Here is a 72,089-nt window from a genome sequence, read left to right on the forward strand (position 1 = left end):
AAGCAAAGCAATGACATTTTGCCTCTCATGTTGCTCTCCGACAGAGTGCAAATCTTGAATACCTCTTGCTTGGGGAGGAGAAGGGGAGAGGAAGGAGGGAAGAACTATGGTTCTGACAGATGAGCCTAAATCTACCATTGAAATCTGTACACACAATGGTGGGCTAAAGAATTGGCTTTTGAGGTACTCAGCAAAAGCCCTCCAGATATGGGAACTTAATACACACACTGAGGAAACTGTTAGTCACAATTAGAAGACAGGAGGTGACAGGAAGGGTGGGAGGATATTCTTGACTACTTTCTGGTTGACATAAAATAACTAGACCTCAATGTTCTGAATAGTAATAGTCTCCTTCCTAGAAAGTAAGCCAAACATGTAAGAAAAGAACATATAAAGCGAGTAGTAGCTCCCAAATACTCCATACAGTACCTTATTTTCAGGACAAATGAACAATTTCTACTTAAGAGAAGAGAACAATCTGGGGCACATCTCTGCAGGAAAGGTTGAATTCATTTCTTGCATCGTAAAGATTAAAACTATATATGCTGAAAAACATACCACTGAAGAAGAGAAAGCCATTTGTCTTTTTCCTGTGAAGAACTGCAATCAGAGAAAATACAGGAGGAAAATCACACAAACTACTCAGGCTAGCATATTGAAGATTGTCAATCCTGATGAAAATGGAAACAGCCAGGTGTTACTGACATAGCTGCACATGGAAGATGCACCCTCAGCATAACTGTGTTCTGGAGATGCCCAAAGGGAAAATGTCTTTTTGGAGAAATTTCAAAATCAACTCTAGTTATAGTAAATTCTTTTTTATGGATTCTACACAGACCCTCTGTTTCACTGAGTTTCTACAAGTGGTTTTATATGAGCAAGGGTGGTAGCTCTTACAGTGCCAAGAATACTTGATTTATAATCCAACACTTGGTTTTCCCACATCTGTAAAGCTGGATTAGTTATCTCAATTGTACTGTGTTTGTAGTTTAAAGCATCATGCGATGGAAAATATGCCTAATATTGAGATTAAAGAGGTGAAGGCGAAATTCGGCATATGAACGAAAATATCTTGGCTCAGCAACCAAAATGTTTTCAGAGATGTCAACATTTAAATACATACTGAAGAATTATAATTTAGCAAATGAGTTCATAGAAAACTTATCTTCAAGTAATACAACCTGTTTAAGCTCAATTCATTTCGAATTAAATGGTTATTAATAGTTTTCTCCAGCTGTATTTAATTCTTAAACTTATAAATAAAATGAACTTTAGACCAATGTGGTCTTCTCTGAAACCTTCTCGCTAATCTCTTCAGAGAAACTGGAAACCTTAGTTATTTTCTTTTTTTTTTTTTATTAAATCATAACTGTATACAATGATATGATTATGGGGCATTATACACTGACTTCATAAACCATTTGACACATTTTCATCACAGTGGTTAGCATAGCCTTTCCGGCGTTATCTCAGTTACTGTGCCAAAACATTGACATTCCACATTTACCAAGTTTCGCAAATACCCCTGTAATATGCACCACAGGTGTGATCCCACCGATTCCCCTCCCTCTACCCACCCCCTCCCTTTCCCACTTCCCCCTATTGTTAAGTTGTAGCTGGGTTATAGCTTTCATGTGAGAGTCCCAAATTAGTTTCATAGTAGGGCTGTGTACATTGGGTATTTTTTCTTCCATTCTTGGGATACTTTACTAAGAAGAATATGTTCCAGCTCCATTCATGTAAACATGAAAGAGGTAAAGTCTCCATCTTTCTTTAAGGCTGCATACATATACCACAATTTATTAATCCATTCGTGGATCGATGGGCACTTGGGCTTTTTCCATGACTTAGCTATTATGAATTGGGCTGCAATAAACATTCTGGTACAAATATCTTTGTTATGTTGTGATTTTTGGTCTTCTGGGTATATGCCCAGCAGAGGAATTACAGGATTGAATGGCAGATCTATTTTTAGATCTCTGAGTGTTCTCCATATATCTTTCCAAAAGGAATGTATTAATTTGCATTCCCACCAGCAGTGCAGAAGTGTTCCCTTTTCTCCGCATCCACGCCAACATCTCTGGTCTTGAGATTTTGTGATATAGGCTAGTCTCATTGGAGTTAGATGATATCTCAAAGTAGTTTTGATTTGCATTTCTCTGATGATTAAAGATGATGAGCATTTTTTCATATGTCTGAAGGCCGTGCGCCTGTCTTCTTCAGAGAAGTTTCTCTTCAAATCCCTGGCCCTACGTGCGATGGGATCCCTTCTTTTTTTCTTGCTGATGCGTTTGAGTTCTCTGTGGATTCTGGTTATTAAACCTTTGTCAGAGATATACCCTGCAAATATCTTCTCCCATTCTGAGGGCTGTCTGCTTGATCTGCTTACTGTGTTCTTAGCTGTGCAGAAACTTTTTAGTTTGATCAAGTCCCAGTAGTGTATTTTTGAAGCTGCTTCAATTGCCCGGGGGGTTCTCCTCATGAAATACTCACCCAGACCAATTTCTTCAAGGGTTTTCCCTGCATTCTCCTCTAGTATTTTTATAGTTTCATGTCTTAAGTTTAAATCTTTAATCCAATGAGAGTCTATCTTAGTTAATGGTGAAAGGTGTGGGTCCAATTTCAGTCTTCTGCAGGTTGCCAGCCAGTTCACCCAGCACCATTTGTTAAATAGGGAATCTTTTCCCCACTGAATGTTTTTAGTTGGCTTGTCAAAAATCAAATAGCGGTAAGTAGCTGGATTCATCTCTTGGTTCTCTATTCTATTCCAGATATCTACTTCTCTGTTTTTGTGCCAATACCATGCTGTTTTGATCACTATCGATTTGTAGTAAAGTCAGAGGTCTGGTAGTGTGATTCCTCCTGTTTTGTTTTTATTTCTGAGTAATGTCTTGGCTATTCGAGGTTTTTTCTGATTCCATATAAAACGAAGTAATGTTTTTTCAAGATCTTTAAAATATGACAGTGGAGCTTTAATAGGGAGTGCGTTGAAATTATATATTGCTTTGGGTAGTATGGACATTTTGATAATGTTGATTCTTCCCAGCCATGAGCATGGTATGTTTTTCCATTTGTTAACATTTTCAGCTATTTCTTTTCTTAGAGTTTCATAGTTCTCTTTATAGAGATCTTTCACGTCTTTTGTTAGGTAAATTCCCAAATATTTCATCTTCTTTGGCACTACTGTGAATGGGATAGAGTCCTTAACTGCTTTTTCAATTTGACTGTTGTTGGTGTATATAAAGGCTACCGATTTATGAATGTTGATTTTGTAACCTGAGCCGCTGCTGTATTCCTTGATCACTTCTAGGAGTTTTGTAGTAGAGTCCCTAGTGTTTTCCAGATACACAATCATATCATCTGCGAAGAGCGAGAGTTTGATCTCTTCTGACCCTACATGGATACCCTTGATCGCCTTTTCTTCCCTAATTGCGGCGGCTAAAACTTCCATTACAATGTTGAAAAGCAATGGAGACAATGGGCAGCCTTGTCTGGTTCCTGATCTGAGTGGAAATGATTCCAATTTAACTCCATTCAATATGATATTGGCTGTGGGTTTGCTGTAGATAGCCTCTATCAGTTTAAGAAAAGTCCCTTCTAGACCAATTTTCTTGAGTGTTCTGATCATGAAGGGATGCTGGATTTTATCAAAAGCTTTTTCTGCATCAATTGAGAGAATCATATGGTCTTTGTTTTTTAATTTGTTTATGTGCTGAATTACATTTATAGATTTACGTATATTGAACCAGCCTTGAGACCCTGGGATAAAACCAACTCTTAGTTATTTTCTTGATCCAACAAAATCCACTTCAGAAGTATTTGTATTTTTTTCTGATTTTTGTTGCTTTGCAACATTCTGCATAAGCAATATCTCAGAAGTGGCCATCAAAAAGCACATAGCATCTTGTCAACCAATAGTTAATGATGCAAACTCCATCTTTCATCAATTATTACATTTTCTTTTTTAAAACGCCCACATTTTCAGAGTTCATGTCAAACCTCGGGTTTATTCAGTGTTGAGAATATATGAGACATATTCTTTATACCCACTCACTTTATTCAAAGAAATTAAAAAAACTTTCATTTTAAGAGACTTAGTAATTTTGAAACTTTTATTTGACAAATAACATGTATAGAGAATTCTGCACAAAGCTAAAGTGTAACACACCTCCATGACCACCATCCAGATTATGAAACAGACAATCACCATGGAAGGTCCACTGATGTTCCTATTCAGCCCGTGGTTGTCACCATTCCTACTTTCCATAGCACGGAATAGTTTGCTTGTCTTGGTACTTTCAGTAAATATAATCATACAGTATGTGCTGCTTTGGACCTAGCTGCTTTGATTCCACATTACATTTGTGAAATATATCTGGATTACTGCCTGCAGCTTTAGATCATTACTTCTCATTGCTCTATGGTGTTCACTAGTTTGACAACATAGCATACATTGCTTCAGAAAATAAATTCCCAACTATGTCGGGCAAACTCTGTAATCTTCTTATTTGTGTAAACTCTTAGGTTTTCCCTTCCTCTTGCTCTATCCTACAATCAAGGAGTTATTTTCTTTCATAGTTCTTAATATCATACCATTTTACAGGATAAAAAACAAAAGTGCTCTAAAAGGAACGGTTATCTTTGAGTTTATAAAGACACTTTAGCTCTCTGTTGGTAAAAGCACTTAAGACTATGAAAAATATAATACTAATATTCAGAAGGGAAAGAAGTTTGTCTTAAAGGTAAGAAAGTAAAGACATATTGGAAGATTCTCTCAAATGATGGAGGACATTAAGTTCTTTCTTGCTGAGGGCAAGCTGGGGACCATGTCACTCAAATAAGCTCTCTTTAGGGGGAAAAGGAGCCCAAGGAAATGCTTTTCAAGAGCAATTATCAGAAAAGCCAAAACTCCACACCTCTTTGTAAGAAAATAATCTTAATTTTAAAATAATGGCAGATTTTAAGCAAAGTTATAAAAATAAGATGGAGAGCCCCTGCATCCTTCTCACCCACTTTAACTTTCCTCTAATGTTATCCTTTTACAATATCATGACTATTTTTTAAAGCTAAGAAACAATATTGGGACACTATTCTTCAAATAAAGTAAGTTCTTGACTTTATTCAGACATCACTGGGTTTCCATTAATGTCCTTTTTCTGGCCTAGGAGCTAATCGAGTATCCATAGTACATTTAATTATCATGTTTCCTTAGAAATTGAGAGGGAGGGGAAGGAGGGGTGGAGGATGGGCAGAGGGTGGGTGATTTGTTGGATAACACCTGCAGTGCATCTTACAAGGGTACATGTGAAACTTAGTAAATGTAGAATATAATTGTTTTAATACAATAACTAAGAAAATGCCAGGAAGGCTATGTTAACCAGTGTGATGAAAATTTGTCAAACTGTTTATAAAACCAGTGTATGGTGCCCCATGATCACATTAATGTACACAGCTATGATTTAATATTAATAAAAAGGGCATTTAAATGGTGACATGTATTTATACTTCTAAATAGCCCCCACTTTTCTGTAGTAGGAATGAAAAGCTTGGGTACTTTAAAACTTTGTACTTGTCATTTTTCTGCATTACTTGAATTTTTAATCATGATTTTATGTTATTTTTATGAATATAACAAATAAATTATGTGACCAGGGCCAAAAAAAAAAAAGAAAAAAAAAGAAAAGAAATTGATCTATGAAAGTTTCTCAGTCTTTCCCTGTTTTTGCCTCTTTCCTTTATAGTTTTGAGGTATACTAGTCAGTGATGTTGTAGAATAACTCTCAATTTGTGTTACTTCGATGATTTTCTCATTATTACAATAGAATTATGTTTTTCTATGGGGGGGAGAGGACCATGGAGGTAAATTGCTTTTAACATGACATTAGATCAAGAAGTACATGATATCCACATGCCATCACTGGAGATATTAACCTTGACCACTTGGTTCAAGAGACATTGTTTGAGCAATAAAGTGTATATAAAACTTGTTTCCACATTCCCCAACCCCTCCTTTCTTATAAAGCTTCATGAAAATTATTTGATTAAAAAGGTTGTGTGGTCACAACAATCACAACAAATAGATTCTCTGTACATGGAACTCCAAGGAGGTCAAGCAATAGAAAATAAGGATATCTATGGATGTCTGCCATGAAAAACAAGACATGCAAGGAAAGATAAAAACATATGTTCTTTCCAAATAAGTTCTTAAAATCTAGACTTAACCTCTTTTATGTTTACAGTGATGGAGCTAGAAAATATTTTTTCTTAGTTAAGTATCTCAGGAATAGAAAAAAAATATATCCAATGTACTCAGTACTACTGCGAAACCAATTTATAAGGACTCACACTTGCATATGAAAAATGAACCACAACTCTAGCCTAGGATGAAGGAGGAAAGGAGAGGGAGAGGGGAGAGGTTGTGTTGATAGAGGGAGGATTAGTAGGGGAACCACACCTATGGAGCACATTGCAAGTACAAGTTGGTTCTATGAGTTGAAGAACACAAATGTCTAAACGTTTTAATTGGGTAAATGAAGTGAAGGCTATGTTGATTAGTGGCAGTAAGCATTCCAATTTGTACCTATACTCAATACATTGAGTCCAAAAATGCCATAAATGTGTTCATGATTTATGCACCAATGACTTAATTAAAAAAAAAAAGGAAAAAACAAAAACTCTTGTGGATGGCACTAGTGCAGAGTAGAATGCCATGATATCCCTGTCTTTACTAGAGAAGGTTAACAGCTTGAAAAACTTTAGTCCTTTGACTTTTGGATGAAGCCTTAACAGTTTGGTGGTGCTGGGCAGAAAAGCAGAATGAAAAGCATCAGGTTCATGTATAGGACCCTACATCTTTAAGGGAAAAACAAATCCTGAAGGTGTTCAAATTCGCAGCTGTGATTTTTGCCTCCCCCCAAACTGAAAAGTACCAACTAAGAACAGTCAGGAGAAGAGGAAACAAATTCTTTAATCCTACAATCCAGGAAATAATGAATCCTGGAAAACTGAGGTTTACTCCTTAAAATCTATACTTTGCTCTCAACTCCCACATTGCCATAGAAACTAAATCAACACTTGATACAGAATTCACAACCCTGTATGTCATGACATCAATTTTGTTTGTAGGATGAAAAACTGCTTCTTTAGCAAAATTTGGAGGATAAATCAGTTATGCAAACTAAATCAGAATATTTTATAAAATTAGCTTCATGCATGCCATTTCAGTGGCTTCGAAATACTTATGAAATTCAAAGGCTCAGTATGTAAAACAAACATCTAGCCATTAGGAAAGGAGTTGTTGAAGAGGGAGTTGAAGGGTTTGACCAATCTACTCCCCTTTAATATCCCTAGAAGTTCAAGTCCCCTTTGTTGTTTTAGTATGCAGGAAGGGTGGAGAACGAAGACTTCATTCTTGGCAAGGGAGAGCACCCCCAGAAACAGAGGAATATTAAACAATAAGCTGAGTGAGTTGGAACAAAGAAAAGTCAGCTAGTTTACATTTAAGCTAGCCAAATGCTAGCAAGCTTCCTGCCTTTTCTGAAATTCTAGCCTGATAGGGATAGAGCTTTTAAACACCTCGGCTGGGTCTGTGAGCACTCTGAGAAAAATGGCCACAGAAGAGACTATGACAAAGACCTAGAAAGATACATTAACTGGGTCTTTTCCTGCATAGTAAACAGGCAAAGCAGACACCCATTTGGGATATTTGCTTTTCCTTGGGCAGAAACCAAGGCAGTAGCTCAAACCCTGAGATATGGGTGGAAGAGCTTAAATCCCTTACCCTGGAGGAAGATCCTCTGTGGTGGTGATGGGAGGAAAATTCCGGCCTCTCCCTGATTCCTCAGAGGAGATTAACACCAGTGGTGTTTTACTAAACAGGGAAGTAATGGAGTTTAACACCTCCTTAGAAATCTGTGTGTGCGATCTCAAGCACGATGCAGTCTCATTATAAGGCTCAGATTTCAGATTTCTCAAGTCTACTCAAACCCTTAAAAAACAAATACAATAGGAGCTGATATGCTCACTCAAAGAATGTGCTGGCATCTGTGTTCTCTCCCTCATCTTACCCTCTGGGCAAATGAATATTTATGAAGCAGAATGGATCAAACACTCTGGGCCATTGCTGGAATCCCCCAAACAGTCAATGGACCCTTGGCTTCCCACCTTTAATTCTGTTCTCTGTCTCATGTCTCTTTCTTTGCCATTGTTTCTAACATTATATTTCTTCAGTCGGTTGCTGCCACTTCCACAGGTCTTAGTGGACCCTGCCCCCATGGCAGGACACTGACACAGAAGAGCCCCTTTAAAAGAGATTGGCCAAACCAAGATAAATGACTACAAGAGTCCCCAATAGTGGTGTTACTTTTCATATAGTTTAAGCCAAAATCTCTTAGGGGAAACATGTCACACAAGTGTATTGGTTTAATTAGGTGTAAAAATCAGTTATAGATTTCATAAACAATCAGAACAAAATGGTATCTTTCTACCAATTTGGGGAATAAAATTTGCCTGAAGTTTTCCCTCTCATCACAGAAATGACCACAATAGCTCAGAAAGGTAAATATAGGACAAGCTGTGGTTCTTACTTGAAAGTGGCCACAAAGTTCTGAGTGGGCCAGCCCAAGGTGAAGGACTTCACAGCCTCGGTGTTGCCTTCTCCCTCTTCAGCCAAACAGCTGGTTGTCCACATATCTGATAATTTAATTGTGTTTTTTGTCTTGAATTTCTTGATGCACCTAGAAAGATGAAAACAAAAGGACCTCTGGCTATTTCGTTTCTTAAATTTTATGGGAGATTTTGTACTTGTGATAATTGTCTCATAGGCTCCTATGATCTTCAGTGCCCATCACAGTCAACTGTAATGTGTTTATCTCCCTTGTTCCAAAAAAGCCTTTAATAATTTGGTGAAAAATTTACTCCTCATGCATGTACATACAGAGAAATGGACATAAAATAGCCATTTCATTTTTCTATTCATTGAGCATTGCATTTGGAGCAAATGTCTTAACGTTAAATTTACTACTTTTACAAAAAATTTACTCATTTATTATCTATGACTTATTTCCAAAAAGACTTCAAGGATGGTCACAAAACTGCACATGTTTTATTAAAATGTTTATCAAATTTTCATGTCAAAAGAGAGCCACAGAAAAAACCTGAGATTGGAAGAATTTATAATATGTTTTCACCTGAGAGGTTATAAGATTTTCTAGTCTGTAGCAGCATAGAATATTTTACATTTTCAACCTTAAGATTTTGGTGAAACTTTCTCCCCTTATACTCTTGCTTAAATTGAAAAATATAGGCTAAAAAGGAATATAAAAAAAAAGCAGGTTTGACAGAATCAATATTAATCTCTCAAGATGTAGAAGGTGATCTATTTTTAATACAGAAGTGAAATTGCTTTCAGAAAATTCCCACCTAATCCTTCTTAGACCCACATGGTAGAAACCATCATATCCCTTCATTTCATAGACATATTTTGTGCTCAGACAGACTGGAAAATTGAACAGAAGACACTGAGCAGGATGAAGTGAATACACAGGAAGACTTGGGTCCCTTTAAGCATTCAGAACCTTTGTGGCAAAACTAGAGTAAAATCTAAGAGACCTCATATATGCAAGTATACCTGAAACTCTGATTCATGAGAGATATTTATGGCTCAAACTCTTAAACAGAACTTACAAAGATCACAAAGATACTACAGGAAGTATAGAATCCTGCATATGGAGAATCTAGTTTAAACTGCTTCCCCTAGAGTGCACTGAATTCACCTGCACTCAGGTTGTGCTATGATAGCTTCTTCCTGTTGAATTGAAGTATTCTTCACCCTACTGCTATGAATCATTAGATTTTTATAAAATAAAAAAGACTGAATTACAGACTCAATCTTATTTCATGATGCCTGTTATTTAGGTCATATAAAACTGTAATTACAAGTCTTTTAGAAAGAAAAGCCTCTTCCATGTTTGGTTTCACACATTTTGTGTCTATGTGGTCTACTTATAGCTATCTTGTGGAAACATCCACATATACTGTCCTGGGGGAAAAGTGATAGCATTTTCTATTCCCTAGGTCAATAATATTCAACCACAGGTGCCAAAAACATGCAATTGTCTAAAAGGATGATCAATGACTTCCATCCTCATATGCTAAAAATAATGGCTAGGCTTGGCATCTGTTGCACAGTGATTATTGCACCGGCCACATACACCCAGGCTGGTGAGTTCAAACTGGGACTAGGCCAACTAAATGACAACGGCCAACAAAAAATAGCTGGGCATTGTGGTGGGTGCCAGCTACTTGGGAAAAAGAGGCAAGAGAATCAGGTAAGCCCAAGAGTTTGCGGGTGCTGTGAGCTGTGATGCCAAAGCATTCTACGGCAACCGTGTGAGACCCTGTCTCAAAAAAATAATAACAATAATAGTGGCTAATATTCTTGAGAATTTAGCAGGTAACAGTCATTGTTTTAAGTACTTTACCCAAGTTATTTCATACTCAAACATTTTACAGAAAAGGAAATGGAGTCACGAACAGATTGAATTGCCTAAAGACAAACAGCTTACAAGGCAGACCAAGAACCTGATCTTGAGCAGAGGTAGCTCCTGAACTTACTTAGGCCCTTAACGAGCATAAAAAGCCTTGAATATTTCCAATTCTCTAAACCACCTGCATGAAAGGATCTTTCCCTGAAGTTTCGCTCAGCTGTTCTCCTTGACATACTTTTTGTTGTTGTTAAGCTCTCCTGAGCATCAAGGCTTTCTGATGGAGCTATTAAAACCATCCAGCCTTAATACTTGCCTGATTATGTCTTCAATTTAAGCAAAAAATCAATAAATAAATAAGGAAGAAGGAAAATAACATAGATCACCCAATCTTTTATTTATTTGCATATTCATATTCCACTCCAAAAAGTGCTGACCTTGTTCGAAGTTTCCACTGTATTTCCTTACCAATAAAATCCCTTTGGGGTGTTGAATATTATCCCTAAATCCCAGATAAAAATGGAGTAATAGAAATAATGTTTTGCTAGAGACAAAATTGTGTGTTCAGAAAACCTGACCCCGAAGGGAACACAGAGATTTGTGTACCATGGCCAGACAGAGCACACCAATATTTTTGGGAGATTAACTAAATTTATTCCCAATATGATATTCAGTAGTGAATGTTCATTTATTATCTTCATCTCCAAAGAAAACAACGTGGCACAAAAATATGCATCAGCAAATTAGTTTCAAACTCCAACAGTCTACATGACTTCTTTTTCTTTTTATGTCTGTCTATCTTAATACAGTAGCCACTAGCCACGTGTGATTAACTGAACTCAGAAATTAAGTGAAATTTTAAAATGGTTTCCTCAGCTGCACTAATCACATGTCAAATGAATAATGGCCACGTATGCTACCATAAATAACAGCAAAAGTTCAAAATATGTGCTTGTGACAGAAAGTTCCATGGCACAGGGTCATAGTACTAAAGCATAGCTATGAGAGGAAGTGACTGCCTCTCCATGGGCACTGAAGAGGTGGCAGTTCAGCTCCTAACACAGGAGGTGTGGGAAGGCCCCCTAGCGGCAGCTGGGGTGAAAGAGGCCACACCTCCTGTGAGCCCTGGTCTCTATCCACCATCAAGCGGCTGCTGAGCCAGGACCGCCACACCAGGTCATGCCAGGCTGCTTGGGTCAAATTAGAACCCAGCAGAGGAGGAGCTCAGAGGCCTACCCCGCTGAGAATCTGCTCTTCCCTCAGGCAGAATGGTCTCACAGATCATCCAAAACTTCAAATATCCCCAATGGTTATAGAAAGTACTTCAACTTTCATGAATTGACTGTCCTCAATAACAGCATTTCAATGGATAGTGAGAAATTGTGTCACTTCCTAAAAACATTAGCCTGAACACAGATTTAGGTTATGTGTGGAAAAATAATGGAACCTGAAAATAATGGAATCTTAAATGAGAGATACTTAAAAGCAATAGAAGTAGATAATGGGTGCAAGTTTTGTCAATATATCTAAAAACAGCTGTTTTCAAGTGTTAAATCTATTGAAAATGTTTCTAGAAAACTATGAATGTCATGTTCATGTAAGCAATGTACGGAATAATAAATAATTTAAGGTAAAAAAATATGAAAAATTTCTCTATGCTTAATAGTGTTATAACTGCTAGGAAAAAGATACCAAAATCACAAACAGGCACAAATCTTCTTCCCTAACAGTTCAATGAGTGTTGGAAGTAGTATTTAATGGCAGAGCTCAGGACATTTGTTGCTGTCTGCTTATCAACCTCCAGGCTAAGCTTTGCACCTAATGAATACAATGAATGCAGTAAGGAAGACTGATAGAGCCAGCCCTTGGAATTAAGATCCATGTACAAGCTCCAGCTCTGCCGTTACTTATGATAAACTTCCCTAAACCTCAGGGTTCAACATCTTAAAATTAAAAAAAAAAAAAACTTATCTCAGAGGGTTGCATAAATGAGACCTTTGTGAGCCTCTTATAGTAATGCCTACCATGAAGAACTCATCCAATATTTTAAATAAATGTCTATTTTAAAAAGAAAATTAATGATTTGGTCTTCCATTAAAGCCTCTGTACTTAGAATTTCATGTGGACATTTTCAAAGGCAATGCCTTGGGAAAACAACAAAAACAACAAAAATGAAACTCCTTTTCATTCTGGGTATTACTCATAATACCATATCCGCTTCGAAAACTGCATGTGTAGGCATCACTTATTTTAAAAATACTCTGAAACACTTTTCTTTATGTTACCTTTCATTTTGAAAAGGACACTAAGCAATTCATACCTTTTCTTACTAAATGGCTATTTAGATGGAACTATTTACTCATAACAAAGGAAGGACTACTTTAATGATGAGAAAAACCTGTATGATTGAGAAACCTTCTGTGAAATAGGTAACTAAAAAAATAAAAGAGTTAAATAATTATAAAGGCAACAGACCACATGCTGGCTAAAAGAATGGACTTTGAAGTAAGATTGATCTAGGTCCAAATGAGGGTTAACTAATTAGTCTTTGACCTTGAGGAAATTGCTTAACTTCTCTAAGTATCAAGTTCTATTGTAAAATGAGACAAATATTAATGAATACCCATGTACAAAAATGATAAAATTGTTACAATTGTTATAAGTATCTAAGAGAGTATGCCTGTAATATCCCAATAAATGCTTGGTTTCTCTTGTTATTAATGCCAGTCACATGAAATATAGTGTTTGTAAAATTATTTAGCCTTGTCCATGTCTTATTTACGATGCAGAATAACATACTTGGGTGAGTGTGAGTAGTAGATAACAGTAACTACTATTGTTTAGTGACCGAAAATACCTCTCACAGGATTGGACTTTCAAAACTACTTTTCTCTTTTCTAATGTTTCATAAACATGGAGAATGAGAATTAGAGCCAGTAGCTGCCACTATGTTCTAGGTTGAGTGTTAACTGAAGTGATATTTAGTGTTGAACAGAAAGTGACTCCTCTAGGACACCTCTAAAGGATATTCCAGGTATGTCTGTATCAACCTCTTAACTGTCATTTCTCAGATAAAATCCTCACTATCTCTGTCATGACTAAAAGAGTAACTTCGTATCAAGTCTATTGCTTCTATACTGGTCTAACTTCAAACCCAGTTTCTAACTAACATGAGCCAGAATTATATTTTTTTTGCAAAAAAGGAATAATGCTATGCCACTCCCCCAGCAGAAGTCGTTCAGAAAAAACGTCCTTATAAGAGGCTTTGTGGACCCAGGTCCCCAAGATGATCCCCAATAATCCTTAATTCCTGTTATTCTCACTCTATTGTAGCTCCCTCCGATGCCTTACCAGGGCTGGCCTGTGTGGCCCATTGCATACATCAGAAATGATGGTACACTACTTCAACAATTAGGTTTTAAGAGACTGTGGTTTCTATTTTGGGTGCTATTTCAATTGCCTATTCTCTTGGATCTTCCACTTTGAAGGAAGACACTGCCATTACGAGCAGCCCTGTGGACAGATCCACATGGACAGCAGACATGTGACCAACAGCCAGTGGAGCACTGAGGCTGCCAGCATCCACTTCCAAGAGTCTTGAAAGTGGATTCTCCAGTTGTAGCTGAGCCTTGAGATAATTATATCTGTGCCAACAAGCTTGAGTGGCCTGAGGAGGTCCCATGAACTATAGGAATCCAGTGAAACACTCCCAGATTTCCAAATCAGAGAAGATGTAGGAGATGTTTACCGTGTTGTGCTGTTATGTTTTGGGGTAACTTGTTGTACAGCAACAGGTAATTAACATGCCTACAAAGGTCCTGATAAGCTAACTTTGCTTCCATTTTTTTTTTTTTTTTTTTTTTTTTTTTGCTTCAAAGTATTACCACCCTCACCTGCTCATCAGGCTCCAGTTACACAGGGCTTCTTTTTACTCCTCTGAGGGCCAAGCTCTGCCCACCACCTTTGTGCTTGTTGCCTCTACCTAAAATGTTCCTCCTCCCTATATCTATCTAAATGGCTATTTACATTTCTTCCTTCAATGATTTTCTCCTTGACTACACCTACCAACTATACACCTCATCTTTTACTTCACCCCGTACCCTATTTCTTCATATACTAATCACAATCTGTCATCCTATCCCCCCAACACACACATAAGTTCCCATATTAAAATGGAAGTTACCAAAGAGCAAGGACTGAACCCATCACCTTCTCCGTTATATCTCCTACATAACTCAGGCATGGCACAGGAACTAAATGAATGCTTGTTGCATAAATAATTGACACATTTCTTTACCAAAAAAGGAAAGAATTATAAAACTCAATTTAGATGCTGGGCATAGTAACAGAGACTAGACATTGTGACCATAGGCACTGAGTCCATTGAGTGAAAGAGTATCTTTGCTAGTGAAAATGCAATTGGATAATGATTACCAATAGAGAATATTCAGTCCACTTACTTGGTTTTGGCCACAACAAACACATCATTGTACAAGAATATATGACGCTTCTGCTTCTTCAGGCCTCTTTTCAGTTCAACTGGGCCGTCCATCAGCAGAGTCCTATTGGAGCACACAGATGGTGACACAACAGGTGTTGACACTAGCAGATGGTCTTTCCCACAGATCAGTAAGTTAAATGATGCAATACAGGCTAAGTTTATGAGGACAAAACGCATTCTCTAGGGAGGTGCCTGAAGCTCAGTGAGTAGGGCGCTGGCCCCATATACTGAGGGTGGCAATTTCGAACCTGGACCTGGCCAAACTGCAACAAAAAAATAGCCAGGTGTTATGGTGGGTAACTATGGTCCCAGCTCCTGGGGAGGCTGAGACAAAAGAATTGCCTAAGCCCAGGAGCTGGAGGTTGCTGTGAGCTGTGATTCCATGACACTCTACTGAGGGACACAGGGTGAGAATCTGTCTATAAAAGAAAGGAAATGAAAAAAAAAACCCAGTCTCTAATACAAATTGAAAAGTGAGCTAGATGTTGTGGTGTGTGCCTGTAATCCCCCCTACTTGGGAGTCTGATGCAGAAGGATCACTTGAACCCAGGGGTGTGGGTAGCTGCGAGCTTGGGGGATTCCATGTGCCCAGGCTGACAGAGTGAGACTCTGTCTCAAAAAAAAAAGGAAAGTTTGGTGAATAAAACAATGCATTTTTTTTAGTATTCTTATTTCCAATTGTTTCTACAAATAAGCTTTAAACTTTGATAAAATGTGCAACCTTTATGTTTGAGTACTATGTGATGTGAGGTACACTTTTGAATCACTTTGAACCCAGCTGAGCATACACACCAGCTCTGAAAAGCTTTATGATTCCTACAAAATATAGGCCTTATAAAGTAACCTCAGGACAGGAGTCAAATTTTTCATTATTAAACAAACAATGCTGGTGCTAATGGAAAAAAACAACAACAACAAAATCAGCACCTACAAGAAATGTGACCTGAAACTCACTATGGAATATAACGTTCTAAGCACACACCACATGTGCAGTACAAAGCCTTGCACTTACCTGCCAGTAGGAGGCTGTTCTTCCAGGACTCTGTCTAGCAATGTGTTTGTTTTCTGTTTTGGAAAAAGTAAAAGAAGACCATGTAATTTATAAGAAAGTAAACATTGACTTTCAATCCAATTCAACAAGTTTTGTATTGCCCATCTTTATATACCAAGGACTCTACAATTTCATTATGCCGATAAAACTATAACATCTAAAATAGAAAAGTTTTTTTTTTTTTTTAAAGGATAGCAAGTATGAAAGCTTGTATAGGAAGTAAGATTGCGTTGTATCTTCAGTGAATAAAGTGGTTAAATGTTGATCACAGTATTTGGGAAAAACACCATTATTATTGGTATGTTGTGCCCAGCACTATGCTGAAGGCTGAACATGGATTCCCTGATTAAAGTGTCATCCCAGGAGGTACTACTCTACTTCAAAGGCAGGACAGGTCCAAACTACCCTTCAAGGAAAGAGCAGTACAGGGTGGACAAATAGTTAAAGAAAAGGCCCAGAGAATAGTGTTTTCATGAAAATAGAACGAACCTTGAAATCTTATTTTAAATTTAAATGTTTATACATTTGTAGATAATTCCTTCCATATCATTTTTTTTCTGTAATTAAAAGGGACAATTTTCTTTCTAATTTAAATATAATCAGGCTACTCTGTTTTCAGTGATCAAAAATTTGGGATAAATGCGGTATTATTTAACTCGAGTTATCAAGATAATTATGCTCTAAATTTAACCTGATGTACTTAACACCTCTAAAATCAGTCCCTAGAGATTCACGAGAAAAAGTAACAACAGAGTCACAAAGAGCCATGAGTGGACTTTAGGCTGTATTACCAAACCCATTTTCCCTGCTCCAGCCTCTCCCCCTGGCCTGGCCAGAGCTCTGACCCATTGTCTAGGAGACTAGACCAGCCCTGCATGACAGCTGCCTGTTGCTCCAATAGGAACCACAGAAACCCTACTAGCTACCGCAGGGTCGTTATGCCAATGCAGGATTTAAAAGAACTAATTCTTAGCTAGTAAAATAAAACCTAGCTATACCATTTAATTACAAATGATGCATTTATAAGGGGCTGAGAATAACGCTTTCTTTGGTGTAATTCTTAGCTCACCACATCTCCAAGTCCCCAGAGATCTCTCCCAAATTATTGTTTTCACTCCTGCTCTGTCCTCAGTTTTGCTGTTCCCCTCATTAATCTGTTGTCTCACATGTAAAAACTATATACACAAATTCCTTTCAGGCAACTGTAGGAATTAGATACAACATTAATAAAAGGTTGAAAGCAAATAGGTTAAAAGGAAAATTATCAAATTTCTCATTCAAGAGTTATTAACCTTGAATTATGTTTAGCCTAACTTACTTGCAATATTTTTAAAATTTTTTGCCATGTTGTATATTTAGTGTCTCTGTACAGAAAAAGCCCATAGGTTCCATCACTTTCCCAGAATAGTCGAATCCCTCTCAAGTTCAGTGATTCAATAACCTAGTTTATACCTTATAGCGTGAAAGCCAAATGTCAGTGGTTGCATTACCCACAACTCTTAGGAACACAACCCTCAGGAATCTAACTCCTTAGGCTGATGTGACTACACAACTGGCAAGAAGAAAGGAACTCTGGGAGACAAGGATTTGCATTGCAATATGAAGTGTAGGAGAGTGTCAATGCTGGAAGACTGGATTGAGTTTACTAGAAAAGGAGACAGTTTGGAAATACTTGATTTTACTTGTGGATACACACACACACACACACACACACCCTCCCTCAATCTCCGAAGGGAAAAAGCACTGAAGACAAAATGTAGATTCAATACACCAAAGGATGAGGGGGCAGTACTGACTCTCACCCACAGTCAAGTCTTGGGAAGCTCAGACACTTCCAACCCCGGGGAAGGGCTCTCACCCCTCTTCAATGGCCCTCTGGCCAACCCAAGATCCTAGAGGGAAGATTTAGGAAGGGCACTAAAATCAGGACAAGCAGAGAGCCTGTGCAACTCCCTGTGTCCCTTCAGCACCTTGAGAAAGTTTAAGGAAGAGCCAGGTTTTCCCTCTATCAGCCACTTGTTTCCAGAGAGTCTGGAAGTGTTCCACTGCCATAAGGAAACACAGGGCCAAATATTAGAATGACTTATGCAGGGAGACAGGGAATTCGGAGACATGGACAGAAACACCAGTGCCAGTTCCTGAGTGAAGTGAATGGCTCTTATCACAGGTACACTTGCTTGGAATCCTTCTACAGAGACCTGGACACCATGGGAGCCCTCCTGCTACCTGGTGGCCGAATTATTCTGAAGGGAATGTACAAGATGAATTCCTCCTGCCACTTGGTGGCTGTGTTTATCTAGGGAAATCTTATAAGTCATTGCTCAGGTTGCCCCTCCCAACTATGACAGGGAACACATGCCACCCTAACACCCCCAAAAACACCTGCACCCCTCTCTAGCCTCCAGAGTCCTAATTGGACAGAGGAGCAACACCACCAGGGATCACCACCTCTGCCCTCTCTACAGTACACCAAGGCCTACCACCCCCTGGGTGGCCCAGTTTGGTCCAAGGCAGGCCAAACCTCCAGGTCCCCATGGTGACCAGGGTCATGATCCTACACCCACCCTTCCAACTCTCACCACAACCTCCCGGACCTGGAGTTATTTCTGGGCTCCAGCAGTGGGTGTGGGATATCCCCCTTAAATCATACCGTGCAGCCACCAGTGGTCCATCCTATTTCCCAAAGCCCACCACGCACCTTCATCAAAGTTTGCTGTTCCCCAATGGCACGTGCTGCTGCTCTTGACATCTCTGAGCTGGCCTCACTGAGGGGTGGTTGCCCACATGTCACCTTGTAGTTCTTCTCTGTCTGTGTCATCTCAGTCCTGGCCCCACCCAGGTTCAGTTGTCCATAGGTCAGCGCTGGGATCTTGATCTGTGGCATCTCCAAGGTATCCACACCAGTGGGAAGTGGTGCACACCTCAACTTAGGAATGGCCCCCACCAGAGGCAAATCTGTGCCAGTCCCGCTCAGGGTCTGTAGCACACAGGTCACCTCAGGGATGGCCCCCACTGGGGTCAACTCTGTACTGGCCTCACCCAGGGTATGTTGTGCACTGATTACCTCTGGGATCCCCAACTGTGGTGTTTCTAAGGTGGCCACACTAGGGAGGAGTGGTGCACAGCGCACCTCCAGGACCTCCTGCTGTGGCATCTCCAAGGTGGCCCCAACTGGTGGGAGTGGTGCACAGGTTATCTCAGAGATGGCCCCCACTGAGGTCAACTCAGTACTGGCCCCACCCAGGGACTGTTGTGCACAGATTACCTCTGGGAACCCCAACTGTTTCGTTTTCAAGGTGACCACACCAGGGGGGACTGCTGCACAGCTCACCTTCAGGACCTCCAGCTGTGGCATCTCCAAGGTGGCCCCAACAGGTGGGAGTGGTGCACAGGTTACCTCAGGGATGGCTTCCACCAGAGGCAATTCAGTGTCGGTCCTGCTCAGGGTCTGCGGCACGCAAGTCACCTTAAGAATGGCCCCCACTGTGGTCATCTCTGTTCCGGCCCCACCCAGCATCTGGTGTGCACAGGTCACTTCTGGGATCTCTAAGTGTGGCATCTCCAAGGTGGCCACACCACTGGGGAGTGGTGCACAGCTCACCTCAGGTATGGCTTCTACCAGAGGTAACTCTGTGTCAGACCCACTCAGGGTCTGTGGCACACAGATCACCTCAGGGATGGCCCCCACTGTGGTCATCTCCATGCCAGCCCCACCCAGGGTCTGTTGTGCACAGGTCACCTCTGGGATCTCCAGCTGTGGCATTTCCAAGGTGGCCCCACCAGGGGGCAGTGGTTCACAGGTCACCTCAAGGATTGTCCCCAATGGGGTCAACTCCGTGAAGGCCCCGCTCAGGGTCTGTGGCACACAAGTCACCTCCGGGATCGCCCCCTCCCGGGGCATCTCAGTGCCAGCCCCACCCAGGGTCCGTGGCACAAGGGACACCTCGGGGATCACAGGCCTTGGCATCTCCAAAACGGCCCCTCCACGGGGCAGTAGCTCATAGGTACCCACGGGGACTGAGGGCTGAGGACAGGGATGGACAAGGGAAGGACTTTCTGGACTCCCACCCCGGCCTGGGCTTCCCCCTAAGGGAGGAACCAGGCTGCGGGTCTTGCTGTTCATGGAGCCTGCAGGGTCTTTTCCTGAAGAAATAAAACTCTCTGGAAGTCTCCAAACTCTCCACAGGATCACAGTGAGTCAAGAAGTAGCGGGAGGGTCTCGGAAACCGTGTCACGGCCAGTAGTGGCGGGAGCGAGAGTGCCGGAAAGTCTCCAACCGACGTGGTGCGCGGGCTGGGAGCCGACCGGTCAACCTCCGCTGGTGCTGCAGGCCCGCAGGTGCAGGAGCTCGAGACCCCAGGAAGGAGGGCGCGGGACAGAGGATGCCGGAAGGATGGCACAGGACTGACAGCGCGAGATGGAGGATGCAGAAAGAATGGGGCGAGAGGGAGGACACGGGAAGGATGGCGCAGGATGGAGGACGAGGGAAGGATGTTCCTGGAGGGAGGACGTGGGACGGTTGTCATGGGAGGAAGGATGCAAGATGGAGAATGGGGGAACCACGCGGGATGAAAGGCGCGAGACTGAGGACTCAGGGAGGATGGCACGGGATATAGGAAACGGTTAGGATGGCGCGGAAGGGAGGACGCCGGAAGGACAAAGGAAGCCTGAAGGATGGAGCAGGACCAGCAGCGCGAGATGGAATATGCGGAATGTATGGCACTGAAGGGAGGACGCGGGAAGGATGGCTCGAGAGGGAGGACACGGGAAGGATGGCTTGGGACTGAGAGAGCGAGATGGAGGATGCAGAAAGGATGGCTCGAGAGAGAGGACGCGGGAAGGATGGCTCAGGACTGAGGACGCGAGATGCAGGATGCAGAAAGGATGACTCGAGAGGGAGGATGTGGGAAGGATGGCTCGGGACTGAGGACGCGAGATGCAGGATGCAGAAAGGATGGCTTGAGAGGGAGGACGCGGGAAGGATGGCTCGGGACTGAGGACGGGAGATGGAGGATGCAGAAAGGATGACTCGAGAGGGAGGACGAGGGAAGGATGGCTCGGGACTGAGGACGCGAGATGCAGGATGCAGAAAGGACGGCTCGAGAGGGAGGACGCGGGAAGAATGGCACAGGACTGAGAGAGCGAGATGGAGGACGCAGAAAGGATGGCTCGAGAGGGAGAACGCGGGAAGGATGGCTCGGGACTGAGGACGCGAGATGCAGGATGCAGAAAGGACGGCTCGAGAGGGAGGACGCGGGAAGAATGGCACAGGACTGAGAGAGCGAGATGGAGGATGCAGAAAGGATGGCTCGAGAGGGAGAACGCGGGAAGGATGGCTCGAGAGGGAGGACACGGGAAGGATGGCTTGGGACTGAGAGAGCGAGATGGAGGATGCAGAAAAGATGGCTCGAGAGGGAGGACGCGGGAAGGATGGCTCGAGAGGGAGGACACGGGAAGGATGGCTTGGGACTGAGAGAGCGAGATGGAGGATGCAGAAAGGATGGCTCGAGAGGGAGGACGCGGGAAGAATGGCACAGGACTGAGAGAGCGAGATGGAGGATGCCGAAAGGATGGCTCGAGAGGGAGAACGCGGGAAGGATGGCTCGGGACTGAGGACGCGAGATGCAGGATGCAGAAAGGACGGCTCGAGAGGGAGGACGCGGGAAGAATGGCACAGGACTGAGAGAGCGAGATGGAGGATGCAGAAAGGATGGCTCGAGAGGGAGAACGCGGGAAGGATGGCTCGGGACTGAGGACGCGAGATGGAGGATGCAGAAAAGATGGCTCGAGAGGGAGGACGCGGGAAGGATGGCTCGAGAGGGAGGACACGGGAAGGATGGCTTGGGACTGAGAGAGCGAGATGGAGGATGCAGAAAGGATGGCTCGAGAGGGAGGACGCGGGAAGAATGGCACAGGACTGAGAGAGCAAGATGGAGGATGCAGAAAGGATGGCTCGAGAGGGAGGACGCGGGAAGAATGGCACAGGACTGAGAGAGCGAGATGGAGGATGCAGAAAGGATGGCTCGAGAGGGAGGACGCGGGAAGAATGGCACAGGACTGAGAGAGCAAGATGGAGGATGCAGAAAGGATGGCTCGAGAGGGAGAACGCGGGAAGGATGGCTCGGAACTGAGGACGTGAGATGGAGGATGCAGAAAGGATGGCTCCAGAGGGAGGACACGGGAAGGATGGTGCAGGACAGAGGACATGGGAAGATGTCCCTGGAGGGAGGACGCCGGAAAGATGGCGCTGGATGGAAGACCTGGGACGGTTGTCATGGGAGGGAGGATGCGAGATGGAGGATGGGGGAAGGACGTTGCGGGAAGGAAGGTGCGGGACTGAGGACTCAGGGAGGATGGCATGGGATATAGGAAACGGTTAGGTTGGCGGAGGAAGGATGGAGCAGGAACAACAGCGCGAGATGGAATATGCTGAATGTACGGCACTGAAGGGAGGACGCGGGAAGAATGGCTCCGGACTGAGGACGCGAGATTGGGGATGCAGAAAGGATGGCTCCAGAGGGAGGACGCGGGAGGATGGTGCAGGACGGAGGACATGGGAAGGATGTCCCTGGACGGAGGACGCCGGAAAGATGGTGCTGGATGGAGTATGTGGGAAGGTTGGCGGGGGAGGGAGGATGCGGGAAGGACCACGCGGAAAGAAGGCAGGGGACTGAGGACTCAGGAAGGATGGCACACGATATAGGACACCCTTATGATGGCGCGTGAGGCAGGACGCGGGAAGGACGGCACGAGGACCAAAAGCGCGAGATGGAATATGTGGAAAGTATGGCACTGAAGGAAGGACGCGGAATGATGGCTCGGGACTGAGGACGCCAGAAGGATGGCGTGGGACGGAGGGCGCGGGATGGAGGTCGCGAGTAGCATGGCTCTGCACTGATAGTGAGGAACAGAGGGCCCAGGAAAGAGACTAGGGGGAGGATGGGGAGGGAAGGAAGGCACTGGCAGCAGCTCTAGGGCCTCGACATCTCTTGGAACCTGTCCACACTCCCAGAGGTTCGAGTCACAGAAGACCAGCCCTGATGGCCCTTGGAGCCTCTTCCTTTAGGACCTTCCATCACCTCCAGCCAGGGAGGGACCTTCACTGTCATGAACACAACTGGCAAGAGAGAAAAGGGTGCTGGTAAGGTGTGGCTGAGGCTCTCAGGCCAAGACACAGCTCCAGTGAAATCGGCCTCTTCGGGGACAGGCACCAGTCTGGAGGCAACAGAGCTGTGACTGCCTTTCAACCCTCTGGCCTGTACCCCAGTAGCCCTCCTCCCTTCTCACACTCCTGCCTTGCCAGGTATGATGCTGGCTGAATGCCAGACCCTTTCCAGGCAGCCACAGCTGTGGAAGTTGGTTTGGGGACATATGCTTGAGAAACCGGGTGGTGACCTCAGTCTGAGTGCAGAAGCTTAGGCTCTAGTGTTGAATGGAGGGGGCACTGGTTAAGCAGAAGCGGAAACTGCGCAGCACTGCCCAGACTCTGATTGGGGCTGGCCTTGGTTTCCACATCTGCCTTGGGAAGGCAGCCCCCAGGCCCTGTGGTTCTCAGAGGGTGGGTGCAGTCCCTGAGCTGGAGCTCAGAGGAAAAGAGCAGGCTCTTGGATGGAGAACATCCCTCCTCCTATACCCCATGGTCAGAGGCAGGAAATGAGACGAAGCTTCCCCTTCCATAAAAGGTAGAAAGCTCCCTGATACTAGGGCTGTGCAAGCTTTGTGTCTGTGAGCTGGAGCAGCATGGATTGCTAGCCACCCCCTCTCTACTGGGGGGAGGAGGAGGCCCAACCTTGACCTGGCTTCACAGTGCACCTAGATCCCACCCACCCTCCCTGTGAGCATGGGTGGATGGGAAATGCCGGGCTCAGGTGTTGTTCTACACCCTGCTGATCACAGAATCCACTTCCCGCATGGCCACCCAGGGCCTGACAATGTCAGCTAGGATACCTTCACCTTCTGTCTATGCTCTCTCTTCCAGGTCTTGCAGATTATGGTCATCTCCACACCCTAGTCATGTACCCAGGCCATGCCATTTACTTTTTGGCCCCCTCTTTCAAGCAGAAGCAACAGCGTGCAGCTCCCTCCACAGCTGCATTCAAATCCCTAAGCCATGGACACACTTGCCACCAGTGGTTGGGGCTGGCCAGGGCCAGCATGCTGGGCAAGGAGGAGGCAGAAAACCAGGGCACAGCAGAGAGTGACAGCATGAATGAGGAGAAGGGGGAGCGCCCAGAGGCCTGGAAGGGATTTCAAGGCAGCTGGGCCAAGCCAGCCCAGGCCACAGGACCGCTGGAGGCACATCTGGGAGAGCCGTACCCAGCTGAGAGGAGCCACATGAAGATGCCAGCCCTGCCTGCAGGTCACCACATCTAGTGCTTGTTGCAGCCCAAGGCAAAATGGAGTTCCTCCTGATCATGGACTTTATGGTGACACTTACTCCAATTAAGCCTAGACTATGGTTTTTCTTTTTTTTCCTGATAATTTGTGAACTCTTTATTTAGTACATCTTTTTTTTAATTGCCCTGTTTTGTTCAAAGTAAATAAACAAGGATGTAGTTGAGTAGCTTATCTTGAGTATTGTGGTATGAATAGCATTTTAGTCATTCAACACTAATGAAGTACAAATAACATTTTGTATTTATGAATGACAAAAAAATCAAAATAAATATGTAAAGGTCATTCCTTATATAAGAATTTTAGATCATATATCCAGAGAGAACATTAAAATAAAACCTTTAACACCGCTCACGAAATAATGGATTTAGGCAATGATCACCAAGGAATGTTTAAACAGGTAAAAGCTGGATGGAGAAACTAAAACTAATTCACCAATCATGTTGAATCAATTGATCAATCTTGCCCATATGGGACAATCATATATATTATATAACCTCTTAAAAAGATGCTTTAGGGCGGCACCTGTGTCACTCTAGTTGTGTTAAAGGCTTTATTTATTATAAATGTACACTGATTTATTTGTGGGTGGAATGACATATGGTGGTTGTAAGGAGTGGAATAAAGGAAACCCAAGTGGCAAAAGTTGATGGAAATTTAGTATACTGTTATCACTCAGTTGTATGTGATTTAAAATTTTTATATTCAAATATTAACATACTAAACTATTTCTTTGAACACACAGAAGACATTTCCATCAAACTGATATGTTAGAAAATGCCATAAAGGACAGATAATATGTTGAATGGCAAATCTGGATTCTAATTGGCCATCATTGTTACAGTTTCAATCCCACAAGATGAGCTTTAACAAAAATAAATGCCATAGCAAATGTTCAGAATGAAAGAAAGCTTACTTCTTTGCAATATATGAGAGAGAACTCACAATGCTGATATGAAAACAATTTCACAGCATCTGTGATTGAAGACATGTTTCAAATCGTGGATGCAAACAACTCATTTTTTTTGTTCTCATTTCATAATAACAGGCTAGGATTGCTTAGTTCTACAATTTTTGTTATAAAAATAAACAGGCTTGTAAATTCTATTTTTATGCTTACCTGTGATGAAACAGAATATATAGGCAAGGTTTGTGTGTTGTCTTAACATGCAAGTCACTATTGCTCATCAATACTAGCTGTAGTATACTTTGACAACCATGGTGGATACTCAGTTAGGTAGAAGGCTCTGCTGTACAGTGGCTGGCTGTGTTATTCTTATTTTTATTTTCTATCTTTTTTTTCCTTTTTGTTGTTGTTTTGGCCGGGGCTGTACTTGTGCTTGAACCCGCCACCCCTGGTATACAGGGTGGGTGCCCTACTCCTTGAGCCACAGGTGCCACCCCTGGCTGTGTTATATATATATACACACACACACATATATACATATATATATAAAAATTCATAGCTGTGTACATTAATGCAATCATGGGGTACAATGTGATGGTTTTATATACAAATTGAAATGTTTTCATCAAACTTGATAACATAGCCTTCATAGCATTTTCTTAGTTATTGTGTTAAGACATTTATATTTTACACCTAGTAAATTTCACATGTACCCTTGTAAGAAGCACGGTAATTGTGGTCCCACCAATTACTCTCCCTCCCCCCTTTCTTCCCCCTCACCTCTCTCTCTCCTTTTCCCTTCCTCCTGGGCTATAATTGGGTTATAGCTTTCATAAGAAAGCTATTAAATAGGTTTCATCAAATAATTTGAGTACATTGTTACTTTGATACAATGAATATATTGGACACTTTTGCTTTCATTCTTGAGATACTTTGCTAAGAAGAATATATTCCAGCACCATCCATGTAAACATGGAAGAGGTAAAGTCTACATCCTTCTTTAAGGCTGCCTAATATTCCATGGTGTACATATACCGAAATTTATTGCTCAATTAATGGGTCCATGGGTACTTGGGTTTCTTTTATGACTTAGCAATTAGGAATTGGGCTGCAATAAACTTTCTGATACATAGATCTTTTTTATAATGTGATTTTTGGTCTTCTGGATATACACCTAGTAGATTCTTGGTAGAATCGAATGGCAGGACTATTTTTAGATCTGTAAGTGTTCTCCAAACATCTTTGCAAAAGGTTCCTATTAGTTCGCATTCCCACCAGCAGTTCGAAAGTGTTCCCTTTTATCTACATCCATGCCAGCATCTCTGGTTTCGGGATTTTCTGATGGGGGCTAATCTTACTAGAGTTAGATGATATCTCAAAATAGTTTTGATTTGGTATTTCTCTGATGATTATGGATGATGAGCATTTTTTCATATGTCTGTAGGCCATGCACCTCTCTTCTTCAGAGAAGTTTCTCTTCAAGTCCTTTGCCCACCCTGAGATGGGATCATTTGTTCTTTACCTGCTAATACATTTGGGTTCTCTGTGGATTCTGGTTATTAAACCTTTGTCAGAGACATACTTACAAATATCTTCTCCTATTCTGAGGGCTGTCTGCTTTCTTGACTTACTGTGTTTTTGGCTGTGCAGAAGCTTTTTAATTTGATCAGGTCCTAGTAGAGTATTTTTGATGCTGCTTCAATTGCCCTGGGGGTCCTCCTCAGAAAATATTCGCCCAGACCGATTTCTTCAAGCGTTTCCTTGCAATTTCCTCTAGTATTTTTAGTTTCATGTCTTAAGTTTAAATCTTTAATCCAGTGAGAGTCGATCTTAATTAATGGTGAGAGGTGTGGGTCCCAATTCAGTCTTCTACACGTCACCAGCCAGTTCACACATCACTGTTTGTTAAATGGGGAATCTTTTCCCCAGTGAGTGTTTTTAATTGGCTTGTCAAAGATCAAACAACAGTAAATAGGTTCATCTCTTGGTTCTCTATTCTGTTCCATATATCTACCTCTCTGTTTTTGTGCCAGTACCATGCTGTTTTGATCACTATCAATTTATAGTATACTCTGAGGTCTGGTAGCGTAATTCCTCTTGCTTTGTTTTTACTTCTAAGTAATGTGTTGACTATTACAGGTTTTATTCTGATTGCATAATAAAACAAAGTATTTTTTTTGACATCTTTAAAGTATGATAGTGGAGCTTTAATAGGGATTGCATTAAAATTATATATTGCTTTGGGTGGTATGGACGTTTTAACAATGTTGATTCTTCCCAGCCATGAGCATGTATGTTTTTCCATTTGTTAGCATCTTCAGTTATTTCTTTTCTTAGAGTTTGTAGAGACATTTCATGTCATTTGGTAGGTACCCACCCAAATATTTCATCTTCTTTGGCACTACTATGAATGGAATAGAGTCCTTGACTGTTTTTCCAGCTTGACTATTGTTGGTATATATAAAGGCTATAGATTTATGATTGTTGATTTTGAAACCTGAGATGCTACTGTATTCCTTGATCACTTCTAAAAGTTTTGTAGTAGAATCCTTGGTGTTTGCACATATACAATCATGTCATCTGCAAAAAGTGAAAATTTGATCTCTTCTGACCCTATATGGATACCCTTGATCACCTTTTCTTCTCTAATGGTGAATGGCTAAGACTTCCATTACAATGTGAAAAAGCAGTGAAGACAATGGGCAACCTTGCCTGGTTCCTGATTTGAGTAAAAATGGTTTAAATTTAACTTCATTGAATACAATACTGACTGTGGGTTTGCTGTCGATGGCCAGTATCAGTTTAAGAAAAGTCACTTCTGTACCAATTTTATTAAGTGTTCTGATCATGAAAGGATGCTGGATATTATGAAAAGCTTTTTCAGCATCAATTGAGAGAATCATGTGTTCTTTGTGTTTTAATTTGTTTATGTGATGAAAATCTATTTATAGATTTACATATATTGAACCAGTCTTGAGACCCTGGGATAAAACCCACTTGGTCATGTTGTATAATGTGTTTGATGTGTTGCTGGATTCTGTTTGTTAGGATCTTGTTTAGTATTTTCACATCAATATTCTTTAGTTATACAGGTTTATAATTTTCTTTTACTGTTGGGTTTTTTCCTGGTTTGGGGATCAAGGTGATGTTTGCTTCATAGAATGTGTTGGGTAGTATTTCTTTTTTTTCTACATTTTGGAAAAGGTTTAGTAATATAGTTATCAGTTCCTCTTTAAAAGTTTGCTACAATTCTGATGTGAAACCATCTGGTCCTGGGCTTTTCTTTTTAGGGATACTTTGTATAGTTGATGCTACTTCAGAACTTGATATAGGCCTGTTCAACATTTCCACTTGATTCTGGCTAAGTCTTGGAAGGTAGTGTGCTTCCAAGTATTGGTCAATTTCCTTCAAATATTCATAATTCTAAGAATAAAGTTTCTTGTAATATTCATTAAGGATTTTTTGAATTTCTGAGGAGTCTGTTTTTATTTCATCATTACCATTTCTGATAGATGAAATTAGAGATTTTACTCTTTTTTTTTTTCTTGGTTAAGTTAGCCAGAGGTTTCTCTATTTTATTGATGTTTTCAAAAAACCAACTTTTTGATTTATTGATCTATTGTATAATTCTTTTGTTTTCAATTTCATTTAATTCTGCTCTAATTTTTGTTATTTCCTTTCTTCTACTGGGTTTGAGTTTGGAATGTTTTTCCATTTCCAATTGCTTGAGATGTCCCATTAAGTTGTTAAATTACTCTGTTTATGTTCTCTTGAGGAAGGCTTGCAATGCTATAAATTTCCCTCTTAGGACTGCCTTTGTGGTATCCCAGAAGTTCTGATAATTCATGTCTTCACTGTCATTTTGTTCCAAAAATTTGGTAATTTCCCTGTTAATCTCATTTATGACTCAGTTATTATTCACCATAAGGTTACTTAGCTTCCATGTTTTTGTATGAGTGTGCAGATTCCTTTTGTTACTGAGTTCAACTTTTATTCCATGGTGGTCTGAGAAGATGCAAGGAATCATTTCTATTCCTTTAAATTTACTGAGTTTAGACTTGTGACCTAAGATGTGATTGATTCTGGAGTATGTTCTGTGGGCTGATGAGAAGAATGTGTATTCAGTTTTGTTGGGATGAAATGTTCTGTAGATGTATGTTAAATCAAAATGTTCAATGGTTAATTTTAAATCTAAAATTTCATTGCTCAGCTTCTTATTGGAGGATCTATCCAACACTGTCAAAGAGTGTTATAATTTCCAACTATTATGGAGCTGGAGGAAATCAAGTTGCTCGTGTCTCTTAGAGTTTCTCTTATAAATTGAGGCACATTCTGGTTGAGTGCATAAATATTAATAATTGAAATTTCATCCTATTGAATATTACCCTTAACAAATGTGAAGTGAACATTCTTAACCTTCTTTATTTTTGTTGGTTTAAAGGCTATTGTATCTGCAAATAGAATTGCAACACTTGCTTTTTTCTGATTTCCATTTGCCTGAAATATAGAGGATCATCCCTTCACCCTGAGGCTATATTTATCTTTTAAGGTAAGATGAGATTCTTGTATGCAGTAGATATCTGAGCTGAGTTTTTGTGTCCAGTCAGCCAACCTGTGCCTCTTTAGAGGACAATTTAAGCCATTCACATTAATGGAGAATATTGATAAGCACAGTAGAATTTGGGGTATTGAGTTTTTCAATAGTCCAGTGGACATTTTTAATCCTTTTGTCACTGTGGATGTTGGAGTTTGATCAAACGTTTCTGAGTGAGTTTACTTTTGTATTGGAGGATTGTGCTTGTCATTATGAAGGATATGTCTGAGAATGACCTTGAGAGCTGGTTTAGTTATGGCAAATTTCTTCAACATGTGAATGTCATTAAAGTATTTATTTTCTCCATCGTAAATGAAATTCAGTTTAGCTGGATACAGGATCCTGGGTTGAAAGTTATTTTGTTTTAGGAGAATAAAAGTCGATGACCACCCTCATCTAGCTTGAAAATTTTTAGCAGAGAGAACTGCAGTCATTCTAATATTCTTCTCTTTGCAGGTTACAGTTTTCTTATGTCTGGCTGCTTTCAGAATTTTCTCCTTCATATTAACTTCAGTGAAGTTAATTATGATGTGCCGGGGGATGTCTTATTCAGGTTGAGTTGTGCTGGGGTTCTGAAACTGTCTGCTATCTGAATTTCAGAATCTCTTGGCATGTCTGGAAAATTCTCTTTCATAATTTCATGGAGAAGAGTCTCTGTGCCTTGCAAAGCCACTTCTTCACTTTCAGGGATTCCTATGAGTAGAATATTAGTTTTCTTTGAATTATCCCAGAACTCTCTGAGAGAATGATTCGTTTTTGCTCTCCATTTCTCTTCCTCTTGGAGAGTTTGAAAGTGTTCAAAAGCTTTATCTTTGATGTCAGAAATCCTTTCTTCTGCTTGCTCCACTCTGTTACTGAGGGATTCTACTGTATTTTTTAGATTTTTGAGGGCTGCAAATTCTTGTCTCAGTATGTCAAAATCTTTGGTGATTTTGTCTTTAAATTCCTTGAATTCTTGAGACAACTTTTGAATAACTCGTAGAATTTCTAATTCCAACTTTTCCTCCATTCTATTAATCTTGTTTGCAGTCCAAATTCTGAATTCGTTTTCTGACATCTTGGCCGTCTGTTTATGAATGGGATCTTCAGTTGTGTTTGCCATATTTTTTCTTGTGGGGGTTGATCTACTCTGGTTGTTGATGTTACCAGAGTTTTTTTTTTTTTTTTTTTTTTTTTTTTTGCTGTTTCCACCCCATGATTATTTTACACCATTTGACTAGATGAGCAGATAAAGAGAAGTTGGGTTGGGGGCTCCAGGAATAGTGCTTAACCAGCCCTATGCCCAAAAGCTTTTACTAGTATCTGTGTCTTTTTCCTTGGAGCTTTGCCAATGACCCATGCAGTGATATGGCCTGAGCAACTGGGGACCTACTTGCTGTGGTGGGGCTAAGTGACTCTGTCTTCTTTTCAGCTGGGCTCTGTCCTACCCTAGTGAATAAGTAACTCTGGGTTGAAGTCTCAGCTCTGGAGATATACCAGCAATTAATTCACCCCACACACACACACACACAGAGACAACAATTGGAACATGAAAATCAAACCTTCCTACAACTACAAACCCAGGGTACCACTTGGATAGTCCTCGGGCGATTGGCCCAGTTCAAGAGGTCCAAATCAATTGTCTCAGTCAGCACCTGTCTCAAGTGGGAGTGTTCAAAAGGTCTCTGGCAACTAGATTGCAGGGGTCTACTGGCAACTCAAATACAACTTGCTCTGGTGCTCTGTGAGATCAGGAGGACCCACCCAGGAAATATATTAGTCTGGGATGTTGAAGCCTCCTTCCCCCTCTTGCACCTCTGTCACACTCAGTCACTGATAACCACACAGAGCTTTGACACAGTTCCCTCCAATGAGCTAATACTCCAGGAAGTTGCACCTGCAAGAATTACAGGGAGATCTATGTATTCTCAGCCAGGCTGCTGCTCTCTGCCAGTATCCAGCAGGTGGAGGTGAAGCCTGACAACCTCAAGTGCTTAATGGAGGCTGTTAACTCAGTTTCAGCCCTGCCCCTGATTGATGTTACTGACAGAAGAGAACAACTTTGCAGAATTTGTTTCTGTCCCACCTATCTTTCCCTGCAGAAGAGACACTGTTTGAGTTTGTAAAACCTGTGACTCAGGCCCTGTCTGTGCCGCTGCCCTGTCTCGACTGCAGTTTGTGTTGGAGTGGCACAGTTAGCTGTCAGTTCCAGCCTCTGCCTGTCCTCCTTTGTCTCAGCTAATGATCCCCTGAGGGCTGGATGCATCATATTCACAATTTAGCTGTCCTCTGGGTCAGCCCTGCCCTGAGAATCTGCCAGCTTTGCGTGCATATATTCTAGTCCCCAGCTCCACCCAGGCTGGTACTGCCTCAGCCAAACTCTTTACTCATGGGGCCTGCATTTCAGTTCCAGATCTGTTATGCCAGTGATTTCCATGGGAGAAGATGCCCGGCCTCCTCTGGTTGCCCAGAAAGACAAGGAGTGTGACTCCGGAATATCCAGGGGTGAGCCCTATTGTTGCCACTGCGACACCTGCTCTGTGCCTCTGGGCACTGCTGCTCCTCTATGGTTCCCTCTCAGCTGACTGTCCTCTTCTTACTCACATGCTGCAGAATCAGCACTGACTAGCATAGTCCATGCCTTGTCCACAACTTTCAAGAAAATACCCAAGAATCTGGAATCCTGGGGGACAGGCCTCCAGACCTCTGAGTGAGAGTGAAGGGGAGTGCTGGGAGTTCAGAAGAGGTAATAACACAGATAGAGAATATATACAGTTTTATATAGTTTTATGCCTGGGAGGAGAGTGCCATGGCACCCTAGTTGGGGAAATAGGTCCAGTTTTAAGAGGGTCTCTCCCGTGGGATGGGAGGACTTTTGAGCTCTACCCGCTTGTTTGTATGAAGTACTGTGAGCCATTCTCATAGGGAAGGGGACTCCCATCCACTCGAAGATGGATTTTGTACATTTTGTTTGTATCTTTAGGGTCACCGCTCACCTCAGCAGGGTTGATGTGCATTCTTTAACCTTCTCTCTTGGCTCAGCTCTAATCCTCCAGGTTACTTGCTAAACTTCTGTCCTTTAACTGTCCTCTGGATAAGAGCCTCTGTGGAAATCTGGCTTCAGTCAGCCATCTTGCCTTCCCCCTACCCCCAAAGTGAAAGGTTCTTAATCTAAGGAAGAAAGATTATTGCAAGGCACAAAACAAAGGAAAATGGAATCCCCATTCTGTAGAAATCATGTGGTCTTTATTTCCACCAGGATGCAGGTGGGGTGGAATCAAGAAAGGAATTCCACATGTGGATTGTGGTGGATGGGGAGGTAAAGGCTAGTGAATTTTATTTTCCTTTAACTCTCACTTTATTTTGAAAATTTACTCTATTAGATATTAGGCCGGTCTCAGAGACTCACACCTGTAATGTGCTTTATTTTTTTTTTTATCCAGTCTCACTATGTCACCCTCAGTAGGTTGCTGTGGCATCGCAGCTCACAGCAAACTCAAACGTTTGGGCTTGAGCCATCTTCTTGCCTCAGTCTCTATGCAGCTGGGACTACAGGAGATTGCCACAATGCCCACTTAGTATTTCTATGTTTAATAGAGATGGGGTCTCACTTTTTGCTTACTCTGGTCTTGAACCCTAGAACTCAGGTGATCCACCTGTCTCAGCCTCTCACAGAAGCTAGTATTAAATGCTAAGCCAACATGCCTCGCTTAGATGCATGGAAATGTAAAATGTTAAATTCAAGAGAGCTTCTTCCAGTAAAGTCCCAAGGGCCTCACTTAGCTGATCAACTTACTCTCAGAGCACTAATATTTCATGTCTTCTCTCCTTTATTACTCCTAGCTTGTTTTCTTCCACATCTCCTTATTCCAATAAATATAATTCCAAAAAAGAAATGGCCAAAGTTTGTTTTCTTTATTTGACTTCTTGATATTTAATTTTTCCATCCTTCTTCCTTTTGGAAGCCTTTCTATTTAATGTTGCTTAGGGATTTTTCGGACTTCTAAGAATATAGTGCTTATTCAGAATAATCAGGACACTCAGTAAATAGGTTTTATAAATAATCAATAAAGATTAGAAAAGCAATAGGTTATAGTTGTTAAGGAAAACACACATGTGGATACACACACACACACGCAGTTAGACATTTGTGTTTATACACACAGAGCTTCACTGGAAGAATAAATAAACATCAGCACCATGGGTCACTTCTGCTGACCCAAAGGGTCAAGCCAGAGCATTTAGAAAGGGGAGTCCCTTTCTTTTATTTTCTTTCTTTCTTTTTTTTTTTTGAGACAGTTTCACTTTGTTGCACTTTGTTGAGTGTTGTGGCCTCACAGTTCAAAACAACCTAAAACTCTTAGGCTCAAGGAATTGCCTTGCCTAAGCCTCCACAGTAGCTGGGACTATAGTTGCCTGCCACAATGCCTGGGTGGTTTTTTTTTTTTTTTTTTTTTTTTCCTTTGTTTAGAGATGGAGGCTCACTCTTTCTCAGGCTGGTCTCAAACTCATTATCTTGAGCAGTCCACCCACCTCAGCCTCTGAGAGTGCTGGCATTATAGATAGAAGAGACCGTGCCCAGATTTGGGAGGTTTTTCCTTACCATTTTCTTTAAATTTTTATTTTTAACTTGTGGTATAATTTAAGCCTACTTTTATGACTTTTAATTTTATATCTTTATGATGCATGATTTCTTAAAAATTAAAAAATAGGGTGGCACCCGTAGCTCAGTGGGCAGGGTGTCGGTCCCATGTACCAAGGGTGGCGGGTTCAAACCTGGCCCCGGCCTAATTGCAACAAAAAAATAGCCGGGCATTGGGTCAGGTGGCTGTAGTCCTAGCTACTTGGGAGGCTGAGGCAAGGGAATCACCTAAGACCAGGAGTTAGAGGTTGTTGTAAGCTTTGTCACGCTATGGCAATCTACCAAGGGCAATAAAGTAAAACTCTATCTTTACAAAAAAAATAAAATAAATAACAAAAGACCCACAATTTTTCAGTACCAAGGAAGGGCAAGTAAATAATAACAATATGAAAGCAGGGCCAAGCATTCCCTGGCACTGTGGGCCCTGTTCCTACAGAACCAAACACTTTCAGGGACCCTGGGAGATATGCTAATTTACAGAAGGAAAATGCCTGCAAACCAGCTTGATTTATATCTGTATCTATGACTATGTGTTTGAAAATATGTTTTTAATAATTTTTGAACAGAGGAAGGACCCACAGAGGTAAAAGTGCATGTGACGGTGATATGATTGGTGGCAACTTGGCAGTGGTATAGAAGATCCTCGGTGGAATTGTGCTGAGGGAGAGAATCCTGACCTCAAAAGGTGTATGCCATAGGATACCATTTCTAAATTCTAGAAAATGGAAAGCAACAGGGACAGAAATTAGATCAGTGCTCATGTAGGGCAGCATTAGGGAAGGAATCTGAGGAACAATCAGAAAGGGCCGTCCAGAGGCCTTTGTAGCAGTGAGGTTCTTTATATTGATTGTGGGAATGTTTTCCAGGGAGCATAAAATACCCAAGTGTGTCTAATTGCACACATTAAATATGGTCACATGATTGTGCATTAGTTATCCTATGGTTAGAAGAGACTAAGAGGGTACAGCCAAGAGAACAGGTACGGACGCTGCAAACTCACACAAGGGTGACATGGATCTGGGACATCCTGGAATCAGGAAGAGGATGGATGAGCTGGAACTGCCACCTCAAAACTTCCTTGAACTTCCTTACAAAAATATTCTGTGTATCAAGCTGATAAGGAGCAGGGTTTTCTGTTTCCTTGGGGACACTTTTTCTAGAAATAGATTGCTGTGAATAACAGAAAAGGTGGAGCTTCCACTCCCAGGTGGCACCTGTGGGTTCTGCTGTGTCCATGGTGGCAGCAGCAACAGCAGCAGAAGCCACAGGCCAGGCCTGAGCAGCAGCTGCTGGGTATACACCCTCTTGGGGGGTGAAAAGGAAGTTTTTGTCTCACTACCCCGTGGGCCTGGAGCACTGTGGGTGCACCCAGGCTGCTGTCATAGGACTGACAGAAATAATCAGCCTCATTGTCACTCTGGAGTCCCGTGATGGTCAGGGAGCCTGAGCTGCTAGACTTGCAGGCAGAGAATCTGTCAGGGACCCCTGAGGATCTATTGCTGTTACCATAGATGATGGATTTAGGGGCTGTTCCCTGGAGCTGCTGGTACCAGGATCAGATAGAGAGAAGAGTTAATATTAATTAGGGATTCCTCATTTTGTGGACCAGCTGAGTGTTACTACTTTAGGTGTTATGTTGAGTAGTCTTCAGCCAAAACTTGAGCCTAATAAAATGGCAGTATAGAATTAGAGTCAGTGATTCTGAATTAGGATGAAAATAAATGGTATGTGGAGAGTCTGTGACCACCATGGTGTCCTATGAAAGCATCTGATTTACACTAGAGGCATGGCCAAAGGACTGCCATTGGTGCCACTATGCCTATGGCTGAGATTTGTGGATGTGCTACTTTTCAGCACAAGGTCAGTGAAAATGCAGAAAGTATTTTTTCCTTTTTAACACACCCAAACTGTACCCCATGTTGGCAGCCTGTGCTTCAATGAGTCCCTACTTCTCCAGCTTGGGTTCTTTTTGAAAAATTTTTAGGAGAAAAAGAAAAACACATAAAACTTATCATCTTAACCCTTTTTAAAATGTACCATTCAGTAGTGTTAAGTTGTCCAGAATATTTTTGTCTTGCAAAACTTCATACCCATTACATTCTATAAATCTGACTACTTTAGATACCTGATATAAGTGGAATCATACAGTATTTGTCTATTCGTCACCGGCCTATTTCATTTAGCACAATGTTGAAGATTCATCCAGCCTGTAGCATGAGACAGGGTTTCCTTCCTTTTTAAGACTAAATATTATTGCATTGTATGTATATACTATATATTTTTTATCCATTCATCTGAGGATGGACATTTAGGTTGTTTCTCTGTGAACATGCTTAGGTAAATATATCTTTGAGATCGTACTTTCAGTATTTTTGGATGGAGTCAGAAATGGTGTTGCTGGATCATATGAGAATTCTGCGAGGGACCACCGTACAGTTTTCCACAGCAGATGCACCATTTTTTCATTCCCACCAACAGTCCATAGGGTTCTAATTTCTCTACAACTATGTCAACACTTGGTATTTCCTGTTTGTTTGTTTGTTCTTATAGGAGCCATCCTAATAAGTGTGAGATGATCGTCACTGTGGCCTTGGTTTACCATGTGATGTTGAGCACCTCTTCATCTTTCCATATACTTATTCGCATTTGTAGACCATCTTTGGAAAAATGTCCTTTCGGGTGATTTTTCCATTTCATAATAAGGTTATTTGTGTTTTTGTTGTTGATGTTGTTTATACAGAGTGGACGTAAATTTTGTGTGGAATTTACTACATTAAACTATCTTAAATTGCACAGGACTGTAATGTCCACCTGTATATGATTTTAAAATATTTTATCTCATTCTGTAAATTGTCTTTTCATTTTGTTGACCATGTCCCGTGACGCACAGACATTTTAAATTTGGATGTTGCCCCTAATTTTGATTTTATTTGGTGGGCTTTTGGTGTCATATCCAGGAATTCATTGCCAATGTGAATCAACATCAGCCTGCTGGTTATGGTCTCATTTTTACCTGAATGTGAGACATTAACTCAAAATTCTAAAGTGCACTCTAGGGAGAGAAGTTAGAGTTAAGTTATGAACTTTGTGACAGTCAATCTGGTGCCATGCTCACTGCCAGGGGAGGTGCTAGAAAGACAAGAATCCTGGGAGAAGGTCAGTGCAGATTTGAGCAGGCTGGTGGGAAGCGGTCGTGCAACTCCATCACAAAGCAGGGACCCAAACATCAGGTATGTTGGATTTCAGTAAGACATTTCATTTCATCTGATGCCTTTTCAGCATTTGTCGAAGTTGGAGGCTACAAGAGTTTTACGGAGAAGTACATGAATGCCATCCCATCCATAGTGAAGGGGGACAACCTGACAATCAATGCCAGCTGCTACACTCCTCGGGCGGACTCCTTCCACTTATTCCGAGATCCTGCCATGGCGGATGTTCCATGTCTGGGAATGACATTCAGAGCACCCATTACAGCTCTGTGGTACTGGTGCACGGATCAGATGAAGTGTGTGTGTGCACACATGTGTGGGAATTCATTTGCTTATGCTGTTCTTTCCTGTAGAAAAAAAGAATTAGTTTCCATTGTGTACACACACATCAGTTAAACACTCAAACATTTCTACATGGCTTTTTTTTTATTTAATGAAAAATAGCTGCCTGGTACCTCACTCTCTACCCTATTTCTTGTCTCTCGGATGCAGACACTTTCAACTCTTTCAATTAGGTTATTGACATTTATTCATATTTTCTAAATCCCTGTGCTCAGTGTGTGGTCTGTGACCATCAGCAAGGACGTCACCTTGAAGATCATTAGGAATAAACACTTTCAGAAACTATGACTCTGTCCAGAACCATTGAATCAGGATTTGCTCCTTAACTTGATCCTCAAGTGAGTCCAATAAGTGCCCGTGTTGCTGCCCTTTGGTTTCCAGTTTTAGGATTTCTCTGCTGGCTTCCCTCGGTGAGCCGTGAGGGCTCAGCTCTCTTACAACCTTCCATTCTCAGTTCCACACGAGCACATCTTCTGCCCCCCACCCTCTTGATAAATCTTCATCAGAATTTTGTGACTTCTTCAATGAAATTCACAACAGAGCCACAGGACATGATCTGTTTTTTTGTGTGTCTGTCTGTTTTCTTTTAGCTTTTTAGAATATTTTCCATGGTATGTATTCTCCCTAATTTTTTGTTTTAAAATTTCTTACTAATTTTTAATCGTTAAACACCACACCCTAAAAGTATTTCCCTTAATACTTGTAAGCACACCAAGTACTCCACAAACTCTTTTGCTCATTTTCTCTGGGAGCCTCTTTCCTCTCTGTTTTGTGCCCTGCTCTGCCCACGACCCCTTCACTACTATCTTTGGGAAGCCTTTTGCCTCACTCTTGAGTTAAATCTTTTTTTAGCATCCCATGTGATTTTTTTTCTTGGTTTATTCCCTCTTTGGGAGCAATTAATACATCTAGTATTTTTCTGAGATTGGTGTTATCATGGGAGGTCAATTTATTGTGGATTTGCATATTTGAGAATGTCTTCATTCTAACCTTTCCTTGATAGATAATTTAGTCATTTACACATTTCTAGGTTAGGAAGACTTTTCCCAAAGTTATACATTCATTGTATTGTGAATTCATCTGTTAACAGATTAGAATCCAGAATGTATTCTTGATCCTTTAGATATGACTGCTGTTTTCTCTCTGGAAGTTTTTCCTTTGTCATGAGAATTCTGAAAATTCACCACTATTGTATGGATCTATTTTTGTCCCTTGTGATGAGCACCTGTGAGCCTGTTCAACCTGATAATTGATGTCTTAGAAAATTTGGGGGAATTTTTTTCCTTGATTTTTTTCCATTTTGTTTCCTTCTTGGGACCTTCTATTTAGTGGTGGACTCAGCTGTCCTCTGGTGTCTATACCATTTCTCCCCATTTTTATCTTTTGGTTATTTTACTCTGCTTTCTAGAACCCTTCTTTAACTTTATCCTTGTTTTTCTGCTTTTGTTTTTATAACTTTAGAGATCTTATTTTTGGTTTACTGAATGTTCATTTTGATAATCTGGATTTATTTTATTTTATTTTAAATTATTTTCTCTCTGAAGAGTATCTGTGAACTTGAAGCTTATAATTTCACAATTGTTAGCCAGTTTTGAACCATAGTCAGAGCTTTATTTTCTCTATATAATCAACTGCTTTTCAAAAAAAAAAAAATGCAGGCTCAGTGCCTGTAGCACAGTGGTTGCAGTGCCAGCCATATACACCAAGGCTGGCTGGTTTGAACTCATCCCAGGCCAGCTAAAACAACCATGACAACTGCAACAAAAAATAACCAGGGATTGTGGTGGGCACCTATAGTCCCAGCTACTTGGGAGGCTGAGGCAAGAGAATCACTTAAGCCCAAGAGTTTGAGGTTGCTCTGAGTTGTGACACCATGGCACTCTACTGAGAGTGATATAGTGAGACTCTGTCTCAAACAAAAGAAAAATGCATCATTTAACCATTAACCTGTGGAACCATTTCTACTATCTATAATTCATCCCAGACCACCTGACTTGCATCCTGTAAGTGGCCCCGTGTTCACTTTAGTTCTGATGCCCAGCCCAGCTTGCCTACCAGCAGGGCTCCCTGGCTCCCCTGCGGTTTGTGTTATATCTCCACGTACCTGCTTCCAGTCCTCAGCCTAAAAATACGTCTGCTTCCTCAGCACTGAATTGATAACCACTGCTGTCCTCCAAGGACAATCAAGCAGAAAAAGCATCTCTATTATTCTGGTAGTCCTTGAGAAGAAAAAATATCAAGAAGTTATGTCATTATGGGTAGAATTCCTACATTGCTGCAAAATTCTTAGTTAAGAGATTGTATAATTTAAGTAGGGTTAAGAAATAGTATGCATTCCTTTCCCCATGACTGTCATATCATAACTCAATGAGGTTCTCAGAATATTCTGAAGAAATCTAGGAATGAATGTCTCACTGTTCTGTTTTAACGGCTACCTGACCATGGTGTTTCCATGACAAGTGGCTTAATGTCCCATGGAGACAACTGACCCGTAACAAGGGAAAGGCATTGACGATGCCTCTGTGTATTACAGACATAATTTAAACACATAATTTGTGGTGGAATCAGAAGGTGACAACTTTGTACCTGGCAGGGCAGATTACCATTATTGCATTGCTGCCTGGGAGCCGTGAGCATATTTTAATAGTAGCTAATATGTACTGACATCTATATACCAAGGTCCTACATACATTATACCAGATATTCAGAAGTCCTTGCAGTAGGGAATCCTATTTTAGAGATGAGAAACCAGATTCTATTGCCTTTTATTTTCTACTAGCCATGACATCATTTCTCATTGTCATGTTAAACTCTGAAAAGAGATACTTTTTGAAATCATTCTCTGGTTCTTTCACGAGTGTTTTCCTGGCAGGTTATCGTGCAGCCTGGTCTGTGTGGCAAGGACATGTCCCACGTGAAGGCCGCCTGCATCATGTGTGGGTACCTGAAGCTGCTGCCCACGTTTCTCATGGTGATGTCGGGGATGATCAGCCACATTCTGTACACAGGTGAGCCCTGAATCCATATGGCCTGTCTCTGTTCTATGCTTGGATTCTGAGACAAGTTTTTAAGATGCAGTAAAATCGTTACAAACTAGAAAACCCATTCTGGATGGAAGGAAAGGCAGAATTCTAAGTGAAAGAAATAACTTGCATGGCAGGTGGGAGGCAGGGAAATTTGGCACAGTTGCCACTTTGCTCCCTTATCCCACAAGCCTGTCTTCTTGTGGGTATTTGATTCCGTGAATACTGTTTGTGAGTGGCGCGGACTGAGGAAGCACAGAGTGTGAGACATAGCCCGCTGGAAGCTGGAGTAGATTTCAGCTAATTTGAGTTGGGTGAGTGGTAGTGGTTGGGTCTGATGACGTCTTGGACTGAGAAGGGCTTGGAGATGTGCTGTCATATCTTAGTCCCTCTGAGGCAGCTGGAGAACTGAGTCCAATTTCATCGCTTTGGAATCGGGCTGTTTGCGGTATGTGAATTTCTGAGTCATCTGAGGGTAACTTCTAGTGCTGAAAGTCTTCCTAAAATATACACTTTCTTTTGTTATTATGAAAAGTGGGGAGAATGTAACCAATTTCCTACAGAAATCCATTGGGTAAGACTCAATGGATTTCATGTTTTCTCAGGGGGCACATTAGTTTATTTCACTGAACTCTAACTGAGACAAACACATCAAGGGACCAGAATCCCTTCTCATTGCAGCCTCATGGTGTGTTTTATAACAGGAAGGAATGTGTAGCCATCTAAGTAGGGAACTGCTAAAGAAATCATTGTATATTTCTTTTCTGTAAAGTTGCACAGAAGAGACTGAAGAATATCTCAAAACTTGGGAAATTGCTGAGGTTATTATGTTACATGTAAAAAGAAGGTTACAAAATAGTATCTCAACCATTACCATAGTTATGCACAAAAAATTATTCTCTGGGAAAAAAGATTAGAAAGGGATATAGAAAAGAAGCTCATATCATAAACTGTTATTATCCTGGATCATACTTTATCAACTTTCTCTATATTTTGTTATGATATGTTTAATGATAATTTTTAAACAAAACAAACAAACAAACAAAAAAAAAAACAAGCACACAAACAAACAAAACCCATTGTCTTATGCAATTGCCGGTGGCATGAGGCATCATCACGCACCAGGTACTCAGCCTGATTGGCCATTACAAGTGACACCTCCTCTGAGATGTAGGCAAAACACGCCGGGCTAAATAAGACCAGACAAAGGACTTAACTTCCTGTGTATCCCTGCAATGTGTTGTTCCTGAAGGAATTTCTTCCCTTGCTGTTTTTCTGGAGGGTGGGATCAGCGTCCTCTCTTTGCTCTCATGCTGTGGCTGGGCCACATCCCAAGAGAAAGCCCCACCCCATGGGTCAGCTCAAGGAGAGCTGCAGAGATGAGATGCTACGAGCTCTTGTTCTAGGCAAAGCAGCAACAGACCTATGGTATGGACTTCAAACTTCAATCTCCAATTTTAAGGCAAATGTCTTTTCTTCCCCATGATCTACTGAAGTTACCAATTTGTTCAGCTGTTGTGATTTGTGGCTGTCTGGACTTCACTGAACTCACCCCTGAAACCTTCCTCAGATAAGATGTCCTGTGTGGTGCCTTTGAATGTGTGAAACACTGTGGCACTGAAGTCGGCTGTGCCAACTATGCCTGCGCAATCGTGGTGCTGGAACTGCTACCTGCAGGTAGGAAATGTCCCTGCTGAGATGGCCTTGGAGGTCTTCATGGGTGGGACTTCAGGAAGGGCTGTCGTATAGTTCTTGGTAATTCTGACATCCATTAATTCATATCTGTGCATCAGACATTTTGTGAGCACCTTACATAGGCTACAAGCCCTTTGCAAAGCCTGGAGATTTTATAGACAAACCAGATACATTTCCTGTCAGAAGACACCTTCCTTACTTCTACAGATTCAAGATTATCTTCCAAGGCAATTAAAAAGAGTTAAATGATCTGCTTGTCAATAAAAGAGTTTAATGGCCATAAAATTATAAATGCAGGGGCTAGAGGATAACTATTTATTCTGCCTTTTTTGGACTAGTGGTATTCAAATATTATATTTCAATCTATTTAATATACAGCCATTTATTGAGTGCCTATCATGTGCCAGGTATTGCTCTTGCACTTAGAAAATATCAGTAAAATAGGTACAAAGCCCCTGTCCTTAAGAGTTCACATTTTAGCATTTTGAAATAGCAAATAAACAACACATATAATTTAAGTACATTGTTAGGATTCCAGAAGGATTTCCTACTGGAGTGAACAGAAGCAGCGTCAGGTACAGAGCTCAGGACTGACCAGAAAATCTCATCAGAGGTTGGCTAATATCTGTGACCTTTCCTTCACAATGATATACATGAGCTTCATCAATAGGAAGGAGGCGGGAGTCACTGGCATGAATACCTCCATCCACTGTCTGTCAGGGAGGTTTAGAGCCTACTTGGCAGAGGAAACTGGTTCAAAACTCTTGTCTTTGCTCCTGCAGAGACTTCTTTAGCAGAAAAACTTACTCGCCTTCTTCCTTTCCAGTTATCTAAGGCTTTAGGAACCCAAGAGTTCCTTCCCCAAATAAATATGCTAAAACATGGTTTCCATTCTTCTAAAACTTGCTGCAGGGGATGATCTCTAAGTTTATACTTAAGACTAAAATTCTATACTGGATTATTCTTGGATCATTAAGAAATATGCAGAAACCTCCACATACTGATGTAGATGGATAAGGACATTAATTAATGCTCCAGATGACATGTTTAAATGGCTCTCCTGTTGAGCAAGGCTCTCATGGAGCATGGTGTCCAGTGACTAACAAAGCCCCTCCTGCCTCCAGGACTGCGTGGCCTGATGCTGTCTGTCATGCTGGCCTCTCTCATGAGCTCTCTGACCTCCATCTTCAACAGTGCCAGCATCCTCTTCACCACGGACATCTACACCAAAGTGCGGAAGCAGGCATCAGAGAGAGAGCTCCTGATAGCTGGAAGGTGAGGGAACCCTGGTTTCTCCCTAGAATCTTCTGGAGAAGTGCATATGTCTACGTGGACTAGGATTAGGATATTCAAACACCGACACAATTGCATTCATTAAGCAGTGGACCATTTTAGAAAGGGACAGACTCATGGAGGGGGCTAATTCCAAGACACTGCTGGGAGAGTTCCCTCCATGCAGTGGTTCCTGAATACCCAGTGGTCTTTGAAGACAGAGAGCTTGAAGGAAATAAGCAGAAAGAAAGGATTGTCTTCTTTCTTCCCTTTATACTTTCTGAGTGGACCCTATATTGTCATAGAATTTTCTAACATTTTAAAGATCAAAGTGTAATGTTCAGAAATATAGTGTAATATACAGAAGTGTATATATACATAAGTGTAATATACAAAAGTAATATACAAAGTGTAATATACAGAAATCATAAAACATAGCTGTATAGCTCCATAGTTTATTATAAAACGAGCACCCATTTAACCACCAACCAAGTTAAGAAATGGAGATTACCAGCATCTAGAAGCCCCCTCTGGGCTCCAACTTCCCAAAGCTAACCACTGAGACGCTGAATTGTATAATGTGTCTTTTCCCAGTTTCAGGTAATGAAAATAGACGAACTCAAAATTTAATCCTTGTTGCAAAGCTTCTTTCCTCTGTGTTATTTTGGGATATCCCATCATGTTGCTGTGAGTAGCTGAAATCTGTTCACTTTCTTTCAATGTGGTATTTCATCACAGTAATATATCTGCTCTACTCATGGACATCAGAATTTATCTGCTCTACTCATGGACATCTGACTTGATCACTTTTGTTAATGTCTCTTGGTGAACATTGGCACACATTTCTACTGAGGAGATTGTTACAAATGTGCATGTATTACAAAGCCTACAAACTTAGCCTTTCAAAATTTAGCCATTCTTTTTAGAAAGGACTACAAGAAGAGATCTTAAAAGAAATTGTGACTCTTTCAAAAAATGGTACAATTGATGGTGATGATGATTCTCAATGTTGGAGGGGCTTTAAAATGTTTGCACGTAGGATCTATTAAGTATAGAGTATAAATGTATTTTCTTGTTGTTGTTGTTGTTGCGGTTTTTGCCTGGGGCTGGGCTCAGACCCACCACCCTCAGCATATGGGGCCGGCACCCTACTCCTTGAGCCACAGGCACTGCCCCAGAGTATAAATGTCTTAACACAATAATTAAGTAAATGAGGTGAGGGATATATTAACTAGTGTGATGTAAGCACTCCAAATTGTGTATGAAATCAGCACATTGTACCCCATATATGCGTTAATGAACACATGATCTTTGTGTTTATGACTTAATTAAAAAAATAAAATGGTTGACTAGAGCCTTCTGACACTTACCTTCTCCACAATAAAGAAGTAAAATATGAAATAGATGATCACAATTTGAATAGGTGACAGGAAACTTCTAAAGCAAGGAAGGAGAGAAAAGGAAGGCAGCCTGCATGACAAGGACTTGCCACGAACCAAGAGAGGCTTCCTGATGAGACGTGAAGTGAAGCCAACCACCCACAGCCTATATTCCTGCCATGCACTCTTACAATTCAAGCCACAGGAGAGACTCTTGCTTGACCTTTCTGGGCAATGAACCTCAAATAGGGAGGTGCCTGGAGACCATGTGAATGCATTGCTTCACCTTCACAGGGGAAACACACAATGGGTCCCACATCCACCCCCCAGTCCTAGGGAGCTACAGCACAGTGCCAATGTGAGAGCCCAGCCCCCACCGAACTGAGCCTATCCCTGGAGCCAAACAGCCCCTCCATCTCCACATCACTGGAGCCCCCTCTACATGCCCCCCCATTTCCTGCTGCTCTTGTCGGTGCCATCAGAGCCAAAGGTAAACCATTCTGCACCAGCAGAAGAGCTATTGCACATTTTGTGCTCCTCCCCCTTGAGTTGTTGCTACTGCTGGTTGCCAACACTGTGGCCGAGGTAGGAGCAACTGACAGCAACTCTGTTTCCTCCAGAAGTGGGGCTGCTGCACACTTGTAAGAGCTCTGAGGTCGGACTCCTTCATCCATGGCAGCCACCCGAGGCCAAATCACATGTCCCCAGCTTCCTGCTTCCATCTGTTGTCAGTGAAAGCAGCCCTGCCCCTGACAGCATCACGGGCACAGTTGTTTCCTGTACTGTAACATTTCAGTCCTTTCTTTTCTTAAGAACTTATATAGTCAAGGAGCTTGATTTTGTTTGGAAAAATCAACAAATGGCAACAGGAATGAGTTCAAAAACTAAAGTACAACAAACGTGCCTATAATAACTTATGTTTAATATCTACAAGATTTTATTTTCTTGTCAGGATATTTATTCTTGCAACAATTGTCATCAGTATCCTGTAGGTCCCACTAGTACAGGCATCTCCAAATGGACAACGGATCTGTTACATACCAGCGATGGGTAGTGATCTTGGATCTCCAGTTGCAGCCGTCTCCCTGCTCGCCGTCTTCTGTAAAAGAATCAACGAACAGGTCAGTGGAAACTGAAAAAGCATTCTCCCCTATAGAGTGGGGAAAAATTGTTTCTTCCACTGCATTCTTGATACCCTATTTATACAAATTGTAGCCCATCTCAATTTCTGTTGAAGTCAGCCACAATTTTTGAACCTCACTAAAGGATAAAAATACAGTACACATTCATGGTACAGTGTTTATATTTCTTAAAAAATATTGTGTATGTGAATTTCCCAGTGCTGAGGAACACAGGTTTAGGAAGCAGACTGTCACAGTCCAATCATGGCTGTACTACCTAATAGTATCGTGATCTGAAGAAAATTACTTGGCTTTGTAAAATGAAGATAAAGATAGTGTCTATTTATGGTATTGTGGGCTCCTGTGAGGATTAAATGAGATAGTACATGAAATGCTTAGAGGAAAACCCTTAGTAAGGGTTAAAAATATGTTAATTTCCATCATGAAACTTGAGCACTACATGTATGATCAACTATAGTGGACCATGTACATTCAATCCCTTACTTGTTCCTTGGTTATTAGCTTTATTATTAAGATTTTGAACATGAGGATCAGATGCAGAGATGTTACTATCAAAATTCTTTTCACATATTACTTAATATTAGAAAGTAAAGTCATGGGATTCAGACTCGGGTGTTCCTTACTCCAAAGCTCATATCATTATATTAATACCCAGACAATACCATTTTCCTAAAGCATGGCGTCTTGAACAAAGGAAGAGGGGCGTATCTTTCCACCTGTATCAACGCCTCAGGGAAAATGAATGCTTTGCATTGTACAGAGCTTAATAGAACTCTCAAAACTACCTAATATCAGTTCTACAAATTGTGTAACATAATTCATAATTTAATTTGTAAAATAAGTCATAATTCCATATATGTATGTGTATGTATAGGCCTGCATATATGTACACATATATATTAATATGTGTGTGTGTGTGTATGTGTGTGTCAGGAAAATTTCGTCTTGAGTCAGTGTAGACAGTAGTTTCCTGGAGTTAGAGAATCAACATTGCAGTAGTGTTGCCCCAGTAATAAACATATATGTTTGCAATTTTCTCTGTTTTGGTAACTTTGTGTTCAATGTCAGCCATTTGTTGCTCCTTCACTGAGGAAGCAGCAAGGTGATAATTATGACTTCCTTGAATGAGTTTCTGATCTTTTCTAAACACTCCTATTTTGTTCTTGCTTCTTTTGCAGGGAGCATTCTGGGGCCTAATCACTGGACTTGTGATGGGCCTTATTCATATGATCGCAGAGTTTTCCTATAGAACAGGGAGCTGCCTGGCTGCCAGTGACTGTCACAACATTATCTGTGGAGTGCACTATCTGTACTTTCTCTTCATTCTCTTCTCTGGGATGACTGTGGATGCTCTGGGAATTTCTCTGTTAACAAAACCCATTCCTGACGTACCTGTGAGTGATAAGTAATGGATTTATGCTCATTTAAAAATAAGGGTTTGTTGCCTTCTAAAGTTGTTGCTAGTATATGACTCCCAGGCAATGTATTCATTGTAATACTACAGTGAGAACAGCCCTGAGAGATTATCATCCAGTCCTTCAAACAAACAACCATTTGCACCTAAAATGTGCAAACCAGCAGGGATAGGAAGTAAGATGTTAGGAAATGAGTGTCATACTTCTCAAATTTCACAGTGCTTTCAGGAGATAAATGTACACCATTTTTAAAACAGGATGTGGGGAAGAGAATGACAACTGTTGTCTAAAGACTTCACTGCAGAACTGTCACTGGGTTGTGCCGGTTTTGGGTGAGGAGAATGTCGTATGCAGAACGAACACGGGTATAGAGAGAGAAGGAAGAAAAACACACAGCGTAAGGGGGAAGGACAGAGAAAGCGGAGTAATGAGAAGCAGTTTTTGGCCAGGGCTGGGTTTGAACCTGTCACCTTGGTATATGGGGCCGACACCCTACTCCTTTGAGCCACAGGCGCCACCCATGAGAAGCATTTTTTACTTTAAAATTGGCAATACTTTTAATATGAATTAAATATAGTGTTTGTGAAGATGTGGAGAAATTCCCGTAGTCCAGAACTGTGGATGAGTGACTAAGCTTTATAATTTACAGGAGGGCAATTGAACAGTATTTATCATTTCAAAATTTCTATACCTTAAGAGTCAACAATCTTACTTTTAGGAGCTTGTTATATACAAATTATTTACAAGTACTTATATATATGTAAATATATATATAAATACATATGTATATATACATCATACACACTCATATATGTATATATGTGATTTTCTCTGTAAAAGTTTAAAAATGGAAAACAGTGGGAAATCCAAACTTCATCATGAAGAGCCTGAGTACACAATAATAGTGTATTGAATATTATGCATCTGCATAAAATATTAAGAGGCACGCAGAAAAATAAGTGCAGAATAATATGATAATGTAGAGTTGTGCATTTGTACTAAATTTCCTGTAGATAGATACATGTTTGTCCAACCATAGAAAAAAGTCTTAAAGCATACACTCCTGAAATTTTCTACAAAAAGTATCTCAGTAGAAAGGGGCACTGGAGGGCCCTTGTAGATATTAATCATTTTAAAAATAGAAATAGAGCCTATATTCTATTTTTTCTTCCATCCCATTACCTTGAGTCCTTGTGAATCCTTGTAGTTTAGATGTATTTCTTGGAGGCGGTAAATACCTGGGTTGTGTTATTTCATCCATTCAGCCAGTCTTTTAAGTGCTGCCTTCAGACCATTAAAACTGACTTTTAGTGTTGATATTTTGGATATTGTTCTATTCAACATGTTAGATTATATCTTACTGTTTTGTATTCTCTTTGACACTATTGTTTTGGAAGAGCCATGAGCTATTACACTTTTTGGCAGCTATCGTGCTGTTGTATGTTAATGAACTTTTGAGCATTTCATGTAGGGCGGTTCTAATAGTAACAAATGCCCTCAGTCTTTGTGTGTCTGGGAACAACATTATATGCACTTAACTTATGTAACTTAGTTTAACATGACACAATATCCTTGGCTAGCAGTTATCCTATTTAAGGACACTAAAAACAAGATCCATTCCTTAATTGTTTGTAAAGCTTCTCTTGAGAAGCCTGCAATTAGTCTAATGGGTTTTCCTTTGTAAGTTATTTGTTAATTGATGTTTTGGAACACTACTCATGAGATTCTCTCCTTTGTGTTAATTCTGGCCAGTGTTATGATGAATCACATACCTTGATGGTTCCCTTTTGCAATGAGTCTCCTAGGTATTCACTGGACATTCATCTTTTCTTTATGTCTAAATATCTTGCAAGATGAGGCAATTTTTGTAATTATTCTCTTAAATAGGTTTTCTAAGCCTTGTGTTTAGTCTTCTTTACTCTCATAGATGCCTGTGGGTCTTACATTTGGTCATTTTATATATGTGTAATCCCATATTTCTCTTAAACCTTCTTCATTTCTCTTGATTCTTTGTTATTTTGACTGATTTAGTTAGTTAGAAAGACTTGTCTTCAAGCTCTGCAGTTCTTTCATCTGCTTGGTGTAATCCACTCTTAACATTTGCATTGGGTTTTATATTTATGTAAATGAGTTTTTATTTCTGGAAGTTACTTTCTTTTAATGTATCTATTTCTTCAATAAGCTTTTTTAAAAAATGTTTTCACTGGTTTCTTTGAATTTGTTTTCCATTTTCTCTTGAAAGTCATTGAGAATCCTTATAACTCATGTTTGGAATTTTTTTTTTTAATATGACATTTTACTATTTTTATTTTGGTCGGAATTCACTGCTAGAGAGCTGTTGTGCTCTTTTATGGGTGCCCTTTCATGCTGATTCTCCATACTCCCAGAATTCTTGCACTAAATTCCTTCTTTTTTTTTTTTTTGCCGGAAACAGGTTTGAACCCACCACTTCCAGTATATGACGCTGGCACCCTACTCCTTAGATCCACAGGTGCCACCCACTGAATTCCTTTTAATTGGTAGCAACTGCCTATTTTTGTCTCCCCCCACCCCTTACTCATAAGAGTGTGTCTGTAGCATATGTTGGAAAAGAACCTTTGGCTTTGCTTGTGAGTACTTAGAAGGTGGTCTAGATTCTGAATGAACACCTTGGTTACAAATATCCTTCATGTGGTGGTTTTCTGAATTTCCAGTTACATGTAGACTATAGTAATAGTGTGCTATGTACATAAGCAATACTATCTCCTTTTGACAAGGAAAGTTGGAGTCTTTGAAATCCTTTATCTTTCCCCAGCCCTACAGTCTCTCAACAATGTGAATTATATTGGAATGGTAGGTTTAATCTCTATGACAGTATGAGCTGCTTTTGGGTGAGAGTCAGCCAAGCTCTGTATAATTGACTCAGTAAATACTGTTTGGGGATGTATAAGTTGCCCTCCTTGCCACTCGGTGTTGATTTCAGAAAATAGCCAGCTGCAGTTTTATTTTGGGGGACCTGGGAGGGGCTCTGGCACTTCAAGAGAAGCACTCCAATGCCCAAGGCAGTCAGTGGAGCCCTGGATCTCCTAGGGGACTACTTCACTGGCTGGGAGTGTGTGGGGTGAGTCTTGCTTCAGTCTCCACAAAGGTGGGCATAAAAGCTGTCCTGGTGAGGATTAAAGGACAAATCTGAGGCCACTAGGGAAAGCCACCATGGAGGGGCTGAAATGGACCCACCAAGCCAAAAGTCTGCTCACGGAGAAGAACCCCTCTGGGATTCACAGTCTGGCAGAAATGCACAGCCTGTACTCTTTTCTCCCCTGCCCCAAGGTCTCCTTCCAATATCTGGCCACAAGCAGCAGAGCAAAGTAGCTGAGCTCACCAGCAATGGTGTCACAGGCTGGAATTTTTCTACCCAGGATTTTGCCCAGGGCTGAGAGATTGGCTTTCATGTGAGGAGAGGGATGCACTGTGAGTGTGCTGGGGTTCGGACCCACACTACAGTCTCCTTTCAATTCTGCCCTGAGCTCCCTTACCTCCTAATATTAGTTCAGAAATCTCCATTCTATTCCCTCAAGAATCTAGATTGAATCCTGGGCGTATGGGATTTGGCCTGGGGGATACCTTTGGTCCTCCAAGTTCAATTGCTGACCATGCCACAGAGACATGCACTGTTTCCAAGTTGTGCATGGAGTGCTCAAGTAGGCTTAGTGCCCCTCCATGTGGGTGTGTACCTTGCTTTGCTGAAGTAGCCAGGCAAGCAGCACCAGGGAGGGCTGGCAGACAGGGATCTCATAGTCCAAGCACCACTTGGTCCACTGGCAGGTCCATAATAGGAAAAGTATGAGCCCCCACTTTCTGTGGGAGTCTCACTGTAGGGAATATACCAACCAGAGGGGAAGCAGCTGCCCCAGAGACCAGGTCAATTGTCCCTTGGTGAACATGTGCCACTCAGCAACAGTAGGAAGGGGAGGAGACACAGAGGCAAGAGTCTGCATGGAAGTGATCTGGCATACTGATCCTCTTTGATTTTATCCCAAGAAGGCATCCTGCCTAGGATGTCGTAGCTCTTGGATTACACAGTTACCCTGAGACCCACAAGTCCACTGTGGCCACCACATTCTGGAAGGGCAATGGGAAGTGTTTCTGGTGGGATCAGTGACATGAATGTCAGTAGCTCCCTGGGGAGCACAAAGACACACAATAGGTAGGGACACACCATGGCATCCATCATCTCAACTCAGGTTTGTGTTGATCGGGGACACTGGCCACCTAGTGCTCTGTTTTCAAGAAGCTCCTCATTCACTGGCAGCAGCTTTTGGGCTTTTGGGGATGGAGAAGCTCTCCAGCAGGTCTGTAGCCATCAGTCTGCCAGAGATGTGAGTGAAGGAGAAACTTTCCATAAGGACATAAACTTTCCAAAGGACTCCAAGTGTCTGGGGGGATTGATCTCTGCCAAAATCTTGCTCCTTCCTGTTTGTTTCCACAATGTCTTCCCACAGATTCTTCAGTAGGATCTGGCACTTTTCCCTTAGAGTTATATATATATATATATATTTTTTTTTTTTTAATCTAAAAAGTTTCCTTTCTGGGACGTTCTGATGATCTATGTCTCTAGTTATCCACCTTTCCCTCCTCCTCCTTCATTGACTTGAATTGTGGATTCAAAAGCCCACTGATTTTTGGAACAATTTTCTTAGAATGACCCAGTGCTGGTGTTATTAATTGTGCCCAATACCATGCCTTGTATCTGTGGCCAAAATATGACAAAGTATATGATAGCATAAATTCTATAGTATTAAAATTATATTTACAGAAAAAATCACAAGTATAAAGCTTAATGGTTTAAGATAATGGTATAGCTTACAAATGTTTTAAGGTGGGTTGGGAAAAGGGAAATGTAAGGTAATAATTGCAGTTGTAACTCAAGAATAGTACAATCTAAACATGATAGATCTTGAAAGAGAACTTAAGAAGATATTCTAAAAGTTGATAAAGCATCCACTACATAAACTGACTTTGAGGTTGTTGTGAGCTGTGACACCACAGCACTCTACCCAGCACACAGAATGAGACTCTGTCTAAAAAAAAAAAAAAAAAAAAAAAAGTTCAATATATGGAAGAAAAAGTAGTAATCATCTGTTTTTTTCTAAGTTGAAAAAGTATATCTTTATTTTGCTTTAATAGGCTAGATAATATCTTATTATCAGATTATTATTTGTCTACATCTTGAGACTAATAACAAATTATAAATTATGGAACTAAAAAGTTTCAAGACTTTTGTTTATGGTAAAGGTAGACCAAATAATTTTTTTTTTTTAATAGAGTCTCACTTTGTCACCCTTGATAAGAGTGTATGGCATCACAGCTTAAAGCAACTTCAAATTCTTGGGGTCAGGTGATCTTCTTGCTTCAGCCTCCCAAAAAAAAAAAAAAAAGAAATAATGTTTTAGGTAGCAAAATTTGGATGATAAGAAAAATGAATGAAGCTAGGGTTAGTAGTGAAGGTAGGTTAGTTAAATCTTAATGCTTCTGAAATTATAAATCCGGAACTATAAATTTTAAGCATATTATTTAAAGTTTTGAATAACTACCAGAATTAAAAACAGAGATCATTTGAAATGGGTGGCATGCTTTTGTGAATGAGTGTGGTAGGAGACATTATCTTTATGATCTATACTCTTCTGTGCAGTTTTATTTTTTAAAACTATGCAGTAGTAAAAGGTAGCATCAGCATATTGCAAATATTTCTTACTAATATACTTGTTTGTATTCTCCTCTATTCAGCTGTCTCGCCTGTGCTGGGTTCTTCGAAACAGTACAGAGGAATGAATTGATTTAGATGCAGATGAGCAAAGGCAGGATGAAACTGAGGATGGTGTTGGAGAAGGTAATATCTTGATTTTTCATGTAGGAATTCTGTATGTGTATGGTTTGTGCTGTCTTTCTTTTACCGCTACATTCAGCTTTTGATCATTACATTTATAAAAAAACTGAAACTTTAAACTCTTACCTTTCCAACAACCAAGACAACATATGAAATTCATCTATTCATTTGCTTCCCTGTCAGTCTGTGCATCCATCACCCATCTGTGAAACCGTATTCCAGATTCCAAGTTGCCAATCAATTACAAACCCTCTTACTCCTAATTATTCATTAAGGTTACAATCTTGATTGGCTGTGATTAAGCAGGTAACCTTTCTCTCTTATGTTGTTTCTCACTTTTCTCCCATTATACCCTATGTTCCAGACAGACAGTTTTTGTCATTTTCCCCACATACAACAAGCACACTAAAATATTTCTACATCTTTTTCAAGAGGAAAAATACGTATTCTTTGGAACTTTTTTGTTGTTTGTTTTTGAGACAGATCTCTCTCTCTATTGCCCAGGATAGAGTACTGTGACATCATAGCTCACAGAAACCTCAAAGTCTTGGGCTAGCTAGAGCAGTCCTCTTGCCTCAGCCTCCTGAGTAGGTGGGGCCACAGCTATGAGCCACTACATCCCACTAGTTTTTCTGTGTTTAGTGGAGATGGGGTCTCGCTCTTCTTCAGGCTGGTCTTGAACTCCTGAGCTCCAGGAATTCTCCCACCTCAGCCTTTCAAAGTACTGAGATTACAGTCAGAAGCTACAGTGCCTGGCCCAAACTAACTTCATATCTCACTTTCTTCACAAAATGTCTCCAACGTCCATGCTCAGGACTCATGACTCTTTTTAAAAAACTATTAACAAGGTCTCTAGCACTTCATGCTATGTTGTCTTTTTCTCCCTCACATTAATATATGGGTATAAACTATTAGGTTACATTGTTTTCATTTCTTAGGTAAAGTCCAAGTTATAGTTGAGCCTTGCTATGATGTTTTAAACTGGACACTAACTGTTCTGTTTGGGATTTTGTTCTTCCAACTAAAGGAATAGTTAATGCTTTCTACTTTTTAAATTTTTTTTTATATCAGCTCTCCTGAGTATGAGTGGCCCATAATTTTCTTTTCTTTTCTCTTATTTTTTTCTTTTCTATTTTTTTCATTTCTGTTCTCTTCTCCTTTCTTTTCTTTTTTTTTTCCTTAGTCTCCATTTGATTTTTGGTATTAAAATCATAGTGTTCAAATTCAATAAACCAGAAATTATCCCATTTATTCACTTTAAGGAAATATTTCAAAACAATCAAAATTATATCTTCATTGAATTTTGGTATTTTGTCAATAATGCCAATAGTGTTACTTGTCGAGTGGGGGGAGACAGAGAGCAAGCAAGAGTCAAATTTATACAAGTGCAGGGCTATTTAGAATACTTATTCATTAATCAGTTTGGGAAAGTTATATGTTTGGGGGATTTTGGACAATTAATACACGTTTTTAAGTATATTGGAATAAAGCTATTTATAATATCTACTTATCCATCTCTGCTGCCTCTATAATTAGATTTAGACTTATCTAGTGTACTTTTCTCAAAAGATAAACTTTGGCTTTGTTATTTCTGTTATTATCCTTCCTTTCTACATTGCTACTTTGTGTTTTCGTTTGTATCCCCATCTATCTACATTATTTGGTTTTCTTATGTTTTTCTTTTCTAACTTTATTTTTAACATTATTGCATATTTTGAAAGATATCCCAACATTGATTTCCAGTGAATCTGGACATTTGCTTTCTTCTTTTCTAATGTCAGTAACTAAAGCCATATACATTTCCCTAAAAACAACACTTCTGCTGTTTCCCACAGATTTTAATTTCTATAAATTTCATACTTCTGCTGTCTCTCACAGATTTTAATTTCTGTGAAATTTTAATTTAAGTTCTATCATTTTCATACTTTTGCTGTCTTTCATTGATTTTAATTTCTATAATTTTCATTACCATTTATTTCTGAATATAGTTTTCCTTTCATTATTATTTTTCATAAACATTTACATTTAGAAATATGTTTTAATTTTTCCAGTGCTGCAACTAATGATCTTGTACAAAAGTCTTTTTGTATTTTTCCTTATTTGATTGTTGTGTCAAAAGATTAATATTCATGGAATTTTGCTGGGTACAACCAAATTCCCCCCATAGGAGGTGAGTTAAGCTTTCCTAGCAACAAGGTGTGAGACTGTCTTTGTCATATGGCACATTGTGACACCTTGGCATTTATGCCACTGCTAAGTGAGCAATTATATCTCAGTATAGGTTTTGCTTAAGATTTACTTTTATATGTGAGTTTAAAAAGCATTTGTCTATTTTCTTTGACTTGGTAATCTCTTTAACATGTTTACATGGAGCTGTTGAAAATCTCTCTCAAGAGATTTTAGATTTTCTCAAGATATATGTATGTATATATTTATAATATATATTTTGGGTAGCTATTATATTATATATTTCTATATAACTCTCTCTATATATATTTATTTTAAGTAGTTATATATTTAAGATAGTTAATCCTTTATGATATAATATACAGATGTTTTCTTCATTTGGTCATTTGTTTTTGCTTTGTTTATTGAACTTTATGCCATGGAAAAGTTTTGTATTTTCACATAATCAAATCTACCTGCATTTTCTCGGGAGTTTCTCTAACATTAATTATAAGCAGCTGTAGTCATTCCTTACAGTCATCTGCACTACACTGACAGGGATTTCCAGTTCCCATATTTGGTGGTTATTTATTTATTTTTATTTGTTTTCTTGAGCAATCTCGTGGATGTCTCAGGAAGACTTGGGACTTGTTCTGTGGTTTGCAGGAAATGGGACCCAAGCTGACCAAGGAGGAGGAAGAGGCCCTTAGGAAGAAGCTGACTGACACATCTGAGAGGCCTCTCTGGAGGACTGTGGTGAGCATCAATGGCATCCTCCTCCTGGCCATGGTGGTCTTTGCTTATGGCTATTTTGCCTGAACTCTACCTGAACCACTAGAATAGTTAGTAATAAGTTATAACAAGGCAAGGGGTAATTGTATTGATTTTAATTCTATAGTTTATGTTGTAAAGGGGAGAGGAGCAGTTGGTAATTTTGCCTAATGAGGTGACTTAAAGACTTGACATTTTACTTTTGTTGTTTCTTTGTGTAGTTAATAAAAAGAAAGCTGATAATTTGTGAAAGTATGAAGTGATCCTATGTACGTGTACACCAGTCATATAGGCCTAAATACTTTTGTTCAGATTTATCAATCTATCATTAACAAACAAAAATTGTACATATTCAAGGCATTAATTTACAATGAAATATTTTGATGTATCTATGTTTTGAAACACTGCCCACCATCCAGTTGTTTGACACACCCATCACTTTATGTGGTTAACTTTTGTGAGAACAATTAACATTTAATGTGAGCAAATTTCAAGTATACAGGACAGAATTATTAACTGTAGTCACCATGCTGTACCTTGATTAGAGAGTGACATTCCCTTCTATTAACTGGAAGGTGGTGCCCTTTAACCAACATCTCCTCACTAACTCCACCCCTCAGCCCCTGGCAAACACCACCTGCTCTCTGCTTCAATGTATTCAACTTTTCATTTCAGTCTTATTCTCAATAGCCAAGGTAAGGGGACAAACCTGAAGTAGATGAACGATGAACAAAATATGATGTATACATACAGAGGAGTATTCAGACAATAATGACAAAGGAAAGCCTGCTATTTGCAACATGGCGGAACATGAAGGACATTTTGCTAAGTGAAATCAACCAGACACAGGAAGGCAAATACAGTACGATCCACTCACAGGTGGAAAGTTTTTATTTTATATAGTTGATCAGGCATGATGCCCTACATCCCACTTGCTTTCTGCAGTTTCCAGAAATGTCCATTTAAAAAGAGCACCTCAGTAGTGGACATCCTTGTCTGGTTCCAGTTCTAAGTGGAAAAGCTGTCAGTTTCACTCAATTAAATATGATGCTAGCTGTGGGTTTGTTGTAGATGGATTCTATCAGTGTAAGAAATGTCCCATCTATGTCTAATTTCTTAAGGGTTCTTGTCGGAAAAGGATGCTCAATTTTGTCAAATGCTTTACACCTGTGGTGCATCTTACAAGGGTATATGTGAAATTTGGTAAATGTGGAATGTAAGAGTCTTGGCACAGTAACTGAGAGAATGCCAGGAAGGCTATGTTAACCAGTGTGATGAAAGTGTGTTAAACGGTCTGTGAAGCTAGTGTATGATGCCCCATGATCATATCAATGTACACAGCTATGATTTAATAAAATAAATAAATAAATAAGAGGATCATATGGCCTTTGTTTTTGCTTCTATTTATGTGGTGAATTACATTTATGAATTTGTGAAAATTAATTCACACTTGCATCCCTGAGTTGAAGCCTACTTGATCAGGATGTATATATGTATGTGTGTGTGTGTGTGTGTATATATATATATATATATAATTTATTTATTTATTTATTTCTTTATTGGCTGGGGCTGGGTTTGAACCCACCAACTCTGGCATATGGGGCTGGTGTCCTACTCCCTTGAGCCACAGGCACCACCATAATGTATAATTTTTTTTGATGTGTAGCTGTATTCTAGTTCTGGAAACTCTAGACAATGTAATCACACAAGAAAAGGATATTACAGATATCCAAATGGGGACAGAGGAAGTCCAGCTCTCACTCTTTGCTGACGATATGGTCTTAGAAAGACCCAGAGACTCAACCACAAACTTTTTGAAGTGGTAAAGAAATACAGCATTTATTGGGTTATAAAATCAACATCTACAAATTAGAAGCCTTCATATATTCCAGTAACAGTTAAGCAGAAGCTTCAAAGGAAATGGAATACTTGGGAATGTATCTAGCAAAAGAGGTGACGAATCTATGCAGAGAGAATTATGAAACCCCAAGAAAAGAAACAGAAAAAAATAACAATGGAAGGACACACCATGCTCTTGGCTGAGAAGGATCAACATAGTTAAAATGTCCATACTACACAAAGTGATCTATAGATTTAATTCAATACCCATTAAGTTACCAACATCATACTTTGAAGACCTTGAAAAAATAGTACTTCATTTTGTGTGGAACCAGAAAAAAACACATATAGTCAATAAATTCTTAGAAATAAACAAACAAAACCAGAGGCATCGCTTTACCAGGCTTCAGGTCACACTACAAGTCAATAGTGGTCAAAACAACCTAGCATTGACACAAAAACAGAGGCATAGATCTGTGGAACAGGACACAAAACCTACAGAAAAAACCAACCATCTGATCTTTGATAAACCAAACCAAGCATACATTGGGGAAAATGATTCTTATTTAATAAATGGTGCTGGGAGAACTGGATAACCACATGTAAAATCCTAAAACAAGACTGACAATTCTCACTGACTATTCTCAAGACTGACATAAAAAAATTGATTAACAATGAATAAAGTATTTAAATATAGGACATGAAATGTTAAAAACTCCAGAAGAAATTGTGGGAAAAACTCTTACTGATCTCAGCCTAGGGAAATATTTTATGAAGGAGACTTCATTGGTAATTGCAGGAACAACAAAAAATAAATAAATAGAACTTAATTCAGCTAAAAAGCTTCTGCACAGCTAAGGACATACAATTAAAACAAACAGGTTACCTTCAAAATGGAAAAAAATATGTGAATGTCATGAATCTGACAAAGGGCTGATAACCAGAATCTGCAGAGAACTCAAATTAATCAACAGAAAAAAATGAAACAATCCCGTTTATCATTGGACAAGAGACACGAACATAACCTTCTCTGAAGAATTGCCTACAAACATATGAAAAAATGCTCACCTTCCCTAATTGTCAGAAAAATGCAAATCAAAACTACCCCAAAATATTGCCTAATATCAGAGATAATAGTCCACACCACAAAGTCCAACTTTTACACTGTTGGTGGGACTGTAAATTAATATAGTCTTTCTGGAAAGAAGTATGGAGAATCTTCCAAGAGCTAAAAGTAGACCTTCCATTTGATCCCACAGTCCTGTTTCTGGGTATTTACCCAGAATAAAACAAATCACTTTATTTTAAGGACATTGACACTAGAATGTTTATCACAGCTCAATTCATAATCAACAATTTGTGGAATCAACCTAAGTGCCCAACAACCCATAAATGGATAAATAAACTGTGGTATATGTATACCATTGAAGGCTATTCAGTCATAAAAAGATGAAGACTTTACATCTTTTTTACTTACCTGGATGGATTTGGAGAACATTCTACTTAAGAAAGTATCCTAAGAATGGAAAAGTAAGCATCCAATGTACACAATACTAATATGAAACCAATAGATGAACAACTATACTCCTACAATTAAATTCAAGTTGAGGGGTGGAAGGGAGGGTTGAGAAGGAAGTAGGGAGGGGTATTGGTGTGCTCTCACCTAATGACACAACATAAAGGTATATGGCACACATCCCGGGTGAAGGGCTGAACTGCACCTTGGACTTTGCCTAAGAAAGGCAAACATTGTCACCTAATTGTTTGTACCTGCATATTAATCTGAAATATAAACTAAAAGGAACACCTCTCCCAACTCTGCCTCACCTAGCAACCTCCTCATATATACAACATGACTTCTCCCAAATCACTTTCATCTCGTGATCTTAAGGATTTAGAAAAGAAAACTATTTCCCAGTAGTTGAGGAGGAGAGTGAGCTAGACATATCTGTTGTAAATAGTTTTGAATATGCTAGAAATTATTAGTTTTGTCATAAATCCATCCCACACTAATTACCAGAACATCAAACTACTGATATTATTACAGCCTTGTTAAATATAATTCACATATCATTAAACTCATTTACATAAAGTATATAATTTAGTTTTTAAAATATATTCTCAGAGTTTACAACAGTTATCAATCTAATTTTAGATTATCATAATAATTTAGTTATTGGCATATTTTACTTTAATATATGTTTCTGTGTCCTAATTTCTGTTTTATTTTGACATTCTGAATGAGAATTATTTCTTTTTCTCAATTTATCAAAAAGAAGAAATATCAGAAAGAACAATTATCTCTATGTTGGATTATACACAGGTTTAAAAATACAACTTTTATAAGTAAATCAACAAACTATATTAAAATGTGTTTAATAAATGGCATAGGGACACATATTCATCATATTGTTCTGAAGATTCACACAATGCTCTGTCTATAGAATAAATATATTACTCTACACTGACAACACATTCGTCTTTCTACTCTCATGAAGTTTTTAGAGAAATAGCTTTAGCAGTTGAAAGCATAAACTCCAGTAATTTTTGTAGACACGCACATCTTTTTACCTAATGTGCAGTCCTCCCTTAGTATTATTCTGTGACTGACTTTTTCATACAAAATATACATTGGAAATCTTTGCCTGCCAGTACTCATAGTTCTCCCTCATTCTTTTTAAGAGTTGTGCTACTTTCCATAGGATTATTTTCTATAATTTGGCCACTTTTCTACTGAGAGATATTCACATTGGTAGCAATTATTTGCTATTATCAATAACACTCGACTGGACATGCCTGTATGTTCACCTTTAGATGTAGCATCTAGTTTTCTTTAATAATGACAGAGTATATTATCAATCGTAATTAATTTTCATCAATTGAACAATTGAAAAGTAAATTTATTTTTAGTTTCTCCATTTTTATATATTTGCATATATTTATTAGCTATTTATATGTTTTGTTAATTTGGTGCTTTAGCCAATTTATAAATTAATTTGTAGATATTCTTCAGAGATCTTGTTTGTTTTCATTTACATATAAATAGTAAATTCTTTAAGGCTGTGTCTTGCGTTTTAATTTCATGTTGTCTTTTCATGTCCAAAAGCTTTAATTCTTACTTAGTCAAACTGTTTTATTTTTTCCTATGGGTTCTGTGTTTTGTGACTTGCTTTCAATTGGTTATCCTTTGATGGTCTGCCATCTTTCCTTTGTTATCAGGATGTTCTTCAATCCTGCTGTTTCCGCATTTGCTTTTCTCTCTTTATAGTGCACGATGAACTATCGTTAAGCCTAACTAATGTAAATCAAATGTATTCATTTTAATTTAGGCCTAATATTGCTGGTGACTCTGGCTCAGTGGGTAGGGCGCCAGACCCATATACTGAGGGTGGTGGGTTTGAACCCTGTCCCGGCCAAACTGCAACAAAATAATAGCTGGGCATTGTGGTGGGCTCCTGTAGTCCCAGCTACTTTGGAGGCTGAGGCAAGAGAATCGCCTAAGCCCAGGAGTTGGAGGGTTACTGTGAGCTGTGACGCCACAGCACTCTACCGAGGGCAATAAAGTGAGATTCTCTGAAAAATAAAAAAATAAAAAATTAGGCTTAATACTTTATAATACTGGACATACATAATTTCCTTAATCATTCTCTTTCAGATGGATATTTAGGTTAAATATGTTTTTGGTGACCCTGAGTAGTGTGGTGGCAATCATCTTTATACACTAATTCCTACTGGTGGTTTTATTTCTATGTATAGACAACTTGACGTGCTATAACTGAGCCCAAGATACATTTGCGTATGCTTTAATAGGTATTGATAGACTATGTTTCAAAAGTTGAAGCGATGCACCTTTCTACCAACCTCAGTAGTCCTGTTTCTCTTGTAGGCTCAGCAGCAAAAAAAAAAAAAAAAAGTTTTCACTTTTTCAGAAGATTATTATCTTCATTGATACAAAAGTTACACATGAGTGTGAATTATTTATCTGTTTGAACTTTATTGAGTTGGTTACTTATAACCTTTTCTAGTTTTTCTTGGTATTTTATTGTGGGGGAACATTATTGTACAAATAGGAAACTTAAAAATTGCAGAAGTTGAAAGTATACATTTAACTAAATGAACTGCAAAACTTTTATATATCAAAAGGCACTGCACAAAAACTTTAAAATATGGAAACAATTAGATATTATATGACATGCAAAAAAATAATAATTGAGGGAAAAAATCAAGCCTATTTCTTGAGCTGCACTTAAACGGGAAGAGACACCTTTAGACTTCCTAGGTCGGGCATAAAAAGTTTTCGTGTCCTTAAAATAGATGATGTCTTCATATAGAGGATGCAAATATTCCCAATCATAAGAGAGAAAAAAATGATAAATTGGACTACATCAAATTGATAAACTGTGACTTAACAAAAGTCTCCTTTAGGAAACTAACCAGGCAAACCACAAAATTACAGAAATTTTTACAGTATGTGCAAATGACAAAGGAGTTGTATCAAAACAAAATATTAACAGCAATTTAAAAAAATAGGCTAAAAAGAAACACTCTGGGGTGGGGTACTATGAACACCATTTGGGTGATGGGCACACCTCCAGCTGGAACTCACACATTACAAAAGTGATGCATTGCATGTAAATAAAATATTTGCTCCCCCTTAATATTTTGAAATTAAAAAAAAAGGCTGAAAAGAGGTGCCCAGCACTCACCTGGTCCATGATGAAGAGGCAAAGGAGCACAGTAGGTAATCACAGGTCAAAAAGAGAACACTGCAGGGAGCGACAGGGCACATCTGAGGGAGGGAAGGCACCTGTGTCTTCCCAGGTTATGTTGAAAAAGGCCAAGAGCCTCTGCCTGGCTCACTCACTTCACCCTTGGGCATCACTTGTGGCAGACACCCCACCGTGAAATCTTAGTTTCTGTCCTTTCACAGACCTCTGGCTTTCGGCTGCACTGCAGTTTGGTTTTGTGTGGCCCTCCATTCCCTTCCCTGGAGTGTCTATTCTTCCCTGTAGAATGGAAACAATTGAAGGCAACCAACATGATAAAGGCGTCACCTCTGTAAATTTAGAAATGAAACAAAACTGTAAAACACATTCATAAATCTGTAGCTTCAATTATGCTGTGCCTTACTCACAGAGGTCTTTTGTTCTCTCGGTTACTTAATGAAAGCAAATGGCAAATTGTAGTCCTGTCCAAGGCCCCAAAGTAAGTGTGGAGGACCCCTGTGGAAAAGGCATGGGCTTTCCCTGGAGGATTCTCTCCAGTCCATGTGAGTGGAAATGAATAATTCCTAATCTCAGGAGGAACACTGATGAGGACAGGTCCATACAGGAAACCATGGTTGCTCCCTAGGAAATGTCCATGCTGGGATTTAAACCCAGGCCGAAAGTGAGATGGTGTATCTTCCAAGGTCATGTTTTCAAAGGCCAAGAGACTCTTTCTGGCTCCCTTGAATCACTCACTTGTGCAGCCATTGACCAGCAAATCAGAGCTCTGAATGCCCTTGGCCTTCTCTGCTGCCAGGAAGCTCAGGCCACATTGGGGACCTGTATGTCCTCCAGCCAAACCCACACTCCAGTGCAGACCTGTGAGTTAGGCCACCTCCAGAAGATCCCAACCCCTTGCTGTAGATTCAACCTCAGTGAGTGAGCCTCCTCTGAGGTCCCCAGACACATCAGTGGGCAGGAGAGGGCCATCTCCACTGCCTCCTGTCTGAGTCCCTGTCCCTGAGAACCATGAGCAAAATAAAATGGTTGTTTTCTCCTATCTTAGGGGAGGAGGAGGCTTTTTCTAAAGAAAATTTCATACCAAGAGCACAAGAATAACACACTTGTAACAACATCAAAAGGTACAAAAGCGTGTACATTAAAATTTGGGTTCCATCCTTCCCTCCTATGCGGCCTACCAGGTCCTGCCTCTGGAAGTAGCAACAGTTAGAATCTGCACATCCTTCCAGATGTATTAAACAAGCAGTCATATAGCGCTGATACTGCTGCAAAGCTTTCTAAAGACTTTGCCTACATTCGCTTATTAATTGTTCCTTTAATGTGGATACTCAGGAGGCAGCAGGAAGGAAAGCTCCCTGCTCAGTCTAACAGTTGTCTACAAATGGGAGTCTGAACTGCTCTTGCCTTTCAAATATTGTTCCGCATTTAATACATTCCCCAATTCGTTTTCATATTCTCCACCCTTTTGGCATTCAATGATGTATCTCTCTCTCTTACACATCCATTCATGCGTGTACATAAATACACGCACACGTGTATATGTGTGCTCATGTACACACACATATATGCATATGTAAGACACTCACACATATATACATAATTTTTATCCAGCTGAGGAACATTAAAAGTCCTGTTTAGAACATCACCTTTTCCTTCCCACACCCCTCAACTACTTAATTCCTAGAGACATACAGAAGTCTTTATATTAACGCAGCTGTTGTCCCTCATCAGTGACTTATTTATTAGCCCTGCAGTTCTGGGAAGAACCCAGCAGTGATGGGGATTTTACACTGTAGTGTCTTCTGTCTTTCTGGGAAGCTGCTTTGTTTTAAATAAGGCAATTATTTCTTTTTTTTATCCTAATAATTTCACTTGTTCCTTGGTTTGGGGCTTTTCTATGAAATGGATCAGTGACTTTGTTAATCACAGATCTTGTTAACTCATTCCTATGCCCAATATTGTAACTGGCTCCTTAAGCAATAAAGATTCTAATTAAAGAATTATTTTTTTTGTAGTTCCCTTGTGGTTCAAATTCCAGGCCAGTAAGATTTGCTAACCAGAACTTTGTAACTTTCTGTGCCAATGATATGTTCCCCATAGTTTCTTTCCCTGAGGAACAGTGGAAACTCTGCAGTGGAAACTTTGCAGCCATGAGACAACTACAAAGCCTTACGGTGCCTTTGTTCAGAAAAGACAAGTGACCCACTACCACAGATTGTGCCCAAGGATCCAGGGAGCCTGTGCCTGAGACTGAAAAAATGTCTAATATTAACTACCAGCTCATTATAATCCTATGATCCCCACCTTGGGCAGGCCGTATCCATCGTATTTTCTTCATGGGATGTATGTACTAGTACTACACTTGCGTGCCCCACACTCTACCCCAAACACCTAATGATATTCATTCCCTCGTGTTTTATTCATTTTCGTCTCCAAGAAACCCCCCCTTTTTTGTGTGTGTGTTTTTTGGCCAGAGCTGTGTTTGAACCCGCCACCTCTGGCATATGGGACCCGCGCCCTACTCCTTGAGCCACAGGCGCCGCCCTAAACCCCCCTTAACCTATTGGTCAGGAAGGCAGGTTTGAGGCAGTCTCTGCCTCCCCCTCCCAGCAGATTCATCTCCTGCAGTAAATCCTTACCTCCTTGACACTCCCCCTTTTCTCAGTAATTGGCTTTCTGTGCAGTGAGCAGCATGAACCCCCCATGTGGGTCTGGTGACAATATTCATGACTAAATTATAAGAGTGATGTGACTGATTGTTCACATATGAGCCAATACATGTTTTATCCTAGAATGTGATGTCATCTGAAACTCTGCATTAATAATATTAATTATATACTTTCCATCAGACAAATAGTGAACTTATAACAATCCTTTAAAAAAAAGTACTCAGAGATTAGTCATTCTTTCCTTATACAGTGACAAGGAAATGGATCAGTGACTTTGTTAATCACAGATCTTGTTAACTCATTAAACACAGAAAAGGAAATACACATACATGATACAAAAGGATTTATATCATTTGACAATTAATGTGCCTTAGAGAGACACAATGAATTTAAAGTATTGTTTGTTGATTTTCAGGAGCAATTGTTTATTAGATCAGGGAATGCCTGATAACTCAAAAACTCTATACATTAGTGGTTATAGTGTTTTAAATCAAGGCAGAAATTTCTTTTTATTTTTACCATGTTAGGTGTGTCCCTTTTTACAGGGAAACTTTCACTATTAAATATATGTCATTTTTCTCACATAGTTTCATAAACAGAATAATTATGTGTGAATGTGAGATTGAGTTTTTGACAAAAAAATAAAGTTCTCTTTAATGATACCCTTGGACATGTAAAAATTCACTACTTGGACCCTATTGGGTGGCCTGTGTTCACTCTTAAAGTTCTGTGATGATCTGTCACCATGGTGATGTGATGATGTATGTCTTGCCTACCATTTCAACTGTGACCTGCAGTTGGGAAGCTCATACTTTAGCAAAGTCTTACTGATTTTCCCTTCATTTATCTATTTAAAGTCCTTCAACATGGGAAATATGAATTCCTGCTGGGCAGGTATGCTTATACTGATCTTCTGATTGTGATTTCTTCAATCACAGCACATTAGTGTGTGCTGAAAATCTTCTTTATTTTGACGTTGCTTACTCTACTTTGTTTACAGATTTGTGAATGTGTTTACAGTTTTGTTCAATTTCTAAACTTATACATTTGACACCATTATCAAGTTGAATCTATTTAGTAAAATGTACTGTTTCCCAATGAAATGTTGTACAATCTTCCAGAGAATCAGAAAGAACACACCATACTGCCTCCTGACACCTAATACAGCAAGAGACAGTACTGGGAAGGGAATGAGGGGCCACCCCAAACCAAACTGTAGAGCAGTCTAAAGCCAGAGGTATTTGAAAGGAAATAAACTAAGATTTCCTGGTGGGATATCTGTGGGGTTGATGATAACGGGTCACTGGCTGTTTGTGTGCTGCCAGGAAGGGTGGTGAGAAGGGACAGTGCTGAGGGTTGTGGGATGGACATTTTGTAGAAAAAAGAAGGAGTGTATGTGTGGTCCTCAGGAAGGGGCCTGGGGTGGGTTCCCCAGTTCTATCTGTGGAAAGGTCCCTCTCTGAGGTCCTGGGTCTCTGTCCCTACCCTGTGAGATCTAGGGAGGCAGGGAGAGTTTGTCCAGAATGAGTTTGGAGAGGAAGGATGTGAGCAGCACCTTACACACTCTGTGCTGGTGCTGCCACTGCCCATTCTCAGCCACGGCTGCTCAGACAGTTGCTCAGGTAAGTCGTCAGGGAGAAAGTGGGGACCTCAGATGTAATTCACTAAGCCTCTGAGGCTCCAGCCCAGATGGCCACCTTTTCAGTAATTCCCATGAACTACTCCTCCAGGCTGGGTCAATAGAAGAGGATGTAACTCTTGGCATTGCCACCAGGTGGCAGTTGGTTTGGAACATTCAGGATTCTGTGCCAGCTTGAGAGTCAAATTGACCACTGGTCACATCCAGTGATCAACTGGTAATGGGAAGACTCATGCCAAGGCACTGACAGTGTGAAGCTCCTTGGGATAGGAGGTTCGAACACTTGAAGCTGCCTTTCAGAGAAGCTTTGTTTGTAGGAAACTGTCACACGGAGGTCAGGGATAGAAACCTAGAAGCAGGAGGCTGAGTTATGCTGTGACCCTTTCTCTTGACTCTACACCATGTTCCAGGGCATGAGCCTAGTGTCTGGATACTTGAGAAGACATGTGACAAGAGCTCTTGGCTCAGGGATCTCTGCCTCTAGAAAATCAACAACATTGTTATCCCAAATCCATCACTTATCAGTGTTGTTACTTTTTACTTCTGAAGAAAGTCACTGAAAATCTCCAGATTCAGTTCTCTAAACTGTAAATTATGTGTTGTAACCCCTGCTGTATGTATCCCTCAGGGTAATGTTGGTATCACAGAAAATGACAGTCTCCATGAGCTAGAAAGCATCACACCTGTGATGTTGGATATGATGAAGTAAACTTTCAACCTTCCCTGCCCTGAACCCATTCAGGATTCAGGATCCTTCCCTGTATTCAACCAATCTCAAGTGTCTGGCTTGTTATTTCACACATTTCAAGTTTGAATCCTTCAAGGCCCTTATGAAGCATTTTTCTTCTTAATGCCTTACATGTTTTTTATCACTGTTAGACACATCTCCATGTCCACGTCTCAAGACAGGGAACTTAGGAACAGAGGCATCTCCATGATTGTCCTAGGTCCATGCAGAGTCCGTAGAGGATTTAGACCCCTCCCCTTAGGCACCAGTTTCTGTGTCCTTGGTCCCTCTGCTCTGCTGCTGTTCTGTGCTGTCAGGTCTAAGGAGACATGTTTTCCTACAGAATTAGGGTGTTGGGTTTTCATTGCAACCCCCACTGCAAGTTGATCCTACAGAATCAGAATCTTTCAGATTCTGAAGACTCAGCTAAGAAGATTCAAGAAAAGTAGATGAAAACTCTTTTCTCTGTGAAGCTAGTGAATGATGCCCCATGATTATATCAATGTACACAGCTATGATTTAATAAAAATATATAAATAAAAATAAAATAAAATATCATTAAAAAAAAAGAAAACTATTTTCTATGAATAAAATATTCTAATTTCTCTATGGTCATCTGCCAGCAAGATGTCTATAGCTGTCTTTATTTTAAAATATTTTCCAGGATCCTGCCACCGGAATACATTATAAAAACTCTTTCTCCCCTAGGGACAAAAAAGCCACTTTCTGGTGTTGCCAGGAAGTGGGCAAAAAGTTTCCAAAAGTGGCCACAAAAGAGGACACGCTCAGAAAATAAGCTAAATGAAGGTATGATTTAAAGCCAGGTATTAAGTAATACACATTCAGGTATAATAATTCGGGTTTATTGAGTGTCCCATATTTAAGACAAATTCAAAAAATGCTATGTATTTTCCCTTGTGCAATTTTAACAATATTAACACAATGAGTGGTGATACTATTACAAAAGTAATGATATACTGGATTTAGAACTTTAGGTTTTGTAAAATTTTAATAGCATACAGCATAACATCTCAGTCTATTATTTAGAAATTTTATGTATTTTAAAACATGACCTGAAGTGAATTTTTCATGAAATACTGACTTTTAAAATTAAATAGACCTTATGCAGAAGAATCTTACATTATCATATAAATTGAACAGACAGAGCAGAGCATTGGTGTTCCCCTCTCTCCATGCAGTTCTTTTCTTACTCACGGCCCTCACTGATGTGGTGTGCGTGTTTCAGTGACTGAGGGTATATTGATCCTGAGGACTGAAATAAACGTGCTAAACTCCTCCAGCAAACTAACAGACACAGCTTGGGTAAAAAATTCACGTTGTGGAGTTCCAGGCTGTGGCAGGATGGAGGGACAGCCATGTTTCTTTTGCGTTCACCCTTTCCCTTTACTAATCATTACCTAATTTTATTAAAGGTCAGTGTGAGAGAAAAAAAGAGCCAGGAGACCCCTCTGCGACATTATCTGACTGTGCCACACTCCTCTCATTTCTGTGGGTAATACGTGACATCCACTATAAACCAGGAAGAGTTTCTTAATAAGTCACTGCTCCTTGTGCAGTGGTTCTGTCCAGTCAGGTGAAGGTGTGGAGTTCATGGACTCATCCTGTAAACTTCACTCTTTTATATACAGGACCTACTTGTGATGCCTTTAAACATCATATCTCCAACCCCATATGATCACGTATGTTACATATATGGAAACCTAGTACTCTGTGCCTGGGTCTCTGTCATAATATTCATAGCTCCTCTTGCAGCCTGGGAATATGTACACCTCACCAACTTCTTCATAAACTCCTGTCTTACTCTCCATTCCTGCAAGTGCCTGTCCCCTGCTTCTGCTGAGCCTGCCCTTCCCAGCCTCTCAGAATCACTAGGCTGCAGCTTGTGAGGCCTTCTAAGAAGGAAAGACCCTTCCTAAATGCACAGACGCTGTGACCCCTGCAGGGGATGATAGAGTATCAAGAACTAAAGACCCGAGTTTGGGTTGAGGTTCAGTCTGTGTTGTACAGCCTGGAGATTTTGACAAACTCATAATGTCATCCATCCCTTTTACAAAATAGTGTCATGCCCTGAACCTGACCTGTGCCTTAACTATTAATATCTCTCCCCTTTTGTGTCAATCTCTGCCAACTTTGGATATTTTTACTGTCTCCTTAGGTTTTCTTTTTTCTTTTTCAGAACTGTATGTAGTTAGAATCACAGTAGGTAAAGTTTTGTCAGATAGACTTATTTACTTAGCAATATAGACTGAATATTTTTTAGATTTGTTTGTAGCTGAATATCTCAGTAGATTTATCACTGAATAATATTTCAATGGATCGGTGTAACAGAGTTTAATGGAACGTTCACATCTTGTAGGACATGATGGTTGCTTCTAGAATGGACAGACATGAAAAAGCTACCATAACTTTCTTGTGCTCTTTTTTATGTTGACATAACGTTTAATTTACTTGGTTGAATATTTAAGATTATGATAACTAACTACTATAATAAGGCTGTGATTTCCCTTGTAAAAGTTTGGTAGAATTTACAAGTGAAACCTTATTAGACTGTTAATGTTTTTGTTATTGTTGTTATTTTGAAAATATATTAGCTATTGATTCAATTTATAAAATATAGGCCTGTTCATTTTATCTATTTCACCACAGGTGAGTTTTGTTAGTTTCAGTGAGAACAGAAATCAGTCCACTTTGTCTAAGCAATGCAATTTATGACTGTAGATATTCACGATTGTTTTATCATTACCCTTTTAGCAGTATGAGATCAGTAGTTACATTATTGGTACACTGTGTCTTCATTACCTGTGTTTAATGTCACTAGAACTTTTTTAAGCTTACCATTTTGAAGAATTAGTTTTAGCTTTGAGAATTTTCTCTATTCCTATTTGCCATTATACTGGATTCTGAAAGCATTCTTTTTTTTCTTCTCTTTGCTTTATAACACACATCTCTTTTTATCTCTGGTTTCCTAATGTGAAAGCTATATAATTAGATTACTTTTTTTTTTACTTTTGATACAGAATTGTGAATGTAAATAATTTCACTTTATAGTTAAAGTAATAACTATTGCATATATATCACCACCATATTTTTTTGGGGGGAATCCAACAGAAGTGATGATATATTCAGGAGGAGAATAGACAGCTGCACAGAAGCTGAATGGTCTTGGAACATTTCAAGAAATAAGTGTGTACTGCCTCGGCTTCAAAATGAGTAACAGGAGTGAGGAGGAGTGGTGTTTGAATAATGAAGTGCATTTTCATGTCAACATATTTGTAAAATGAAAATTTTACCTGCAGTTGGTTGCCCTGGACAAAAGGCCTAGCCTCCGTCTTTCATTTCCTTCCTGCTCCTCTCCTTGGCCTTCCTTCCCCACCACGGAGCACGGACCAGCTGTAGCTCAGGCTGTGCTGTGACCCACACACCTGCACACACTCCAGCGCACGTCCACATCAACATGAGCTCCCTGAGTGAGTCTCCAGCAGCACCTTCACACTGACAGATCCTCTGTGTTCTCCCAGCTTCCCCAGAGCATGTGGTGGAGGAGGTGACAGGTGTGAATTTGGAGGAGGCCCAACCTGATGTGAAGGTAAGATTTACGTTCATTTTCAGATATAGAAATGTTTTTTTGGTTTCTT

The 72,089-nt window shown here is 40.1% G+C and overlaps 1 pseudogene; it reads left to right on the top strand.

Moving 5' to 3' along the window:
• Window positions 1-37,659: 37,659 nt before the first annotated feature.
• LOC128573439 (solute carrier family 5 member 4-like) lies at window positions 37,660-56,880 on the top strand (annotated as a pseudogene).
• The last annotated feature ends 15,209 nt before the right edge of the window (window positions 56,881-72,089 follow it).

This window comes from Nycticebus coucang, chromosome 21, assembly GCF_027406575.1.
Source record: "Nycticebus coucang isolate mNycCou1 chromosome 21, mNycCou1.pri, whole genome shotgun sequence".
In the NCBI taxonomy this organism is placed as follows: Eukaryota; Metazoa; Chordata; class Mammalia; order Primates; family Lorisidae; genus Nycticebus; species Nycticebus coucang.